General features: G+C 36.8%; 3 protein-coding genes across 3 annotated transcripts; 2 read left to right on the forward strand and 1 right to left on the reverse strand.

The window, feature by feature from the left end:
• Nucleotides 1-1,103: 1,103 nt before the first annotated feature.
• Nucleotides 1,104-46,927, reverse strand: LOC104087462 (uncharacterized protein At5g08430-like). Its single transcript, XM_070196717.1, has 12 exons — nt 46,770-46,927; nt 46,582-46,656; nt 45,746-45,851; nt 33,914-33,993; nt 15,126-15,313; nt 13,147-14,017; nt 11,622-11,731; nt 11,379-11,438; nt 4,040-4,090; nt 3,186-3,258; nt 2,707-2,919; nt 1,104-2,155 (listed from the first exon to the last, which is right to left on the reverse strand). The coding sequence occupies exons 3-12, from the start codon at nt 45,847-45,849 to the stop codon at nt 1,662-1,664; spliced, it is 2,244 nt and encodes a 747-aa protein (XP_070052818.1). The 5' UTR covers nt 45,850-45,851; nt 46,582-46,656; nt 46,770-46,927; the 3' UTR covers nt 1,104-1,661.
• LOC138906972 (secreted RxLR effector protein 161-like) lies at nt 27,425-28,514 on the forward strand. Its single transcript, XM_070196718.1, has one exon. The coding sequence runs from the start codon at nt 27,481-27,483 to the stop codon at nt 28,231-28,233; it is 753 nt and encodes a 250-aa protein (XP_070052819.1). The 5' UTR covers nt 27,425-27,480; the 3' UTR covers nt 28,234-28,514.
• Nucleotides 46,928-62,673: 15,746 nt separating the features above from the next.
• Nucleotides 62,674-67,845, forward strand: LOC104108348 (aspartate carbamoyltransferase, chloroplastic). The gene is made up of 6 exons (XM_009617357.4): nt 62,674-62,798; nt 65,248-65,829; nt 65,912-66,051; nt 66,889-67,062; nt 67,252-67,488; nt 67,578-67,845. Exons 2-6 carry the CDS (start codon nt 65,271-65,273, stop codon nt 67,683-67,685), a joined length of 1,218 nt encoding a protein of 405 aa, XP_009615652.1. The 5' UTR covers nt 62,674-62,798; nt 65,248-65,270; the 3' UTR covers nt 67,686-67,845.
• Nucleotides 67,846-72,089: the final 4,244 nt, after the last annotated feature.

Below are 72,089 nucleotides of genomic sequence, written 5' to 3' on the forward strand. Positions count from 1 at the left end.
CTAGAATATTTTTCGGATTTTGAATAGTATTTTTGTTCAGATTTATCTTCACATGAAAAGTGGCGAAATTTCGATTACTTTTGAAACTATGGCTATTTTTCAATTATCAGTTGTAAATATGGTTATTTCTGAATTTTAGCCATTTGAGGATTAGGACAAAAAAGAACATTTTTAATGTGTAGTTTTTATTATTTTTTGCTTCTTTTCCTTTTGGTTTCTGGATACAAACTTTATAGGATAGAGTTTATCTCATGCTTATTCGTATATTAAAAGTCATGGTATTGCTAATGACATAGTTTGCTATGTATAAGAGTATATAGCTAATACAAGTATTAGTTATACATAGGTTGAAAAACACTACCAAATAAGGGATTAATAATACCAAAGCCAGTACATTTATATTTTCCCTAATAAATCCTACCAAACAATCCTCCCCCACCAATAACTAAGATTGCTCGGGGTTGGATAATCTATCAAATGCTGATTAAGTGTTGTTCTTTGCACTTTTGAGTGTTGTCTTCTTGGGATTTATCTTTCAATCTTGCACGTTTCATACTTAGGGGGTAAAACATTTCTCGTTCTTGATATCTTTGGTTTTAAAAGAAGATGATTAGTTTCATATACTAACTCTTTTATATGTTGTCTTTAGTTACTCTTTTAGAGGTTAACAAATAGGTAAGGTCTGAGGAGGGTAGTGTATACGCAGACCTTACCCCTACCTAGAGAGGTAGAGAGGCTCTTTTAGAGGTCACGTTCTTATTTATCTATTCTTGTTCTAATTTCTTTGTTGAAGGTTAACACTTTAATAGACGTTTTTTTCTCAACAGGATCTTGACAAGAATTTAGAGCATGAAGTTCTTGAATTCTTTCTTGAATTATCTAAGTTTCAGAGTTTCTTAGAGACTCAAATTCATGTTACCAGTCCATGCTCAGAGTAAGCACTTGATCCACAGAAAAAGGTGGGGAAAACGAGTTTTGGAGCTTAAGAAAGGTTTAGCTACCTTCTCTCTTGTTGCAATAGATCCCAAACAACTTACACAATAAACGTCTAAACTGAGTTTACAAACTCAGCTTTGGGAAAACTTCAAACGAACGCCAACAACTTTTTCATAATCAAGAGAACTAGTACTTCTTCTCTTCATTGATATCAAACTTAAAAATAAAGCTGTTTCATAACCTGGAGGGTATGTCAGGATCAACTGATAATTACATGAACAATCTTCATTTGGTACACTCCCACTTACACAAAAGGCAAAATCTGCCCAAGTTTTCGCAAGGCATTGTTGAATAAACTATGATCCATCACATTGTTAGATGCAGACTGCAGCATTTGGTATCTAAATAAGAGAAGATTAGACCATGTAATGTACTAAAGGAAAATAGAAAAGAAGAAAAAAGTTTCCTCTATCAGTGCTAGGTGACACAAACTGTATATATGGTGATATCTTTGCATCTGGTATGTACTTGGCCTCACCTGTGCACTCACTATAGACACTTGCAACAATTTTCCTACAGGCAGATCTTACGGTTCATGTAGAAAGATGGTTGGAAGACTTGCTATAATTATCTACATAAGAGACATGAAAATGCGAGCTTGATCAGAGTTCTTATGTACAAAATACCTCTCATATGATTCGATACTTTTACTGGTATCTTGACGCCTATTTCCGTGGTAAAACCAGGTTTATAGCTTTGCTCAACAAGATAGCCTTTTCTTCACTTTGACCTTCTTTCCAGACTTTGAACTTACAGGCAGAAGGAGTCTTCTCGACCCAACGTTGAAGCAATGACAGTGAATACTTTTCATTTTGGCCAGAAATATGCCATATACGCATGTCTAGATCCTCAGCTGCAACACCCAATTTGGCCTCATCATCATTACTCAAATCTATAACTTCAATCCTTTCCAGCTTTTGACTTTCTACTGTTGTTGGTGCCATATTACCATACAGTTGCTGATTTACCTTTTGATCATTATTGCTAAGCGAAGCGTCTACTTCAATTTGAGAAGCTGCTTTAAGCTCTGAGATTTCTTGCAGTAAGGATGTTTTTGATCTGTTTGGATCAGTTGCTGTGAACTGATGAGGCTCTTCTAAAACATTAATTTCAGCCTTTTCTTCTGGAGAGTATGCATGATACTGCTGTGCGTTCCTTTCTGAAAAGTTAGAAAAGTATGTTACAAAAACGATTTTTATTTACAAAAAATACATAGAATATTTTCCAAATTGGTTCTGTAATTTAAGTTTGAAAATGCTTCAATGTTACCCACTGCACGCATCATTTTGTACACAACAGGAAAAACAGCTTTAAAGATTGCTAAACTTGGAGTTCCACTTGTCTAGTTCTATGCAAATAACCAAATGTTCGGCAAAAAGATTGTCAAGGGGATAGAAGCTTCTTTAAATTGTAAAACACAAACTATATACATATGAGCAAATACAACTTTAAATCAATTCAATCTTGCTAATCTGAGCTACCTAAAACAATATATTGTAATTGGTTTTAATATTACAAAGAAAATATGGAACTCAAATATCAAGGTAAGAATTTCAAAATCGATGGACATTTTGTCTTCTTTGGTGCCGCTGAGATGAGAGCTAGTAAAGGTTAGATAAGAGCTCACAAATTTTCTTATGAGGCTACAGAAAAATTTCACTAAAGAAAAAGAAATTCATCAAGTTCTTAACCTCTAGAATATAATCATACCTGAGTAAGTTTCTCTATCTTCCTGTTTACCATTGACAACCTTGGAAGGGGTTGTCTCACGTAAGCATTGATGCTCCTGCTCGTCATGGATCTTGTGCTCAGCCAAAGGTTCAAGCTCTGCTACATCAGGAGTCACTCTGGGAAAATTATGTAGCAATAGCGACTGTTCTGATGGATTCTCTAGACGCTTTTTTTGTTCCATATACTCACAAAATGTAAAGACAAAAGGGGTTAAGGCAACAGTTTCCTTGTTTAGACGATTTGAGCCACACCTCAAGCTCTAAGGAGGGAAAGAATGACGAGAAACAGTGAATAGAAACAATGATCCACATAAAGTCATACCAGCAAGTGATCACAAGAAGCTTTGGTTCCAACTCCAAGCCAATCTTCCGACCTTATTTTTTTTTAAATTACTCTATTACAGAAAACATACAGCTGTTATCCCTTTAATTTGTAGTTTGGACAGGGCAGAAAAGGATATTGGTATCTCCATCCTTTCTCATTTGCTTGATCAATGAGTTTCTCCAACAAAGATAGCTTTCGAGCAATCCACTGACATTAAAGGGGAGGGGTAAAAAAACCAATAAGAACAAAGGTGGGATCAGATATCTATTGCAAAACACATTGATGATAATATAGCAATAAACAGTTGGCATTGGCATTTTCATGTTACTTTGCACAAATATAACTGCGCTGTGAGCTCTTAAGTAACAAAGTCAAGGAAAGTGGAAACATGCAAAATATAAGCTGGTAGAATTCAAAAGGTGCTTGATACTTGTGGAGATAATAAAGCCTTTTCTATCTGGTGCTTTACAATGATATTTTACCATACAAGGCATGCCTGAAGGTTGGATGTAGAGCATCAGGCCCATAAAGGAATATGCAAGCTATAGAAAATAGTAACATGAAAACATCAAAAAACGTAGACATGTAGAAAGTCACTCTCTCACCATCTCCCTTTCCCCGCTAAGATATTCATTTATGCATGGATAGATATATAAAAGCATATTCGTACAAGTTATTAGGATGGAACTTACTGAAAACGAAACCCAGAGTCTTAAAAATTAAAAAGTTGAGGGGAATGTTAACTCTTACAAAGCAGATTGTGAACCAGTCTAAAGTAGAAGTTACATAGCGTCAGTGGGAGCTTGCAAATTAAAAGAGCAAGAGCTTAAGATATTGTGATCTGTTTTGCATGATCATATCCTGTAATCTCACAACAGTAGAGGTAAAAAGTACATACAGCTAGAAGCCTAGAACCTGCCGCATTCAAGCAGGGGCGAAATAAACTACCATGATTTTTAAGAATATTTTACTAAGATTGTAACTGTACATGCTTTGTGATATCCTCATGGAGAACTCTAGCCCTTTGTTCGAGCTCCACCTGCAAAGCAGTATCTAGGGTTATGGTAATTCTAAAATCTGGAATATATATGAATATGCATGTTGTGCCAAACTCAGTGATTTATGCTTTGTTTTTTGTTTTTTTGTTGTTGATAAAGGTAACAGTATATTCATCAGCATAAAGCACTAAAGCGTGTGCTGGAAACCATTAAAAAAAAAAAAAAAAAAAAAAGAGACCTAGTTATATCTTTCCAAGATTCTTCTTAAAAGGACTAAAAACTTTAATGAAGTCTAAGTTTCATCTACACAAATTTTTACACCAAAATGAGAGGACAAAATACAGTTAAGCTTAATTTTCTCTAAAACAACTCCTCCTATCAAAACACCAATCATTTCTTTGTAATGAGATAAATATAGAAGGATTCCCCACATATTGAAAATATAACTACAAAGAAAGGTTCATACACTGGTAAAGGAGGAGATTTGTAAAAACTGTAATGAAGTCTAAGTTTCATCTACACAAATTTTTACACCAAAAATGAGAGGACAAAATACAGTTAAGCTTAATTTTCTCTAAAACAACTCCTCCAATCAAAACACCTATCATTTCTTTGTAATGAGATAAATATAGAAGGATTCCCCACATATTGAAAATATAACTACAAAGAAAGGTTCATACACTGGTAAAGGAGGAGATTTGCCTCACTTTCACATGGGCAAGAGTCACCATCCTATCTACCCACTAATCAATCCCATCGTTCAGCTGACTTTAAACAGTTGTGGTGAATAATATGTTCCATTTTCAGTTCTACTCTATCTTTAATACTTTCAATTAATGCACTTCTGAACCAAGTCTTGTCTTGTTCATTTACAAAAACTTATCCATATAACATATGAAGATGACAGGAACTACTTATATTCCCTTGTTTATTTCCCTAGCTGCTTCCCAGTTCCCATAACTGGCCATTAAACCAGTTGGACATAGAAGATGCATTCTGCCATGGTGATCTCCTAGAGGAAATGTATATGGAGCAACCACCTGGTCTGTTGATCAAGGGGAGTACGAGAAAGTTTTCCATTTGAAAGAATCTTTGTATGGTTTGAAGCAGAGTCCCGGTTTGGCAAATTTAGCGACGTAGTACAAGAACTTGGATCGAAGATGAGCAAATGCGACAACTCAGTCTTCAATAGATGGTTAACAGTTGGTTGTTGAGATATTATGTGATTTGCATAAAATCATGATAATTTGATTAGGAGATGTTATGTGATTGGCATAGAATCATGATTATTTGATTAGGGATCTTACGGATTTGATTAGGATTTTATTATGTAATTATACACTTACCAAATATGTACACTTTGTAATAGCTATATTTTCCCAATCAAGCTTTGAGGGAATAATCAAGCTTTCTGCCTAAGTCTCAGTCAGTACAGTAACGGTTGGTACTATCCCTCTGGTTGTTTATGTTGACAATATTGTCAACAAAGAAGATGGTTTTACAGGAATTTCTTCTCTCAAGTTGTTCTTATATGCCAAGTTTCATACAAAAGATTTGGGCCAGCTGAAATACTTTTTAGGAGTAGAAGTAACAATAAGCAAGAAAGGGATCTTGTCTCAACAGAACGTATGTACTTGATCTGCTTGCAGAAGCTGAAAAGATGGGAGCCAAACCATATAGCACACCGATGGTTCCTAATGTACAATGATGGTGATCCTTTTAATGATACGGAAGGATAGAGAAGGTTAGTTGTTTTAATTGAACTACCTCACAATGACCTGTCTAATTGTCGCCTATGCAGTTAGTATTATCACAGTCAATTTATGTCCGCACTTACAGTCAAACATTGGGCAGCATTAAGACAGATCCTGTGTTACTTGAAAGGAGCTCTTGGCCTTGGCAAGTAGTAAAGCGATCACATGCATACTCAGCGGATGTTGATTGAGCTGGATCCAGAACTGATAGAACATCAGGGTAGGGCTACTGCTTCTTTGTTGGTCAAAATCTGATATCATGGACGAGCAAGAACCAAAGTGTAGTATCTCGATCTAGTGTAGAACCAAAGTACGGGGTTATGGCTCAGTCCAGATGTGAAATGCTTTGGATACAGAACCCTTTAGATAAAGTTGGTTTAAAGCCTTTGTCAACAGTGTGATTGGATGTGGTAACATTAGCAGTCCAATTATGTGCAATCAGGTATTGCCTTTGCTGCTCACCTTAATTCTTGGATTGTTGATTCTGGTGCAAATAGATACATGACAAGCTCTTTTAAAGGCATTCAAAACCATTCTCCGTGTCTCAAAGGAGATAATATTAAAATAGCCAATGGTTCTTTAACACCTATATTTGGAAAAGGTTCTGTCGTTTGTACTCCTAATATTAAACTATCATACGTGCCCCATGTCCTTGAGTTCCCTGTCAATCTTTTATCTGTTAGTGCCATCACCAAAGCTATAAACTGTAAAATCGAGTTCTTTCCCAATCATTGTATTTTTCAGGATCTTCGAACACGGAAAAAGATTGGCAGTGGCAGATCGCATGATAACTTGTATATATTAGATGGAATTCAAAACTCGGGTCAAGCCTTTTTTGGGGAAAGGAAGGATGTCAACCAAGAAATAATACAGCGGTATAGACGGTTAAGACACCCATCATTCTTTGTTTTGAAGAAGTTATATCCCGGTTTGTTTTCAAGGACTCCATTTGAATCTTTGTTCTGTGATGCGTGTGAATATGCCAAGCATACCAGAAACTTTTATCCTGTGAGTGATAATAGAAGCACAACTCTGTTTATGACTATTCATTTTGATGTAGGGGGTCCTACCCAAACTGTTTATTTGTCTAGTAGTCGATGGTTTGTTACTTTCATCGGTTGTTGCACTAGGATGACTTGCATATATCTGTTAAAAGCCAAAAGTGAAGTTTTCTCTTGTATTCAGTCATTTTATAAGATGATTTATACTCAGTTTGATTGCAAAATAAAATCTTAAGAACTGGCAATTAGCAGCGAATACATGGATAAAAGATTTTGTGCTTATTGGGAGTCCAATAGGATAGTCCATCAGACTAGTTGTCCTTACACTAGTGCACAAAATGGGTTGTTGTAAGAAAAAATAGGCATTTGCTAGAAGTAGCAAGATCTCTTATGTTCACCATGCATCTACCAAAACCTTATTGGGGGATGCTATTCTAGTGGTTGCTTATCTTATCAATAGAATGCCACTTAAAACCCTCAATTTTCACCACTTAAAACCCTCAATTTTCAAAGTCCTCTAGAAGCTTTAAAGGGTAAGAATGAATATACTGTTCTTTTAGGTGTGTTTGCTTTGTCCACACAAGAAATTTTGGGAAACTTGATCCTAGAGCTATAAAATGTGTTTTCATTGGGTATTCTCCGACACATAAAGATTACAAATGTTATCATCTCTCTCTAGGAGATCTTTTGTTAGCATAGATGTTACTTTTTGAGAATCTGAGCTCTATTTCAGTATTACCTCATCACCTCTTTAGGGGGAGAGTAGTAAGGAGGAAGAGGTGATTCTACCTAGTTTCATTATTGGACCTCTTGATGACATTGTCACATGGGAAAGTGAAATTGGGGAAAGAATTCAAAGGGAGACTATTGGGCGTTTGGATAGGCCTGATTTGAAAACTTACTCAAGGAGAAATAGAGTAGAACAAGCCATCATGCAATCTAACGAAGCTGAACCTTCTTCTACTAGATGAACCTATTGCTCACAGAAAAGGAGTCAGATCTTGCACCATCAAACATACTTTATCTAATTTTGTCTCCTATCATTCTTTGTCCTCCTCCTATAGAGCCTTTATCTTGTCTATTTTCTGTGTCTATTCCCCAGAATTGGAGGGAAGCTTTTGCAGATCCTAAATGGAAGCAGCTATGATTGAAGAAATGAAGGCCTTGTCAAAAAATGAGACTTTGAAACTTATCACTTCACCATCAGACAAGAAGTTGGTTGGCTGCAAATGGGTCTTCACTGTGAAGAACCCATTTATCTTGTGCAGCTAATCTTGATTGGGACTTGCAACAGTTTGATATAAAGAATGCATTTCTTCATGGAGACTTAGAAGAAGAGGTGTATATGAAAATTCCTCCTGAATTTGATACTGCACAAAGTCAAGGAAAGGTATGCAGATTGAAGAAAGCCTTGTACGGACTTAAGTAATCTCCTAGAGCTTGGTTTGACAAATTTTGCAAAGCAATGATTTCCTTTGGTTACCAACAAAGCAATGTTGATCACACTCTTCATAAGACATCATAAGAGTAAACTCACTCTTCTCATAGTTTATGTTGATGACATATTAATGACAAGAGATGACAAAGAGGAGATGGCCCGATTGAAGAAGTTGTTGGCACATGAATTTGAGATCAAGGATCTAGGAAAATTGCAGTACTTCTTAGGAATTGAGGTTGCTAGATCAAAAAGAGGAATCTTTTTTTCTCAGAGGAAGTATATTCTGGATCTCTTGAAAGAAACTAGTATGACAGGTTGCAGACCCGCAGAATCGCCCGTTGAAAGCAATCATAGGTTACAAAGCGGAGTTGGAAAGTCGGTCGATAAGGAGAGATATCACAGGTTGGTTGGAAGACTCATTCATTTCTCCCACACTAGACAAGACATAGCCTATTCAGTTAGCATGGTGAGTCAGTTCATGCATGATCCCCGAGATTCTCATATGCAAGTTGTCTTTCACATTTTGCGATATCTGAAGTCTGCTCTAGGGAAAGGTCTACTTTTCTCCAAACATGATCACCTCCAAATAGAAGCCTTTACAGACGCAGATTGGGCTGGATCTCTGAATGTCAGAAGATCTACATCTGGTTATTGTACGCTCGTAGGAGGAAACTTGGTTACTTGGAGAAGTAAGAAGTAAAGTGTAGTTGCTAGATCAAGTGAGGAGGCAGAATATAGAGCTATGGCCCAGGGTATTTGCGAACTGCTTTTGGCTACAAAAGCTACTAGAGGAATTGAGACTGTGAAAAAGGAAAACTTTCCTTGTACTGTGGCAATAAGTCTGCCATAAGTATAGCTCATAATCCAGTCCAGCATGACCGAACAAAGCATGTGGAAATTGATTGACACTTCATCAAGGAAAAAATTACAAATGGTGTCTTGAGTGTGTTTCATGTGCCATCGGAAAAACAATGTGTTTACCAAGGGTCTCAACAAACGGACATTTCATACATTGTTTGTAAGTTGGGCATGTGCGACATCTTTGCACCAACTTAAGAGGGAGTGTTGATTGGCTTAATTATTAGAAAAGATTTGATTCTGATTGAGATTTGATTTTATTCATGTAAATTGACAGTAATTTAGTTTCTTCCTAAAATAGTCATAGGACCTAGTGTATAAATGCATTTGCTTAGGGACGTAAAAACTAAAAAATACACGAAAATACAAGAAGTCTTTTCTTCTTCTCAAAAATCTACAATACGCAATACATATAATAATCATATTCCATGTGGGACTCTATTTATTTACAGAACTACTAACTATCTAAGAGAAAAGGAAGCCAAAAATGAAGTGGACAGCTTGCTAGGCAGTATGGGACAGAGAACCAAAAATGAAGACAATACCAAGTAGATTTAATATTTGTTGCGACTCGGGAGACCACGACTGAAAAATACCTCACCACCCTCCCCACAAGTAGAGATTCATTTTACATCATTCATAATACGAGAAGGATTTAGAATTTAAAATCTTCACTCGATTCTAACTAGTATGAACAAAATTCTTAACACATAAATTCCTCCATTACCTTGTTATTTTACAGTCAGACATGTTTTTCTTTGAAAAGGAAGCCAAAAATGAAGCGGACAGCTTGCTAGGCAGTATGGGCTAGCGAACCAAAATGAAGACAATAGCAAGTAGATTTAATATTTGATGTGACTTTGGAGACCACGACTGAAAACTACCTCACCACCCTCTCCTTGCAAAATGGTTATGGAGGTATAATTTGGAGGAAACAGCTTTAAGAAGAAGGGTGATACAAGAGAAGTATGGCCATGGAAGACCTTGGTGCACCAAACCAGTATCATCCCCATATGGAGTCGGTGTATGGAAAACAATTCGGGGACAATGAAGGTTCATTGCTGATCATTCTAGTATCAAGGTTGGAAATGGAAGACGAGTTCTCTTCTGGTGTGACACATGGTTTGGGCACACTCCTCTAAACGATCAGTTTCCAGACTTATATAACATTGCTGCGAACCCAAGAATTTCAGTAGCAGAAGCAAAATCCACACATGGGTGGAATATTATTTTCAGAAGGAACTTAAATGACTGGGAGTTGCAAAGTGTGGCAGAATTCTGGGAGACCTTAGAAGCCTTCTAAGGTCTCCCTGAAGAGGAAGATGTTTTAATGTGAAAGGGTCACAAATCAGGAGCCTTTTCAGTGAAATCTGCTTATCATTTCATCAACATTACTACAAATTTGGAGGGTCAGGGCGCTCACAAAAGTCTTATGCTTCACATGGTTAGTAGCAAGGGAAATTGTTCTAACTCAGGAAAATCTTATTAGGAGAGGAATACAGCTGCAAGCTAGGTGTAGTCTTTGTGGCAAAGATGGAGAGTCAGTTTCCCATCTCTTTATACACTGTCCAGTCACTACTCAACTTTGGCATTTCTATCTTAATTTGGCTGGAATCTCATGGACAATGCCCAATAACACTGCATATCTTCTAAGTAGCTGGAACAATGGAGGTGCAAATATTAAACAGAAGAAATGGTGGAAAGTAGTTCCTGCTTGCATCTGGTGGGTCATATGGAAGGAAAGGAATGCTAGAGTTTTTGAAGATAGGCCTAGCTCTTACCAGAAAATTAAGCTTAATTGTTTTTTGTTATTTCATTTTTGGTGCAAAGAGAGCTATAGGGAGGATGCACATTCTTTACTAGCTTTGCTAGAAGAAATGTAATCGATCAAAATAGGCTACGCAGTCTCAGATCTTTTGGGGCCTGAATGTGGCTCACACAATCTCTTGTAAATATTTTACTCTTTTATAAAATTTGTTACCATTATCAAAAAAAACAACACAAGGATTTAGAATCGAATAAAGATTGTAAATCACTTAGCTATTCCTGGATTCTCCATTGTGATTTGAGATACCAATTTATAGCGCTAAGAGCAATAGAGATGAGGCTGGGAACCACACTTTCTCTAAGGTGTAACTGGAAAGAGCACTTCTTTTTTCAGATGATTCAACTTTCTTTTGGGTGAAAATTTCTAAATAAGACATTCACACATTAAAAGGTTTCTGGATTAAGATTAAAAGTAATAAATATATCAAATAAAAGGCAATAAAGCACCTACCACAGTAAGCTTTTTAAGTAATCCAGCTTTCACCTTCTCTCTTAAATCTTCACATTCTTCCTGACAAGGAAATGCCAAAAGTAAAAATACATTTAAGGGACAGCCAAGAAGGCTCCTTAAGCACACAGGAACACACGTAACAACTTAAAATTTTACAAAGAGTAGATGCTCTGTCCTATGCTGAATCCTGTAAAAGTTCTAGAAGGCAATTAAAGCGATAGAACTTGAGATCAAGGAGGATACCAATGTAAAATCATCATCTGAAAGCATGCTCAAGCAAGTATCTCTGAACGTATTTGAAACTTGAAGAAAAGTCTCATTTTTGCCCTTACCAATTGAGCCTTGCTTGATGCCTGATAATGCAAAGCAATATCGGTATGGAAAACTTCAGGTCTTAAGAAAGATGTAAAGAACGAAGAGATCTGAGAATGAATTGCATGATTATTCCCGCAAGCATGTTGAGGTTTTTATAGTGTTTACAAGTAATCCTAAAAGGAAACAAAAGTATGCAAGTAATCCTAAAAAGAAAAGAAAAGTAACTCCTAGTAATTCCTATTCCTTTTTTTTTTTTTTGATAAGTCTACTAATTCCTATTCCTATTTACATACTTATATGGATTCTAAACCTTTGCTATATATACAAGGAATAGGATCTTATAATATTAATAATATTCTAATTCTTAACAAAAGATAATGGTCTTAAGTATAAGTCGGACCAGAATAACATCTCTATGATTTTTTTCTTATTAATCCTTTCCCAAAATTATTTAAATTGCTTCAATCTTTGGTTTGTGTCAGTTTAGTTTCAAGCTTTACCTTCTCAAAGACAACTATTTTTCACAAGGGTTAGGTCTAGCGGCCAATAAGCTGGAGTGGGCCATGGCCAATGGTAGACCAGGGTCCAGATCTAATTTCAAATAGAGAGAAAAAAAAAAGCTAGCTGATTCATTACCCTCTATCTAAATCTTGGGGGACGGATTTAATCGTAGCTGTATTGTGCAATGGCTTCTCAGCACTTCCAGAACAAACAGAGATGCTAAAGAACTCAAGAAGAACAAAAGTTCTTGAACAGATTTTGCAAGGACAGTGTAAACAGAGAGAAATATAGAGAGGGAACCTGCAAATTCTTTATTCGGATCTACAATTCAATTAAGAATCGTATTTATACACAAGATGATTCCCTGGCTAAGGCCCAAAGCAAATAATATCTATCACTAGGGGTTGGCTCTTGCAACCTTGGGTGATGGTGAGGCAAATCTCAATTCAAGTGAGTTTAGGCGAATCCCATATCTTTGAGATGATGGTGGGGCAAATGTAAGTGAGGACACTGAGTCCTAAGGGGGTGTATGTGACATTCTAGGCAAATCCCACATTGACAAAACACGGAAAAAATGTTGGGTATATAAGGAAGCAAGACTTAGAACCTAATGACACATTTTAAAATTGTGCGAGCCAAAGCCCAAAACGGACAATATCACTAGTGGATTGGGCTCAACCTTGAGGCCATTAAGCTTCAAAGTTAGCAGTGCAGTCATAAAGAGTTAAGATGCTTGAACAAGTTATCCATGTCATGAAAATACAAATTATACTAAGCAAACAATCTTAAGGAAATATGGGAACAACCTAGTCAAAATTGATATCATATTAGCAAAAAATTGGGAAAGAAAGTATCCTCATCATGCATTTTTCAGACTTCTGCATAGCATTCTACCAAAGTGTCAGCAACTAATTAAAACTAACCAAACTATGAAGTCGTTTGTTAAAACAACCTGTGATTTGCACAAGCTGATGAGAGTTTCTCTGGCTGTAATCGCATGGATCTGACTTCACCCGAACAAAACTTCCTATAATCTTGTTTTCATTTGATTGCAGCAGCTTGATCATCTCCAGCACCAGGCTCTTCTTCAAATAGACAAGTTTGATATTTTCAGGGACCAAGGCTGCAAATTGACTCGGAGCTGGAGTAAGATACTTCTTTGTCAGTTTCTTGTTTGGATCTGACTTTTTGCCCATTTCAGAAGCCACCAATATTTCCCTGTCATTTTCTTCAAGAACATCATCAAGCTCCTCTTCTTCCGAATTCTCCTCATTTTCGGCAAAGTGTACTTCAAGGAGCTTATATATTCTGCCTATGTTAACCTTTTTCTTACCTAAGACTGTTTGTAATCTAGCATCACAAATTATCCTCCTCTTTTTTACTGGATCACAAAGATCATGTTTTTTTACATAGTTATTTATTAGTAAGGACACATCATGTTGGGATAATGTTTCACTAGTATCTTGACCAATAAACTGAAGAAAGTCAACTAGAGCTTTTGACCCCCATCCAACAAATTCCTTTTTCTTCGATTTGACTTTTCGTTGCAATTTTTGTTGCTGAAGTTTATATCTCTTCTTTTTACATCCTCGCTTGTGAGGTTTCCCATCATTCGAACCTTCATAGTCAGAAACCAGCTGCTCATCCACTTCTTCACTACCTTCATCTGAATTAGAGGTTGGTTGGTACTCATTGTCCCTGTTCAGTCGATCTTTAGCAGCAAAAAGACTGCTTTTGTCAAATCTTTCTTTTTCCTTGACTGTTTCATAATACTCTCTAAACAGGCCTTCATATGTCTCCCGGTCTCTAAGGTTGACACTTTCCTGGAATGTAATAACCATTCACACAGGAATGACAATCAAATACTTACCAAGAAGAAGGTAAAAATATGAGCAAAAGAGAGAAACAAGATAATAGCAATAATAAAACAAGACTCCTGTAAATGCATGTTACCATTTAGATGATTGCAATGAGTAGAGAGAAGCAAAATCCATGCAAAATCTACTTGTCAACTTGTTTTCTTGATAGAGACAGTAATCTGTGTAATTCTGCATATGCACCTAGGTGCCTATTTACAAATAATAAGTTCATTCTTCTGGTAAAATTCAGGACAACTGATCAACATTAACATGTCAACAGAAAATGGGCATTATCATACATAACACTTTCTTAGCTCATCTCCATAGTGTGTAAACTTTCCTTTGAAGGATATCATATTTAAGCATGCATTGCGGAGTTGCTAAATACAGGGTGAATCACAATAGTTAGTTATAACTATTGTCACCTCACTTCTACTTTGGTAGCTTCCTTCAGTAGCCTCCAAATGCAACCTGGGAACAATGGAAGAGTTTTGCCACCAACTAATAATTGCTCTACCTAATAATTTAACTGAAAAATTTGCTCCATCTAATAGGTGCAAAACTAGCTAATCACTATAGCCATACTCCTTTTGTTAGCTCTTTCTAGAGCAATACCATTACCAAGCTTAATTTAGCTGTTAAATAGACGGTGTAACACAAGTCATCAATTACAACAACTATCACCTCCCATGCTGCTCGATAGACTACACTTGCTCAAGTGACAGGAAGCCTAACATGAGAAAATTTTAGGAACCAACTACATGACTATTCAACCCAACACCCCTCAAATTTAGCTAATGATAGTCCCATGCATACATCCTTCTTCTCTTGTTAACGCTGGAAACTTTCAACTTCAATATTTTGCTTTTATTTCCTTCTCTTATGAATAAAAGACAAACGTATTTGCTTTTCTAAATTGTCATACTGTGAAGCTTAGAGCTCTAGACATTGACTTATTGAATTTTGTCAATTTCCCATGAGTTGCACAGATAACATTCCATAACAACAGTCAGCAATTAATAAGTAGCGACACATGTAGTTTGAGAAATAAAGGCATAATTGTCATCCATACCCCTTCAGAATCAACATCCATGTTTTCTTCCACAAGTAAAGCAAGCTTTAAACAGTCATTGCAGAATCCATACTTCCCTTTAATATGGGCAAATTCTGTATAAAGGATGCAGCGATTGCATAGAGCATTTACACAGCAATAACAATGATAACTTGAACTTCTGTGGCAAAATAAGCAACTGTGCCATCCTGGAATATAGTAAGAACGTCATTACTTTGAGCCAGCTATTATCAACATGAAACAACATTGACACTAAGGAATAAGATAACTAATGGAAGAGTAAATAAGAACTCAAACCCAACAAATTCCAATGTAATCTGATGTGTTTCAGATAGACATGATACTCTTATGTACTTTTGAGTTTCAGCCAATCTTAGTTGTATGGATAAATAGAAGACATATCTTGGCCCTCGGGCCAAAAAGTTGAATTACACTCTGATTATCTTCACTGCTGCAAAAAATAGTAATAACCCTCCCTCCCTCTCTCTCTGTGTACCTGCGGGTAACTGTTTTATATCTGTTTATACAGATATGGTGAGACCATCAAAACGAATAAAATTAGTAAATTACTTAGCCTGATAATAAATAAAAAGTAGGTTAAGATCAGAAAATAAATTTTAAAAAATAGACGATTTCACTATGCCTTTGCACATTGGTGAAGAAATACAAGCTTTGAGAAGCTTCCCAGCAAAAATATTGCAATCCTCCTATGTTCAGACAATTTGCAGAAAAAACTCAGAAAAGATTAGCATGTAACGGTGTTGCTAAAGGTGAAAAATAGAAATGCACCAATTTCCATGGAGCTTTTAGTGCAAAGCTCTACTAAAACAAGAGCTTTAAGGATGAAAGATGCAAATGAAGAAAACACACACACACACACACACATATATATATTCAACGGAAGAGAAACTAACTAAAGCACAAACAACATTTTTTTTTTAAAAACCAACTTGAGCACAAACAACTATTACGCAAGTATATCAAACAAAACTCATGTAAATGAACTTCAAAAATCATTTTTACATTCTAGTCAAAGGCATCGATACTTTTTTAAGTTTCTAAATCAGGTCTACTGACTAATTTCTTTTACTAAATCTCTAGTTTCATACTCCAAATCAAATAATTATGTTTGCTTAACAAAAACAACATAAATGTATATATACACACACATATATATAAAGAGAAAGCCGATATAGAACCCTGGATGATTAGGGCACATGCCTTAGCGCCTTTGGGCATGCACTAAATCGCTGTCTAAGCAAGACGAAATGTCTTTTAAGTTTATGCACCTCTTAGCCTTTAACAACAATGGCTAGTAATTTACTTCATCATTTGTACTTGACAAAATCAATATAACTAATTATCTCTTAATGCCACAAATTCAGAAACATTATTTTAATTGCATTTTGCGTGTTTGATTTAGCTCGTACATCGATCAACCATGTAATTTGCTGGAATTTTGCTTTTTCGTGATTTACGTGCTTATCTTATTAATTTATAAAATATTAAAATTAAATATCCTTAGGGCTTCCTCTCAATTTCGCCCTGTGTCGGGTAAAACACCCAGCTTAATGCCCTTGTATTTTAGAACACTACAAATATTGGGTAACAAATCACTTTTCTCTAGTATCTCCTTTTGACAGTTTCTTCCACCAGTCATATTGGCTAATGGTAAACCATGGCAACTAGAATTGGTCAAGTCACACCACTTCCTTTTTTAACCTTAAATTATGTACTTTATGTTCCTAGTAATCCATTTTCATCTTATATCAGTTAGCCATTTAAGTCGTACATTAAACTGTTCTGTAACTTTCTTCCATGATCCAATAGTCACACACGACAGCGATGGGGCACAGGTGATTGGCACCAGTGATGAAGGACTCTATTACCTCACCCTTGCTAGCACTTCTACTCCCAGTTACTGATTCTCCGGAATTACTCCATTGATGACTAGGACATCCTAGCTAATCCAAACTTCAAAAGATGGTATCTTGTTTGTCTAAGTTGTCTATTTTGAAGTGTGAGTCATATCAAATTGGAAACACACCTGTTCCCAGTTTCCTCGTCGTCCTGATAATAAAGTATTCTTCTTTTTCTTTAGTGACATCTGACATTTGAGGCCTTATTTGAGTTGGTTCCACTTTGTATTTTGTTTTTTTGTTAGTGTCATTGATGACTACTCCAGATGTACTTGGATTTTCTTAATGAAACATTGTTTTTTTTATAATGGTAACATTTTTTATAAAAGAGTAAAATATTTACAAGAGATTGTGTGGGCCACATTCAGAATCAAAAGATCTGAGACTACGTAGCCTATTCTGTTCGATTACATTTCTTCTAGCAAATCTAGTAAAGAATGTACATCCTCCCTATAGCTCTCTTTGCACCAAAAATGAAATAACAAAAAACAATTAAGCTTAATTTTCTGGTAAGAGCTAGGCCTATCTTCAAAAACTCTAGCATTCCTTTCCTTCCATATGACCCACCAGATGCAAGCAGGAACTACTTTCCACCATTTCTTCTATTTAATATTTGCACCTCCACTGTTCCAGCCACTTAGAAGAGATGCAGTGTTATTGGGCATTGTCCATGAGATTCCAGCCAAATTAAGATAGAAATGCCAAAGTTGAGTAGTGACTGGACAGTGTATAAAGAGATGGGAAACTGACTCCCCATCTTTGCCACAAAGACTATACCTAGCTTGTAGCTGAATTCCTCTCCTAATAAGATTATCCTGAGTTAGAACAGCTTCCATTGCTACTAACCATGTGAAGCATAAGACTTTTGTTGGCGCCCTGGCCCTCCAAATTTGTTTCCATGGCCATCCTTGAGTAGGATTAGAAGTAATGTTGATGAAATGATAAGCAGACTTCACTGAAAAGGTTCTTGATTTGTGACCCTTCCACATTAAAACATCTTCCTCTTCTGTGAGACCTTGGAAGGCTTCTAAAGTCTGCCAGAATTCTGCCACTTTGCAACTCCCAGTCATTTAAGTTCCTTCTGAAAACAATATTCCACCCAAGTGTGGATTTTGCTTCTGCTACTGAAATTCTTGGGTTCACAGCAATGTTATATAAGTCTGGAAACTAATCATTTAGAGAAATGTGCCCAAACCATGTGTCACACCAGAAGAGAACTCTTCTTCCATTTCCAACCTTGATACTAGAATGATCAACAATGAACCTCCATTGTCACCTAATTGTTTTCTATACACCGACTCCATATGGGGATGATACTGGTTTGGTGCACCAAGGTCCTCCATGGCCATACTTCTCTTGTATCACCCTTCTCCATAAAGTTGTTTCCTCCAAATTATACCTCCATAACCATTTTGCAAGGAGACTGTTGTTCTGTGCCTTTAGGTTTCTGATACCTAAACCACCTGCCTGCTTTGAACACAAAAGAGTATCACATTTGACTAAGTGAATAGTCTTTTTCTCACTATTTCCTTGCCAAATAAAATTTTTTCTTAGGGAATCAATCTTTTTCCTCACCTTACTTGGTATTGGGAATAAGGACATCACATAAGAAGGCAGTGCATCTAAGACACTATTCACCAGAGTCACCCTACCTCCAAGTGACAAGTATTGACTCTTCCATGTTGAAAGTCCTTTTTCACTCCTTTCAATCACCCCTTGCCAGAATTCTTACGACTTGTTTTTGGATCCCAAAGGAAGGCCTATATATTTAGTAGGTAGGTTCTCTATTCCACATTCCAAGATATTAGCCAAATTCTGTATATTTGGAACTTTATTTACCTGATATAGCTTACTCTTTCCCTAGTTAACATGTAAGCCTGCAACAGCTTCAAAGGTTGTTAATATCAGTCTGAGATGAAGCATCTCTTCTGGTTGAGTTCCCATGAAAATGAAAATGATAGAGTCGTTTTTGTCTGTTAGACACCTTGAACCTATTGATCCATCCATTTGACTTTGCAGTGTTGATCATCTGATTCAACCCTTCCATTGCCATCAAAAACAAAAAGGGGGATAAAGGATCCCCTTGCCTTAACCCCCTTTCTAAGAGAAAAAACTTTGGGGTGAGCCATTAATCAAGATAGAGAATTTTACAGTGCTAAGACAGAAACGGATCCAGTTAATCCACTTAGTTCCAAAGCCCATATCAGACATTAATCTCAGGAGTAACTTTCAGTTGACATTGTCGTAAGCCTTCTCTATATTCAGCTTGCATAGAACACCTGGGATTTTGCTTTTGAGTCTAGAGTCAACCACCTCATTAGCAATAAGAGAAGCATCCATGATTTGTCTTCCTTTTATGAAAGCCATTTGATGACCTCCAATGAACTTGTTAATTAAAGCCATTTGATGACCTCCAATAAGCTTATTAATTACAGTCTTCAGCCTTTCAGTTAAGACTTTGGCTATAATCTTGTAAACACTTCCAATCAAGCTAATTGGCCTAAAATCTTTAAGTTATCTAGCCTCATTCTTCTCAAAGTATTCATTAGAGTGCAAATTCTTAAGGGTCAACATGACATCTTCCTTGACTGTTTGGCCAGCATTTCTGAAAAAAAACACATGGTGAAGGCATCAGGGTCCTGGTGTTTTATCTTAAGCATAGGACTTGAGGCATTCCACCACTTCCTGTTCTTCAAACTCTCTTTGTAAACATAAACGTTCCTCCTCTGTTAGAAAGGTCCCCCTATCAAGATTGTAATTTGGCCTCCATATTTCAGGTTCAGCAGCGTACAACTTTTGATACAAGTCTATGATTTCCTTCTTGATTTTTTCAGAGTTTGGGGTCGTTTGCCCTTGCACCTCCAGCTTATCAATGTGATTTGTTAGTTTACAGATATGTATAGTGTATTTTTGTCCCACATTGGAAGAACAGTAATATCTCTTTGTAGTGTATAGCTATAAATAGGGACCTCTTGTATTGTATTTATTATCTAATATCAATAATATATTTTCTCCTGTGCTTTCTCACATGGTATTAGAGCGTTAGTGAGAAACCCGTCGTTGTGCATCATTCCAGCGACTTCCGGGAAGAAAGACCTCTTCGCCGTGCAATTTTCCGGCGACTTAGAAGGCTGTCCGTAAGCAAATCACTTTTTGTTGGTGTTGTGCAAAAACCAATACCACCACAAGACTCCTCAGGCTCCGGTGACCAAACCCAGTCAACCCCACCGGAAAACACACGTCCACGCGCCCTCACGCGCCTGGAAAAAAAAATTCTGGCGATATCTGACCCACGCGCCGGAGCGTGAGCACTGTTCCGGGCAGATTTTGAAAAAGTTCCAGTTGAACAGTAGGATCGCTTGGTAATTCCGATCCTACCCTCACTGGTTTTGTTTCATTCCGATAACTTTGAGTTTTTCCGTTAGCTACAGTAGATTCCGGCGTGAACAGTGTTCCGGCGCAGAACAGTGTTCTGTTTTTACTGTTGTAACCAGTGTTTTCAAGCTATTTTTTTAGTTTTCTCACCGGAGTTACTTATTTCTACTATTTCAAGTTAACCCTACTACTACAAATTGTAGCGACATGGGAACCGATACTTTGAATAGTCAGATGGTTTCTTTAGCAGATTATATTGAGTTCATTCAGTACAAAGCATGTAAGCAGACATCTCGTAGCGACATGGGAACCGATGCTTTGAATAGTCGGATGGTTTCTTTAGCAGATTATATTGAGTTCCTTCAGTACAGAGCATGTAAGCAGACATCTTCTGAGATAGCTTCTGTTGTTCAAACAGGTAATAGCGTGACTTGTTTCTCCCAATCTTCATCCTCTGAATCTTGGGTCATTGATTCAGGTGCATCAGATCATATTTCTGGTAACAAATCTCTTTTCACTACTATTTCGTATTCTCAATCTCTTCCAAAAGTCACAATGGCCAATGGGTCTCAAACCATGGCAACTGCAATAGGTCAAGCAAGCCCACTTCCTTCCTTACCTTTAGATTCAGTCCTTTATGTTCCCAATAGTCCTTTTAATCTCATAGCTGTTAGTCGCTTAGCCAAATCACTTAAATGCGCTGTTTTATTTCTTGATGACCATGTTTTTATACAGGAACGCAGTACGGGCAGATCATTGGTACCGGGCGTGAATCAAACGGACTTTATTACCTTATCCTTGCTAAATCACATGGACTCACATCTTGTCTTCCTTCTACAACTTGTCATGTTACTGATTCACCAGATTTATTACATAAACGGTTGGGACATCCCAGTTTGTCAAAACTTCAGAAAATGGTATCTGGTTTATCTCACTTGTCAGCTCTAGAGTGTGAGTCATGTCAGCTCGGTAAGCATACTCGCTCCCATTTCCCTCGGAGTCTTGATAATCGAGTAGAGTCACCTTTTACTTTAGTCCATTCAGATGTTTGGGGTCCTAGTCGGGTCAGTTCCACCTTGGGATTCTGCTACTTTGTCAGTTTGATTGATGATTATTCCAGGTGCACTTGGATATTTTTGATAAAAAATCGATATGAGCTGTTTTCTATTTTCCAGACCTTCCACGCTGAAATTCAAAATCAATTTGGGGAATCTATTCGCATATTTCGTAGTGATAATGCCCGAGAGTATTTGTCTTCCCCATTACAGCAGTTTATGAAATCTCATGAAATTATTCATCAAACATCTTGTCCGTACACATCTCAACAAAATAGGATAGCTGAAAGAAAGAATAGACATCTTATTGAAACTACTCTTACCCTACTCATACAATCTCATGCTCCGTTGCTTTTTTGAGGGGATGTAGTTCTTACATCTTGCTATCTTATTAATCGTATGCCATCTTCAGCTATCCAGAACCAAGTTCCATTCTCTGTCATGTTTTCCAACTTACCTTTGATCTCTCTTCCACCTCGTATCTTTAGAAGTACGTCTTTTGTCCATAACCTTATTCCAGGAACAGATAAGTTAACTCCTCATGCTCTTAAGTGCGTATTTCTGGGTTTCTCGAGAACACAAAAGGGATATCGATGCTACTCTCCTGACCTCCAGCGGTACCTTATGTTCGCTGATGTTACCTTCTTTGAAACTCAATCATACTTCACAGGTTCAGGTCATCACTTAGATATTTCTGAGGTACTACCAGTTTCATCTTTTGGAGATTCAGTCACTCCAGCTCCACCACCTACAGCTCCAGTTGTAGCTCCACCACCTATAGCTCCAGTTGTAGCTCCACCACTTATAGCTCCAGTTCCACCACCTACAGCTCCAGTTGTAGCTCCACCACCTATAGCTTCAGTTCCTCCACATAATCCAGTTCAACCTTCTGCAGCTCCACCACTCTTGACTTATCATCGTCGTCCACATCCAGCATCAGGCCCAGGTGAATCACGCCCCGCATCAGATTCTGCACCTACTGCGGACTTGTCTCCTCTTAGTCAACCAATTGCACTCCGCAAAGGTGTACGATCCACACTTAATCCTAATCCCCACAATGTCGGTTTAAGTTATCATTGCCTGTCGTCACCTCATTATGCTTTTATATCTTCTTTGTCCACTGTTTCTATCCCTAAGTCTACAGGTGAGGCACTATCTCATCTAGGATGGCGACATGCTATGATTGACGAGATGTCTGCTTTACATGAGAGTGGCACTTGGGAGCTTGTTCCTCTTCCTGCAGGTAAGTCTACTGTTGGTTGTCGTTGGGTTTATACAGTCAAAGTCGGCCCGGATGGCCAGGTTGATCGGCTTAAGGCTCGTCTTGTTGAAAAAGGATATACTCAGATTTTTGGGCTTGATTATAGTGATACTTTCTCTCCCGTGGCTAAAGTAGCATCTGTTCGTCTCTTTTTGTCCATGGTTGTTGTACGTCATTGGCCTCTTTATCAGTTAGACATTAAGAATGCTTTTCTCCACGGTGATCTTGAGGAAGAAGTTTATATGGAGCAACCACCTGGTTTTATTGCTCAGGGGGAGTTTAATGGTTGTGTATGCAGATTGCGCAGGTCACTATATGGTTTGTGTGAGAAGGCACGGGAGAAAATATGTTATTAATATTGGATGATAAATATAATACAAGAGGTCCCTATTTATATCTATACACTACAAGGAGATATTACTCCTCTTCCAATGTGGGACAAGACTACACTATACATATCTATAAACTAACACTCCCTCAAGCCGGTGCATACACATCATATGTACCGAGCTTGTTACACATGTAACTAATACGAGAACCAGTAAGAGACTTAGTGAAAATATCTGCTAGTTGATCATTCGACTTTACAAACTTTGTAACAATATCTCCTGAAAGTATTTTTTCTCTAACAAAGTGACAGTCGATCTCAATGTGTTTAGTCCTCTCATGGAACACCGGATTTGACGCAATATAAAGAGCAGCTTGGTTATCACACACTAGTTCCATCTTGCTGATTTCTCCGAACTTTAACTCCTTGAGCAACTGCTTGACCCAAACTAACTCACACGTCGCCATAGCCATGGCCCGATATTCGGCTTCGGCGCTAGATCGAGCAACTACATTCTGTTTCTTGCTCTTCCACGAGACCAAATTACCTCCTACTAGAACACAATATCCAGACGTAGAACGTCTATCAAAAGGTGATCCTGCCCAATCAGCATCTGTGTACCCAACAATCTGCTCGTGGCCTCGATCCTCGAATAGTAATCCTTTGCCTGGAGCTGACTTTATATACCGAAGAATGCGAACAACTGCATCCCAGTGACTATCACATGGAGAATCCATAAACTGACTTACAACACTCACCGGAAAAGAAATGTCAGGTCTAGTCACTGTGAGGTAATTCAATTTGCCAACCAACCTCCTATATCTCGTAGGGTCTCTAAGAGGCTCCCCCTGTCCAGGCAGAAGCTTAGCATTCGGATCCATAGGAGAGTCAATAGGTCTGCAACCCATCATTCCAGTCTCCTCAAGAATGTCTAAGGCATACTTCCGCTGTGAAATAACAATACCTGAGCTAGACTGAGCGACCTCAATACCTAGAAAATACTTCAATCTGCCCAGATCCTTAGTCTGGAAGTGCTGAAAGAGATGTTCCTTCAGATTAGTAATACCATCCTGATCATTACCAGTAATAACAATATCATCAACATAAACCACTAGATAAATACACAGATTAGGAGCAGAATGCCGATAAAACACAGAGTGATCAGCCTCACTACGAGTCATGCCGAACTCCTGAATAATTGTGCTGAACTTACCAAACCAAGCTCGAGGGGACTGTTTCAAACCATATAGTGACCTGCGCAATCTGCACACACAACCATTAAACTCCCCTGAGCAACAAAACCAGGTGGTTGCTCCATATAAACTTCTTCCTCAAGATCACCGTGGAGAAAAGCATTCTTAATGTCTAACTGATAAAGAGGCCAATGACGTACAGCAGCCATGGACAAAAAGAGATGAATAGATGCTACTTTAGCCACGGGAGAGAAAGTATCACTATAATCAAGCCCAAAAATCTGAGTATATCCTTTTGCAACAAGACGAGCCTTAAGCCGATCAATCTGGCCATCCAGGCCGACTTTGACTGCATAAACCCAACGACAACCAACAGTAGACTTACCTGCAGGAAGAGGAACAAGCTCCCAAGTGTCACTCGCATGTAAAGCAGACATCTCGTCAATCATAGCATGTCGCCATCCTGGATGAGATAGTGCCTCACCTGTAGACTTAGGGATAGAAACATTGGACAAAGAAGATATAAAAGCATAATGTGGTGACGACAGACGATGATAACTTAAACCGACATAGTGGGGATTAGGATTAAGTGTGGATCGTACATCTTTGCGGAGTGCAATTGGTTGACTAAGAGGAGACAAGTCCGCAGTAGGTGCAGAATCTGATGCGGGGCGTGAATCACCTGGGCCTGATGCTGGATGTGGACGACGATGATAAGTCAAGAATGGTAGAGCTGCAGAAGGTTGAACTGGATTATGTGGAGGAACTGGAGCTATAGGTGGTGGAGCTACAACCGGAATTGTAGGTGGTGGAACTGGAGCTATAGGTGGTAGAGCTACAACTGGAGCTATAGGTGGTGGAGCTACAACTGGAGTTGTAGGTGGTGGAGCTGGAGTGACTGAATCTCCAAAAGATGAAACTGGTAGTACCTCAGAAATATCTAAGTGATGACCTGAACCTGTGAAGTATGATTGGGTTTCAAAGAAGGTAACATCAGCGGACATAAGGTACCGCTGGAGGTCAGGAGAGTAGCATCGATACCCCTTTTGTGTTCTCGAGAAACCCAGAAATACGCACTTAAGAGCACGAGGAGCTAACTTATCTGTTCCTGGAGTAAGGTTATGGACAAAACAAGTGCTTCCAAAGATACGGGGTGGAAGAGAGAACAAAGGTAAGTGGGGAAACAAGACAGAGAATGGAACTTGGTTCTGGATAGCTGAAGATGGCATACGATTAATAAGATAGCAAGATGTAAGAACGGCATCCCCCCAAAAACGCAAAGGAGCATGAGATTGTATGAGTAGGGTACGAGCAGTTTCAATAAGATGTCTATTCTTTCTTTCAGCTACCCCATTTTGTTGAGATGTGTACGGACAAGATGTTTGATGAATAATCCCATGAGATTTCATAAACTGCTGAAATGGGAAGACAAATACTCTCGGGCATTATCACTACGAAATGTGCGAATAGAAACCCCAAATTGATTTTGAATTTCAGCGTGGAAGGTCTGGAAAATAGAAAACAGTTCAGATCGATTTTTTATCAAAAATATCCAAGTGCACCTGGAATAATCATCAATGAAACTAACAAAGTAGCGGAATCCTAAGGTGGAACTGACCCGACTAGGACCCCAAATATCTGAATGGACTAAAGTAAAAGGTGACTCTGCTCGATTATCAAGACGTCGAGGGAAATGGGAGCGGGTATGCTTACCAAAGCTGACATGACTCACACTCTAGAGCTGACAAGTGAGATAAACCAGATACCATTTTCTGAAGTTTTGACAAACTGGGATGTCCCAACCGTTTATGTAATAAATCTGGTGAATCAGTAACATGACAAGTTGTAGAAGGAAGACAAGATGTGAGTCCATGTGATTTAGCAAGGATAAGGTAATAAAGTCCGTTTGATTCACGTCCGGTACCAATGATCTGCCCGTACTGCGTTCCTGTATAAAAACATGGTCATCAAGAAATAAAACAGCGCATTTAAATGATTTGGCTAAGCGACTAACAACTATGATATTAAAAGGATTATTGGGAACATAAAGGACTGAATCTAAAGGTAAGGAAGGAAGTGGGCTTGCTTGACCTATTGCAGTTGCCATGGTTTGAGACCCATTGGCCATTGTGACTTTTGGAAGAGATTGAGAATACGAAATAGTAGTGAAAAGAGATTTGTTACCAGAAATATGATCTGATGCACCTGAATCAATGACCCAAGATTCAGAGGATGAAGATTGGGAGAAACAAGTCACGCTATTACCTGTTTGAACAACAGAAGCTATCTCAGACGATGTTTGCTTACATGCTTTATACTGAAGGAACTCAATATACTCTGCTAAAGAAACCATCCGACTATTCAAAGCATCGGTCCCCATGTCGCTACAATTTGTAGTAGTAGGGTTAACTTGAAATAGTGGAAATAAGTAACTCTTGTGAGAAAACTGAAGAAATAGCTTGAAAAACACTGTTTACAGCATGAAAACAGAACACTGTTCTGCGCCGGAAATACTGTAGCTCGCCGGAAAATTCCAAAGTTGTCGGAATTTGTTGTAACCAGGATGGATAGACTCGGAATTCCTTTGTGAGCAAGCTGTCCTGAAGAAATATTTTCAAAAAATGGCCAGAAACGTCACTGTTCACGCCGGAAAAATATAAAAGTGGCCGGAATTTGATTTGAATTAGATGGGTAGGCTCAGAATTTTGAGGAGAACACACTGTCCTGAAGAAGCTTCGCGAAAAAATAGCCGGAAAGTGGCCGGAACCCTCGCCGAAAAAGTTGTTTCCGGCGCGTGGAGGAGCGTGGCGGCTTTTCTGCCGGATAAAATTTCAAGGGGTTGGTAGTAGGAGGGTGATCTACCTGATGGTGGTGTTGGTTTTAGCACAACACCGACAGAAAGTGACTTTCACTTAGACAAGCCTTAGGTCACCGGAAAAATTACACGATGACTAAGTTCTTTTAACGCTGGAATGACGCACAGCGATCTTTTCTCACTAATGCTCTGATACCATATGAGAAGGCACGGGAGAAAATATGTTGTTGATATTGGATGATAAATACAATACAAGAGGTCCCTATTTATAGTTATACACTACAAGGAGATATTACTCCTCTTCCAATGTGAGACAAGACTACACTATACATATCTATAAACTAACAGTTTGAAACAGTCTCCTCGAGCTTGGTTTGGTAAGTTCAGCACAATTATTCAGGAGTTCGGCATGACTCGTAGTGAGGCTGATCACTCTGTGTTTTATCAGCATTCTGCTCCTAATCTGTGTATTTATCTAGTGGTTTATGTTGATGATATTGTTATTACTGGCAATGATCAGGATGGTATTATTAATCTGAAACAACATCTCTTTCCGCACTTCCAGACTAAGGATCTGGGCAGATTGAAGTATTTTCTAGGTATTGAGGTCGCTCAGTCTAGCTCAGGTATTGTTATTTCACAGCGGAAGTATGCCTTAGACATTCTTGAGGAGACTGGAATGATGGGTTGCAGACCTATTGACTCTCCTATGGATCCGAATGCTAAACTTCTACCTGGACAGAAGGAGCTTCTTAGAGACCCTACGAGATATTGGAGGTTGGTTGGCAAATTGAATTACCTCACAGTGACTAGACCTGACATTTCTTTTCCGGCGAGTGTTGTAAGTCAGTTTATGGATTCTCCCTATGATAGTCACTGGGATGCAGTTGTTCCCATTCTTCGGTATATAAAGTCAGCTCCAGGCAAAGGCAAAGGATTACTATTCGAGGATCAAGGCCACGAGCAGATTGTTGGGTACACAGATGCTGATTGGGCAGAATCACCCTTTGATAGACGTTCTACATCTGGATATTGTGTTCTAGTAGGAGGTAACTTGGTCTCCTGGAAGAGCAAGAAACAGAATGTAGTTGCTCGATCTAGTGCCGAAGTCGAATATCGGGCCATTGCTATGGCGACGTGTGAGTTAGTTTGGGTCAAGTAGTTGCTCAAAAAGTTAAAGTTCGGAGAAATCAGCAAGATGGAACTAGTGTGTGATAACCAAGCTGCTCTTCATATTGCGTCAAATCTGGTGTTCCATGAGAGGACTAAACACATTAAGATCGACTGTCATTTTGTCAGAGAAAAAATACTTGAGATATTGTTACAAAGTTTGTAAAGTCGAATGATCACTTAGCAGATATTTTCACTAAGTCTCTTACTGGTTCTCGTATTAGCTACATGTGTAACAAGCTCGGTACATATGATGTGTATGCACCGGCTTGAGGGGGAGTGTTAGTTTACAGATATGTATAGTGTATTCTTGTCCCACATTGGAAAAGGAGTAATATCTCTTTGTTGTGTATAGCTATAAATAGGGACCTTTTGTATTGTATTTATTATCTAATATCAATAATATATTTTCTCCCATGCTTTCTCACATGATTATATCTCCTATGTGCATTAGCCATTTTGTGGAAGAACTTCGTATTCTTGTCCCCTTATTTCAGCCATAAGGCTGGACCTTTGCCTTCATGCTGTCTCTTCATGCTTGGCTAACTCCTGAATTTCTAACATGAGGCCAGCCTTTTCCAGTAATTCTCCTTCAGTGAGCCTTTTGTTTTCTTGAATCTGATCAAAGACTGAGATGTTACTGAGAATTGTCTTCTTCCTTTTCTCTAGATTGTCATACTCCTTATTCCACTCTTTTATCTTAGTTTTGAGGAGCTTTAATTTGGTGGCTAGCACAAAATCTGGCCTACCAACAATCACAAATGAATTCCACCAAGTCTGCACTTTTGAGTGGAACTCTTCAACATCTAACCACCAATTTTCAAATTTAAAATAAGATTTGCTGAGTTCTCATTCCCCACATTTCAAAGAGAATGGTGTATGATCAGATATTACTTTTGGGAGAAGGCTCTGTCTAATAAAACTAAATTCCTCATCCCACTCCATATCTATTCTAGAAGCACATTCAAAGTTGTCACCTTGGTTCTAGGTGAACTGGCCCCCCAGAAGTCGAGGATCAATCAATTCCAGTTCTTACACGGTTTCTGAAAAATCTGTCATTGCTCTACTGTATGGGTTCCTATTTTCCTTTCATTTGCAAATCTAGTGGTGTTGAAATCACCACATACCACCCAATTTCTATTACATAATCCTTTCATAGCACCCAACTCTAACCAAAGATCTTTTCTTTCCACTATCTTGCATGGAGCATATACCCTAGTCAAAGCCCATAAGAAATTATCTAACACAGAGCTAAAGTTACAAGTGATAGAATATCTTCCCTTTTCAACTAGTTCCCCCTTCCATTCTTTCTTATCCCACATAATTAAGATGCCTCCCCTTGTCCCTTCTGTTTCTAGCTATATATGATCAATCCACCTACTGTTACCCAGTTGTTTTGCAATACCATCACAGTCCCCCTCAATCTTCGTTTCTTGCAGACAGTAAATGTTTGCCCTCCATTCTTTGAAAGCTGACACTGTATCTTCTTTCTGGTTTCTTTTGATGTTACTGTTGTATAGTCTCGTGCCATCTTCTTGTGCCGAGGGTCTATCGAAAACAGCCTCTCTACTCCTCCGGAGTAGGGGTAAGGTCTGCGTACACACTACCCTCCCCAAACCCCACTTATGAGATTTCACCGGGTTGTTGTATAAAGCACCATACCACTTATCTTCATAATTTTAGCAATTTATGAATTCTCGTGGGATTATCCATCAGACTGAACCACTCAACAAAATAGGGAAGCTGAGAAGAAAAATAGGCATCTCAGTGAACCACTTGCAACTTGCTTCTACAGTCATATGTTCCGTTGCGTTTTTGGAGCAATGCAATTCTCACTGGCTATTAGTTGATTAATCGTATGCTTCCTCTGCCACCCAGGATCGTGTTCCACACTACGTCTTGTTCACAATCTCCTCATTTTTCTCTTCCTCCTTGTGTGTTTGATAGTACTTGTTTTGTTCATAACCAAACTCCTGGACGTGATAAGTTAGTTCCTCGATCCATCAAATGTGTCTTGGCTTTTCTAGAATTCAAAAGCATCATCGTTGCTATTCTCGTGAAGATACCAACTTAATTGGCACATGATGTCAACATATGTTACATTTTTTGAGATTCAGCCTTAATCAACTCTTTTTTCTTCTAAGAATCAGGTACATGTCCTAGCTTCCTCTCCTTCTACAGCACGCCACTACTGACATATTATCATCATCGCCAACATCCTCCACCAAGTGAACATGATTCACGGCATGTACCGAATTCTTCTCCAGCGGTGGATCCATCTCCTCCCGCTAACCCTCCTATCCTTGTTAAAAGGTATACGCTCTACTCGTAATTCTGGTCCAAAACACATGTTTGAGTTACAATTGATAGTCACCAGTACACCATGTCGTTATTTCATCCTTGTCTAGTGTTTCTATATCTTAATCTGCATGCAAAGCTCTCTGATCGAAGCAGAATTAGCTTTTGGGGATACAAGTGGTGTGGAGAGAATGTGTAGAGCATTGCCTTCCCCAACTTATACAGAATTTCGAACCAGAAATACTTGACAGTGCAACAGATTCAGAGGATACAAGAGGGGAAATGATTTGGGATCTTAGATTCAGAAGGAATCTACAAGATTAGGAGATGGGCGAGTTCCTAAGCCTTGTAGAACTCCTTTACAAACAGAATATATCACATGGCATGCAAGATAGGTGGAGATGGGACATCGGTAGAGATGGACAATTCTCAATCAAATCATATTACTGTAAGCTTTTGGTGAGAGATGAAGTGGATTTTCCGCATCTTTTGATTTGGATACCTAGAGTGCCTAGAAAAGTGTGATTCTTTGTGTAGTTGGCAGCTAGGGGAGCAATACTGATAGCCGAGAATCCAAGGAACAATAGGATCATGCATCTCAGTTGGTGCTATATGAGTAGGTGCTCGGGAGAAAATGTTGATCATCTCTTATTACATTGTTCAATTGCTACGCGCCTGTGGTGGGAGGATCTGAGTTGGTTTGATATACGGTGGGTTATGCCGAGTTCAGTGAAGTAGGCATATCATTGCTAGAATTTTAAAAGGAGAAAGAGAAGTCCCAAGGCATGGGATGTAGCCCCACTAATATGAGAGTGTTGGAAAGGGTCAAGAGAGATTTTGTACATGTGAGGAGTAGTCTCTTGCCTCTAGTTTCTTTTCGTTGCAATCATGAAGTCCTTGTTTGTATGGATGAGTGGATGACTTTTATAGAGAACCATATTTTAGTATAGGTTTCTCTAGTTTCTGGTATACTTCTTGTATACAGGGATTTTTCTACATTAATAAAATTATTTACCTAGTCAAAGAAAAAAAAGCTCTCTATCATCCAATTTTGAAGCAAACTATGATTGGGGGGATATCTAATTTACACCCAGTGGTACCTGGAAACTTAGTGTAGGTTTCTCTAGTTTCTGGTATACTTCTTGTATACAGGGATTTTTCTAACATTAATAAAATTATTTACCTTGTCAAAGAAAAAAAAGCTCTCTATCATCCAATTTTGAAGCAAACTATGATTGGGGGGATATCTAATTTACACCCAGTGGTACCTGGAAACTTATTTCTTTGCCCCCAAGCAAATCTACCGTCAGTTATAGGTGGGTGTATATAGTGGAAGTCTATCCAAATGGTTAGATTGATCGTTTAGGGCTCGTTTGGTGGCAATAGGGTATACCCAGATATTTAGCTTTAACTATGGTGAATATTTTTCTCTTGTTACAAAAATTACATTAGTTAAGCTTTTCTTATCCACGACAGTTGTTTGCCATTGGCCCCTTCATCAGTTAGACATCAAAATGCTTTTCATTCATGTTGATCTCGATGATGAAGCATATATGGATTATGGAGCAAACATCGAGCTTTTTAAGGGGAATCTAGTGGGACTTGTATGCCGATTGAGCCGATCTTTATATGGTTTAAATCAACCCCCTTGAGCATGGTTTAGTTAAGTTTAGCACAAATATAAGGAGTTTGGCATGATTCGAAGTTAAACAAATCATTCTGTATTGTATACCTGATACCTCTAATTTGCGTATCTATTTGGTAGTGTATGCTGATGATATAGTTTTCACTGGCTCTAGAAGGTATTGACAGCTTGAAGGAACATCTCTTTCAACATTTCCATACCAAAGAGCTAGGTAAGTTATGATACATCTTAGGTATTGAAGTAGCTCAGTCCAGATCAGCCATTTTCATCTGAAAGTGTGCTCTCGATATACTTGAGGAGGCAAGGATGATAAACTGTAGACCTATCGATACACCTATGGACCCAAATGACAAGTTTCTTCCATGTCAGCGGAGCCTCTCAATGAACCTAGGAGATACGGGAGATCATTTGGGAAATTGAATTCTCTCAATATAAGACGATCTGATATCTCCATTTCAGTGAGTATGTCAAATTCCAGATTCTCCATGTGAAGCTCATTGGAATAAAGTAGCATGTGTTCTTCGGTATATTAAGTCTGCTCTAGGAAAAGTGCTACTTTATGAGGATTAAGGACACAAGAAGATTCTTGAACATACAAATGTTGATTGTTGCCGAGTCTACCTCTGATAGACGCTCTACCTTTGGATATTGTGTTCTAGTTGGAGCAAATTTAGTATCTTAGAAAAGCAAAAAGCACCTTGTGGTTGCAAGATCCGTGTTGAAGCGGGATATCAAGCCATGGTTGTTACGAGTTGTGAACTAATAGGGATTAATCAATTACTGAAAGAATTGAAGTTTAGAGAGACCACTCAGGTAGAACTTATTACTGACAATCAAGTTGCACTCCACATTTCTTCAAACCCAATATTCCATAAACCCAATATTCCATGAGAGGATCAAGCACATAGAGATTGGTTCAATTTGCGAGAGAAGATACTTTTGTCACAAGATTTATGAAATCCAATGATTAGCTTGCTAACTTATTTATCAATCTCTCCTAGGTTCTCGAGTTAGTTATACATGTAAGAAGCTCGGCATATATGACATGTATGCACCAACTTAAAGGAGAGTGTTAAGTATGTACATAGGGTTAGTGGGCCCACATTGGACAAGTGTAAATTACTAACTCTCAAAACATATGTATAAATAGATAGAGGCGTAAGGTGTAAATACCACGCATTCCCATATATTTTTCTCTCTCATGTTCTATATTTCTCACAACAACAACAAACCCACTATAATCCCATAGGTCTATATTTCTCAAAACTTGGATTATTTTATGAAGAATCACTCTAAAGTGTTTTTCCACTTTGTGCCTTTTTATGTTGAAATCAAAACATAATTCAATGTATCTACCCATATACCGAGAAGTTATAATGCTAAAGAATACATGAACTTTGTTTACTCATAGCTTCTTGTTCTCTCTTGAGATGTTCATTCGTCTCGGTGACTTCATCCAAGCATATACAATAAAGTAAGCAATACCTAATATAATGCGGGCCAAGTCAATGGAGTAGGAGATCAGTCCATATTGCTCTTTATTTTAATGAATACATGGTTAATGGCTAGAAAATGAATAGCTCGTTGCCTAAAAAGTACAATTCTTTTTCATTTTTCACTTGACTATTTGAAATGAATAACTTAGCAAAAGAAGAATCTCCAGACACATAACAAAAAAGAGAATATTGCAGTATCAGATTTGCTTGAAGAAAATAGAACAAGAGCTTACCGCATGTCCAGCGTCCATCACTTGTCAAAAATGAGTCATCTTTCCCCACACATAGAGGGTGATACGCTTTCAGGCATCGCCTGCAAAACCATCAATATGTTTATTAAACACTAAAGAGAGAAAATTGGTCATGAACCAAGTTGTGTAGTAAACTGCAGGGGCAAAAAGGTAAATTAATTAAAATGCATGCAAACTTCTTTAAAAGGGAAATATAGTCCCTAACGGAAAGAGTGAGAATGATTAAATTAGCTGAATGCCGCTTTTCTTATGGACTGTTTGTAGAAAACCTTTTTATACATTTGTCAAGTTAGATCACGAGCTTAGTTATTACTACCAATTAAACTCTATCAATACTTTCGAAGTAAAAAAGGTGTCATACTCTTTAATGCATACAAGTTATTTCGTCTCTGCTTTGTGGTTCACAATCCTCAACATGGTTACAGTTGTTCTCTGGGGAGTGGATGGAGAGACAGACAGAAAGAGAGAGGTGTATGGAGTGTTTGGATTCATACATGTCAATTAGACATGGAAAAAATGAGTTGAAAAAACAGATCGCATACAAAGGAAACTAGAATACGTTCAACTTGTTTAACATTTTAAATTTGGTATTTATTTGAGTAAGCAAGAAGAGCAAGAACAACATCACTTATTATTGGCGCTGCAAATTAACTATCAAATTTTAGGCTAATGCGTTGCTTCTACAATTTCTTTGTTTAAACGTCAAATAGGAGACTGTAAAGGGGTACTGACTGAAAAGATGAATGGATTGCTCGTGTAGACAATCTGTATGACGAATCAGATCAAGATCCTCTTTTGATTCCTCGAGAATTGATGCTTTCATTGATCAACGAGACAGGGAGGGTGGAGTTCCTCCCCTAATTTTTCTGTAGGGTCATTCTTGAACCAAAGAAATTCCAAAAAATTTTGATTGGTAAAACCAAATAAAATCCAAATTATTTCTAAGAACCTGAACATGACGACACCACTAAAAAGTGGTACTAAATGGTATAACATCTGTTAAAATATAAATCAGCTTTTTTTAAATTAAAAAAAACATCAACAACAACAAACCCAGTGTAATCCCACAAGTGGGGTCTGGGAAGAGTAATGTGTACGCAGCCTTACCCCTACCTTAGAAAGTAGAGAGTTTGTTTCCGATAGACCCTCAGCTCAAGGAAAGACGAAAAAAAAAGCAGTAACAAAAAAAGAGCCTTGTGCAAACAGCACCATAGGAGTTCAAGACGACTCCACCCAACATTGAGCAAACTCATTTGAAATTTTAGTATGTGGCTTGGTTCTAGGACTCTCCTTAGTCCCTAAATCACTTCCAATACACCTTCTACACTTATTGCCATGTACATGTGATATAGTGCTAGTCCATAGGCTCTTTTACCATGTAATACATTACTTCTAATCATCATCGGCACACTTTGAAGTCTTAAAACCTTATGAAACTTTTAGGGACTTTACAATGGGTTAGAGAGATAAGGTCCAATTTTTGTCTACTTTCATCCCTAGAGATTTTCCTATGAAAGTCTCAACACTTTCCTCCGTTAGAGAAACTTCAGCAGAGGTAAGAAGAGGAACATATATCTTCTACTTCTACCATTCCCCACTACTCTTATATTTTAGATAGTGCTCCCTATTGTCTACTAAAATAGATTCCCACATTAAATCTCTCCAAAAGTTTAGACCTTCTCAGTATGGAATTGTAAGTACTAAGCACAAAGCATAACAAATAACAAACCCTAACTACAATTGATTAGCGAAACTACCAGATGGAACACAAATCACTGATGAATCTAGACAGAGACTTTCCTCTGCTAATAAATAACCCCCTTTTCAACCCTTGACAAATACGGTATCAGAGCCGAAACTCTCTCAGTACGATGGTGGGGCAAACCTCAGCGAGTACGCTAAGTCCCAAGGGGAGGTGAATGTGATGCCCATGACGGATGGGGGTCTGATGAGGGCGGGTCAAGCAGGACTGGCAGGCTTCTAGGTTGGCAAGCTTCTGAAGAAGGGGTGCACATATCATCTTAGGCGAATCTCAAATCGAAATGGGAGTATGTCAGTGGAGGTTCGATGATGGCATAGCCCAAGGGACAAATCCGTGCAAGCCTAGGGCCAAAGCGGACCATACGTGTCATAGGCTTGGGTCGTCACAAATTTTCTCTCCTAATAAATAATCCCCTTTTCAAACCTTCAAGGTTAAACCCCATAGAAATAAATAAGCCCCTTCCTCCAAAAAACTTGGAAACTCCTCTTATTACTAACTCTATAAACCCCATAAACCCTCAACCTACTGCAATGAAACCAAGCCTTTGATAATCCTAAGCAAGTTGAATATACAACTATAAAGGTTGTTTTATCAGCTCACTCCTTAAAACAAATACCACCACTCAAGACAACTTAAATACTAGGAAAAGATTTCAACTCTATAAGCCTAGAAGATGAAATGACAAACAAAAATTGTTTGACCAATTTTACTCCTTTAACTTCTGAAGATAAAATTAGATTATAAAGAAATCCGAAAAATGCTCTAATCGTTAAGGTCCCGGGAAGATAATTGCGGTATAACTACCTTAAATAAAACGGAAAAGGGCCAAAACTGCCCATAACTTATTCGCTGAGGTATAAAAATACCCTTCGTCCACCTATTCTGTAAAAATTGCCCCTAACGTCAACTTTCCGGCTCACATACCCGGAAAAACTAACAACCCTATTTTGATTAAGAAAATTTTTGATTATTTATTATGTGTCAATTTCCTATTGAATTACCCCACATCCACTTATTAGCCCATTCCATGATCCAAAATACCCATGACCCGCTTTTTAAAATGCCCTTACTTCACCTCTTAACTTCTCCTCTTCCGTCCCTGCCCTCCCACTCCACATTTTCTCTAATCATCCTCCTCCACCCAGATATTTCGGCCTTAATTTAATTTTAATTAACATCTTTTATTATATCAATTTTCTGAGTGAAATCTGGTATTCTTTGGAATTAAATTAATGGTTTATTTTAAGATTTTATGGTTTAATAAGTTATCTTTCTACCAAAGCTATATTTGTTGTGCCACCAACATGATTATAGTTTTTTGGAGTTAATTGAAATCATGTGAGCATACTAACTTCACAGTTCGCCGGCGGTGATTTGGTTGGGAAACTGTCGGCGGTGATTTGGTTGGGAAATTGTCGGCGGTGATTAAGTTGGGGAAGATGAAAAGGGAAAGGGGTATGGGTACCAAATAATAAATTAATAAAAAGAAAAATAAAAATTTTGACAAATGAAACCTAAATAATGATTGGATCATGAGTCGGGTATGGAATCGGGTGTTTGAAGGGCTAAAAAGGGTTTAACGGGTTAGAACGACTAAGATGGATCGTGAGTGAGTTATTTACGGATCAGATCTGGGTTAGAGTGGAATTTTTAATTTTGACCAATAAGCAATTGCCACGTCATATATAATAAAATAATTTTTAATTCAACAAAGGTCCGTCAGAAATAAGGGCATGAATGTGCCAGATTTTTAACGGTGAGGGAAGTTTTGCTAAAATAGGTGGACGAACGGTATTTTAAAACCTAAGCGAATAGGTTAGGAGCAGTTTTTGCCCTTTTCCGTAAATAAAAAATTAATTCATTCTTGAAACCAAAAAAAAAAAATTTAATCGATCTTGGAATTATGATTTCTATCTGATTAAATTTAGCAAGTCTGAAATTTATACCAAAGCCTTGCATGGGCCATGGTTCATACTTCATAGATAACAGTTTCCTGACAATACAAAAATGGGAACCAACATTTGTCGCCTCAGATCAACACTTTATATCATATATAGCCATCTGGGCAAGACTGACGGACCTCCCCACAGAATTTGATGACTTAGAAATTCTTTCTAAAATAGGATATATGATTGGATAGTTACTCAGGATCAATTACTGCACAAAGTCTACACGTCGAGAAAAATATGCTTGAATATGCATCCAGGTTCCATTAGAAAATCCTCTACTAACTGATGTTTTATTGTCCGTCATAAACAAAAGATCTCTTATAAGGGCTTCAACAACATTTGTCTTAAATGTATAAGGCTAAGTCACCAACTCTAAATTGTCCATATGTCCAAGAAACAAGCAAAACACCTCCAAATCTAGACACTAATCCAAGCCTGGCACTAAATTTGATAATGTCCAACACTGAAGAACCACAATCAGATTGTGCTTAAAGCCTTAAACTTCAAAAACAATAAAGTAAACCATACTACAAAGGGTAACTCTAGCCTTAGTTTGAAAAGCAAAGAAAATAAATCCAAATCTGACTACTTTTACCCTAATGAAGTAGCGGGAACTAATAACAAAGTACACCATAAACCTACTAGTCAAGAACACAGAAACTTTGAAACTTTGAAACCCACTGAGTCTTAAAAGAACTCCATACAACCTGAGGCAACAGTCACCAACTATACAACTACTACCTTCATCGAAACAACTACTTTCATCGAAGTCCCAGCAACAACTACCTTCATCGAAACAACTACCAAATAAGAGCAACTCAACCCAAAAAAAAAGAGCAACTCGACAAACTCCCTCGTGCTAGCCTCCAACCCCAATATCTATACACCACCCCAACTCAACAATTTTAACTTTATATGTAGCACCCAAGGGTACGGCCTAGTGGTTAATGAAGTGGGTGAGAACCATGGAGACCAAAGGTCCAAATCCTAGCGGAGACAAAAACACTAGGTGATTTCTTCACATATATCCAAGTCTTAGTGGATAGAGTTACCTGGTACCTATTGTTGGTAGGAGGTGACAGGTATACCGTGGAATTAGTCGAGGTTCGCGCAAACTGGTCCGCACACCACGGCTATCAAAAAAAAATCCCTGTTGGAGCTAGGAATGAGAGGCAATCCCTCAATCCAGATTCAAATCCCAAGACCTCAGAACTTAACAGAAGGCCTATTGAATGGTATAGCCAACCTGAACCTGAACAACTTGGACCAAGCTGCTTGGTCGAACCCCCTCTTCATGACATTCCCAACACCAACACCTTCCCAAGATCTCTCTGCTCTTGAACAACTTCCACCTCTGGAGTCTGGCTCCACTATCCAAACTGTAGTAGAGGATTCACTTCTGGGCATTCTTTTGTATGAACAGAAACAACACTCCTACAACCCAATGGAAACCAACGTGCAACAGAACAACATGAACAACTTTGCAATGCCAATCCAAACCACTCAGGTCAATTTATCTTTGCAGCAACCAAATGCCGCAGCTCCTCAAAACAGTCAAGCAGGTCCCAGCCGGCAACAACCACGATCAGATCAACAAATAAGCGGACAAGAACCTCATCAACCTAACCCAAGGCAGGAGAAAACAAACAACAACTCGAGCTTCCTAAATTCTGGGATGAGCGCCTTATCAATAGTACCATTAATAAACCCATTTCTCACGTTGAAATTATGAGCGGGATCAAAGGTATGTGTACTAATAAAACTAACATGTTTAATTCTATCCTTCCATGGTACTCCTTAGCACCTTTTTGCTTATGGCATAATTGGCTTAATAGAAACAACAATGTATTTGATAATAATAGGGATAACATTAAATTCAAACAACTTCTTACCGAAGCTATTGAGTTCCATACCCTTGCAGAAAGCTGTTCAACTTTAAAAATTATCCATTTCAATGAATATTAAGTGGAACCTTCCAAAAGAAATTTCTTTATGCTTAACACGGACGGGCGGTGCAACCTAATTCTGAAACTGGAGGACTTGGTGGGTTTATACAAAATCATAAAGGACTTTGGATGAAAGGCTTCCTTATGAAAACAAGGAAAACAAATCTCACAGGAGCTGAAATCCTGGCTCTACTATGAGGACTAAAAATGGCTCTTCAATACAACTTCACTCCTTTGGAGATTAATTTAGATTCAAAAGAGGTTGCAAGAATGCTTAAGATTGACTGCTAAATACTCATATATCTTAACTGATTGTAGGTTCCTCGTGACTAGACTTGGTGAACCAAGCATATATATAGGGAGGGAAGCCAGGCAGCGGATAGCCTTGCTAAAACAAGGTTCAAGCAGAATGGAGAAGAAGTTTTTTTTTCCCCTTTTTGACACCCCTCCCATTCAGTAATAGAATATTTTGATTCAGATTTAAAAGGGACTATTTCACTAGAAAAGTCCCTAGTTGTAATATGATATATATATATATATATATATATATATATATATATATATATATATATGCGGAAAAGAATTTTTTTCCTCCTTTAATATGCGTAAAAGGTATGCTCCAATAGCCACAGTGAAGTGAGCCTTAAGGCTGTTGAGAAGGAGACACTTCTCCTTCGTGCTTCCTAGGATTGCATCACCACCCACCAAGAGCCAAGCTTCCCGCAACTAAAACCTAGTAAAGTTCTCCGGCTTACGACTCCACACGCGCCCTCACGCGCGGCCCAGCTCCGGCGAGATCTCAGCCACGCGCCGGCGCGTGTGGCTTTCTCAGGCCAGATCTCGCTTTTTCTTCTTCAGACAGCCTCTTCGCGAGGCTTTTCCGAGCCTACCCATCCTAGTTTCAACAAAATCCGAAGACTTTTTCTTTTTACGGCGACGCGTGTGGCTTTTTCCGGCCAGATCTCACTGTTTCTTCTTCAGACAGTCTCATTGCGAGGCTGTTCCGAGCCTACCCATCCAAGAATCTCCAAAATCCGACGTCTAAAACTATTTTCCGGCGACGGGTAAGGCTTTTTCCGACCATATCTCACTTCTTCTTCTTCAGTCAGCCTCTTCGCGAGGCTTTTGGGACAGCCGAATTTAGATATGATGGATTCTACTGAGAGAAGCTCTTACTTCTCTCTAGAATCTAAAAAACTGGAAAACATGTCTTTCATCAAAGCTGCCTCTTGGCCTGCCCTAGAACTTGGGGGAAGATGCCATCGAAAGCTCGACGTAGGGCAGGAGCCGCACTTCTCGTTGTCTGAGAGCACACTCTCAGGCGCAAGGGTTTCTTGGAATCTTGTCTGATTGGGTCTTTTTCCAAATGGGTTGGTTCTCCAGAGGCTGTTAGGAACTGGGCAGCAGAGGTATGGAACGTCAAGGACGGGTTGAAAATATCGCAACTGGGGGACACGCAATATCTCTTTCAATTTGTGGACGAGTCTCAAACTTCAGAAATTCTTGTCAGAGGAAATAGGTGGTTCGATGGGAACTTCTTACAGCTAGACAGATGGGTGGAGCACGATGGGTGTCTCGACCCTCGTTTCTCCGGCGAAACGTTGGTGGTCAACATGGTGGGTCTCCCGGTGCATCTTTGGTGTCTTGACCTATTCAAGAAGATTGGGGAAATCTGTGGGAGTTTTATTGATGTCACTTCCAGCCTACACGGTCTCTCGCGAGTGAGGATTGTGATGAAGAAAGGGGCAGAATCCTTGTCTCTACTGTGGTGGAGGATGGCTACTTGAATTATAGGGTTTGGTTGAGCCCTGAATTTCGCCCTATCTTTATGCCTGTGGATGTGGTAGTGGCGGGAGAAAAGGGAAGGTCAAATAGAAGGGATGGGAGGGGAAATCAGTCTCTAAAGGGAGGGGAGGGCTCACCAGATCAGTGGACTAAGCCGGAATCAGACATTAGATCGAAAAGAGACGGGGGGTTTGAATTTGGGAGAAGAAAACAATTTTATCAGGAGGAAAAGAAGTGAATGCCCCTAGGTTAGTGATGCGAGCTAGAAAGGCAGAATGGGTCGGTCCTCTTTTAATTATCATAGGGCCGGGCAAGTTTTCAGCAAGTATAGGCCTGGGCCTCCACACATGGGTTCTAGGGGGAGACTTTAACACTATTAGATTCCCGGAGGAGAGATTAGGGTGTAGTCTTATTTCGAGGGCTATGGAGGATTTTTTTGGCTTCATCAATGATCACTTTCTCGTTGATCGTCCTCTGTCAGGGGAAAGGTTTACTTGGGCCAGGGCGGAGGATTCCAACTCAAGGTCTAAACTTGATAGATTTCTGATATCGCCCTCTTGGGATGAGCTGGTGCCGAATGTGCTGCAGATTCCTTTACCTAGCGGATCATTTGCCTATCTTGCTAGATGGATGCAGAGGGAGTGGGTGCGTGCTCCTTTCCGATTCGAGAACATGTGGTTGAAAGTGCCAGGATTCGGTGACAAAGTGAAAGAATGGTGGACAAGCTACGGGGTATCAGGGTCACCTTCATTCCGTCTTTCGAAGAAACTTAAATTGCTCAAGCGAGATATTATTAGGTGGAATAAGGAGGTTTTTAGGAGGGTAGATATTAAAATGAGGGAGCTTATGCATGAATTGGGGGAATTAGAGAGAGGGGAAGGGGCGAGGGAGCTAGATGAATCTGAGAAAGCGAGATTGGGGGAGGTTAAGAGGGAAATAGTCGAATCAGCAATAGCTCATGAGACTAGTTGGCGGCAAAAATCGAGGGCGCTCTGGTTAAAGGAGGGAGATTCGAATATCAAGTTTTTCCACAGGGTTGCAGTCGCTAATCGAAGGAGTAACTTCATAGAGTCCTTAGTTGTGGATGGGGTGAGGATTGAGGGAGAGAAGGAGGTAAAAGGGGCGATAGTGGGGTTTTATAAGAACTTATACAAAGAGGAAGTTAGTTGGAGGCCTACTTTGGGGGAATAAAGTTCAACCACATAGGGGAGGGAGACAGTGAGTAAAGGGCTTTCGAGGAGGAGGAGGTGCACGAGGCTGTGGCGACTTGTGCTGGTGATAAGGCCCCTGGGCCTAATGGTTTCTCCTTGGCCTTCTTCCAGCTCTGTTGGGACACCATTAAGGGAGAGATGATGGAAGCCATTGAATACTTCCACGTGAATGGTGTTTTCGAGAGAAGTATCAATGCTTCTTTTATTACTATTGTGCCTAAGAAATAAGGTGCATCTTTTATCAAAGACTACAGGCCTATTAGTCTCGTGGGGAGCATTTACAAGATTATTTCTAAAGTGCTCTCCAACAGACTCAAGAAGGTTCTTGACGTATCTGTTTCGTCCTCCCAGAATGCGTTTGTGGAGGTAGGCAGATCCTGGACGCTGCTTTGGTGGCAAATGAACTTGTAGACTCCAGAAGAAAAAATAGAGAACCTGACTTACTGTGCAAGTTGGACCTTGAGAAGGCTTTCGACCATGTCAATTGGGAGTTTCTGGATTTCATTATGATGCGGATGGGGTTTGGGATAAGATGGAGGGGATGGATCAAGTTCTGCATTTCCTCAAATTCTCTGACCTGGTTAATGGTAGCCCGTGTGGTTTCTTTGGCAGCTCCAGGGGTCTCAGGCAAGGTGACCCCCTATCCCCTATGTTATTCATTCTAGTGATGGATACTCTGAGTAAAATGATGGATCGTGCGGCGGGCGGAGGCTTTTTGAGAAGATTCTCAGCTCCGATCGGGGTGCTCAGTGCCCGAAGAGTCTCTCATTTGCTTTTTGCGGATGACACCCTAGTTTTCTGTGATGTCGATATGGATCAGTTGACCTACCTGAAGTAGGTCCTGCAGTGGTTTCAGATAGTATCAGGACTCAAAAGGAACCTCGGCAAGTGTGAGATTTTCCCGGTGGGTGAGGTTGCCAACATTGATGCTTTGTCTCATGTTCTCAGATGAAGGTGGGCTCTCTTCCCACTACTTACCTGGGTCTCCCATTGGGCGTTTCGCATAAGGATACTACGGTTTGGAATCCAGTGATTGAAAGGGTTGAAAAAAGATTAGCGGGCTGGTAGAAACGGTACTTGTCAAAAGGCTAGCGCTTATTAAAGCACTTTATCGAGTATGCCTACCTATTACTTGTCCCTGTTGCAAGCTCCTGTAAGCATCACAGATAAACTGGAGCGGCTTCAAAGGAATTTTTTTTGGGATGCGACGGATGGAACTAGAAAGTTTCATCTAGTGAATTGGCAGACAATCACTTCCCCAAAGAAGTGGGATGGACTTGTAGTAAAAGATCTTAGGGTATTCAACAAAGCTTTGTTGGGGAAATGGCTGTGGAGATTCAGGGTAGAAGAGCATGCTCTATGGAAGGCGGTCATAGTAGAAAAGTACGATTCCACGGGAGGGGGTTGGAGGACCAAAGCAATCACAGCACCTTTTGGGTGTGGCATGTGGAGGAGCATCATGAAGAATTGGAAGCCTTCAATGGCAACATCACTTACAGGGTAGGAGATGGAAGGAGAATCAGCTTTTGGAATCACAGGTGGTGTGGAGAGGATACTCTGAGGGTCTCTTTCCCTCACGTCTTCAGAGTTTCAAACCAGAAGGAATTGATGGTCCAACAGATTCGCAAGGAGCATGAAGGGGGTAGTATGGGACCTCTCATTTAGAAGGAACATGCAAGATTGGGAGATTGTGGAGCTCCAAGATTTGTCGGCACTGCTATATATGCAAGACAGGTCCCAGCCATCTTGTGATTCTTGGAGATGGGGTTGCGTGGCGATCGTTTGTTCACCGTAAAGTCCTTTTACCAGAGTATGTTGGTGAGAGAGGAGGTTACTTTTCCATACTCCTCGATCTGGATTCCTAAGGCGCCCACGAAAGTGTGTTTTTTTGCATGGTTAGCGGCGAGGGGAGTGATCTTGACTGTTGAAAATCTGCGAAAAAAAAAAGAATTACACTTGTTAGTTGGTGCTACATGTGTAAAAGCTCAGGGGAAGAAGTTGATCATCTTTTGTTGCATTGCCCTGTATCCTCGGGTTTGTGGAGGGCAATCCTGAATCTTTTTGGTATTCAATGGGTGATGCCAAGCACTGTAAAGGAAATATTATATAGTTGGGCCGGTTTCCGTAGAAGAAGCAAGCAAAAGGCGTGGAAGTTCGCTCCGTTAGCTCTCATGTGGATAGTTTGGGGGGAGAGAAATAGGAGAGCTTTTGAGGGGATTGAGTCTCTTTTTTCACATCTTAAAAATAGTATTTTATCTTTGATCGCTTTTTGGTGCACTCATATAGCCCCTACTTGTGTAGAAGATTGGGCGTCTTTTGTAGAGAATCATGTTTTGATATAAATTCTCTACTTTTTGGTATAATTCTTGTACACGGGAGTTTTTTCTCCCTTTTGATTAATACAATTTACCTTATCAAAAAAAAAAAAAAAAATATATATATATATATATATATCCAAAAAACATATTTGTGGTTGCACCTTTGTATTGCAGTCAAGCTAGCATTCTTGGTTAAACCCACTTACCTTCCCGTGGGAGCTTGTTGACTCTATTCCTACTTTTACTTGTTTAGTAGGTCGTGTTTGTTATGAATCTACACACACTACATGAACTCTCTCCTGTCAAAGTTATTTATTTAGGTTGGTTATGGACAACGTGTAGTTAAGGTTGTGAATTTGTTAAGCTCTATTTGTGATGAATACATCATTTGATATTGATTAAGCAACTTTGAGTATTTATATGAGTTGATGAATGACGAGATTGTTGCTAACAGTTGGTTCACTAAGTGGGCAAGCACACTCGGTGTCTGTTATGGTCCATAGCTTAGATTGTGACAATTTTTTGCATGAAAAAATATTTTAACATCTTATGTGATTAAATTTAGAAATTAGAAGATAGCAAAAGCTGTTTCGCTTAAAAAGCCTAAACTCATTAAATGGTTAAACAAAAAAAGAAATGTACTTAATGGTCTAAGGTCTAAACCATTCAAATTCAGACCTCCCTAAAGTGTAAAGTGAACACAAACAGAGTGTAAATCCTTCATCTTTTTAAAAGAGACAGTATAGGATTCACTAACAATATTAAGTAATGAGACACAATAACATTCCCGGTAAATTAAACAACTGACTACAAATTACAAGATTGTTGGAATAAAAGATTTACCCATAATCACATATTAGCAGTTGGCCACCATCTTTGCAAACAAAACACCAGTCTTCCGCTATTTCTTCCTTCCTCAAGCTCTTATTTTTCTTCCTCTTCGTCATCACTGTTCCAAAAACTACTTTAGCTCATAGAATTAAGAAACCAGAATGCAGATATGGAGATCTTATTTTCTCTATTGCAAGAGAATTAGCAATATTACATGCAGAACAATATACAGCAACAACCTAGTATAATCCAACTAGTGGGGTCTGGGGAGGTTAGTGTGTACGCAGACCTTACCCCTACCCTGGGGTAGAGAGGTTGTTTTCGAGAGACCCTCGGCTCCCACCCTCCAAGAATTCCCCACCTTGCTTAGAGCAACTCGCTCTTGTCAACATGCATAACAGTAAATAGATCAAAAATAAAACAAAAAGAGAAGGAACTTGAGACTGATGATTAACATGGATAATCACAATCACAATACAATAAATGAAATGTTATCCAATACTTGTGCTTGTGGGAGGTAGAATAGTCGATGTGCATGCAAGGTGGTCCGGACACCATAGTAGTAAATAAAAAATAAAAATAAAAATAAAAATAAAAAAGAAAAAAGAAATTTAGGCAAGAACTATGCTAAGAAATAATCAGAAAATAAACAAAAAAAATGCAGATATGAAACTATTTAGGCACCCATCAAAGGAAAATCGATAAAGGTGGTGGCTTTGATCGAAATTTGAAAATCAGAACTACAATGCAGTATGGCTAGCTAAATCAGGTTTACTTTAACAGCTAAACAAAACAAAACCCGGAACGAAAATTTACATTTTTTTCAATTGAAATGCAGGAAACTTTACCGCTTGTGAATTTGTGATAATTGGGTTTTTGAGAAAGAGAGCAGAGCAGCTTTGGCAATGTGGTTTTGATGAGTACTGTAGGTAAAGAGAGGAATAATGATGATTTGTACAAATGTAGAAAAAATCGTGAAATGAAATACTTCTAAGGATTCTTCTAGATTATTACAAGCAATGAGTTAATTTGGTACCTCTTAACGCAAAAATATAAGTGAATGAGTGGGTAGGATTTGTTATTTTCCATGGCAAAGCGCCGTGGCATAATAGCAGTAGCAGCCGCACTATGCGACAGTTGCAGTAGCACACTAGCACTCCTATTGGTAGAGAGATTTTCACAAGTTTTTTCCCCCTCACACCCTATTTCTTATTTATTCTCTTTTTCAAGGAAGAAAATTTGGATCTCGTTATAAAATAAATACAGTAAAGTAAACACAAGTATAAAGAAAAACTGATATATTATTCAAAATTCAAATTTATGTACATAATGAACTGGAAAATACTCTATTTATAAAAGAAAGAAAGTTGATGCGTAAGTTGTTAATGCAAGTTCTTGTGTAAGCTGCTAATGCAAGCTGTTGTGTAAGTTACTTGTAAGCTGCTACTCCAAACTGTTGTATAAGCTGCTTGTAAGCTGCTATTGCAAGTTGCTGTGTAAGCTGCCTGTAAGTGTGTAAGTTGCTACTGCAAGCTACTCTTTAAGCTGCTATTGTATCAGATATAGATAATCTTCTATCGGTGGTAATATTTATCCATAACGGAGTACCGAAAGAATAACCTTCTTCAGGAGACTTATTTTCAATAAAGTACTAAATAGATAAACATATTTACGGCGGAGTCTCATATGAATAAGCTTCTTCAGGAAGCTTCTTTCTAACGGAGTACTAAATGAACATCTATAATATACATCCATAATATAATATATCCATAACACTCCCTCTTGGATGTTCATTAAAAGATAATATGCCTCATTAAAACCTTACTAGAAAAAAACTCGTGGGAAAAATATTATAGTGAAGGAAAAAGAGTACGCATATGTAGTAATACGCATAACTAGTTGTCTCATTTAAAACCTTATAAGAAAAACCCTGTGGGAAAAAACTTAGTAAGGAAAAAAAGTATAGCGCATATTTTACTCCCCCTAATAAAAATCTTGTTTTAAATATTTGAGTCGCTGCATTCCAATCTTGTATACCATCTTCTCAAAAGTTGAAGTTGGCAAAATTTAGTGAATAAATCTGTCAGATTGTCACTTGAACGGATTTGTTGCACATCAATATCACCATTTTTTTGAAGATCATGTGTGTAGAATAATTTTGGTAAAATGTGCTTCGTTCTATCTCCTTTTGTAAATCCTCCCTTTAATTGGGCTATGCATGCACCATTGTCTTCATATAAAATTGTGGATCTTTTATCACATTCCAAACCATATTTTTTTCTTGAATAAAAGGAATTACTTATCTCAGCCATACGCATTCCCTACTTGCATCTTGCATAGCTATTATCTCAGCATAATTTGAAGAAGTAGCAACAATAGATTATTTTGTGAAGCGTCATGATATAACAGTACATCCACATGTAAACACGTACCCGGTTTGAGATCAAGCTTTATGTGGATCAGATAAATAACATGTATCTGCATAACCAACAAGATCTGCACTACCTTTGTTAGAATAAAATAAACTCATATCGAGTGATCCCTTTAAATATCGCAATATATGCTTAATCCCGTTCCAATGTCTCCGTGTAGGAGAAGAACTATATCTTGCTAGTAAATTAACAGAAAATGCTATGTCAGGCCTCGTAACATTAGCAAGATACATTAGTACACCAATTGCACTGAGATATGGTACTTCGAGACCAAGGAGTTCCTCATCTTCTTCTAGAGGTCGGAACAAATCCTTATTCACTTCAAGTGATCGAACAATCATTGGTCTACTCAATGGGTGTGCTTTGTCCATGTAAAAGTATTTTAAGACCCTTTCCGTATAGGCAGATTGATGGATAAAGATCACGTCTCCTAAATGTTCAATTTGCAGACCAAGAAAAAAATTTGTCTTTCCAAGATCTTTCATCTCAAATTCTTTCTTAAGATATACAATTGTCTTTTAGAGCTCTTCTGGAGTTCCAACAAGATTTATGCCATCAACATAAACAGCAAGTATAACAAATTCTGATGCTATTTTCTTTATAAAAATGTACTGACAAATAACATAATTTATGTAACCCTCTTTCAGCAAATATTCACTAAGGCGATTATACCACATATGCCCGGATTGCTTTAAACCGTATAAAAATCTTTATAATCTGATTGAATACATTTTTCGAGATTTTGAATTTGCTTCATGTATTTTAAATTCTTCAAGAATTTTCATATAAATTTCATTATCAAGTGAACCGTACAGATAAGTTGTAATTACATCCATTAGATATATTTCAAGTTTTTCATGTAGTGCTAAACTGATGAGATATCGAAATGTTATGGCATCCATAACAGGTTAATATGTTTCATCAAAATCGACTCCAGGTCGTTGTGAGAATCCTTGTGCGACAAGACGAGCTTTGTATCTTTCAATTTCATTTTTATCATTCCCTTTTCGCATAAAAATCCATTTATGGCCAACTGGTTTTATACCAGCAGGTGTTTAGACTACTGGTCCAAAGACCTCTCGTTTAGCAAGTGCGTTCAATTCTGATTGAATTGCCTCTTGCTATTTTGGCCAATCATATCTTTGTTGACATTCTTCGACAGATCAGGGTTCAAGATCCTCACTGTCTTTCATAATGTTAAGTACAATATTATATGCAAAAATATTATCCATCACTATTTCAGATCTATTTAAATTAATCCTTTCACCAGTAGAACTTATTAAAAGCTTCTTACTCACTTGAGTCTCGGGTTCATTGATTTCTTCAGGAATCTCAGAACTAATCAGATCTTGGGTCTTTTCAAGACATCCCTTCATAGTATCGTTATCATTGGTCGATTTTCTTTTTCGAGGATTTCGATCCTTAGAACCCAAAGGCCTACCGTGCTTCAAGCGTGCTTTAGGTTCACTAGCTCTCATGCTAGTAGATGGTCCTGTTGGGACATCAATTCGAATAGACACATTCTCTACAAGGATATGTGACTTAGTTATCCTATTCAAATCAGTAAACGTGTCAGGCATTTGATTTGCTATATTTTGTAAATGGATGATCTTCTGGACCTCCTGATTACATATAGGAATACGTGGATCAAAATGAGATAACGATGAAACTTTTCACATGATTTCTCTTTTGATTTCCTTTTTCTCCCCCTAATTGTGGGAAATTTATTTCATCAAACCGACAATCTGGAGATCATCTATTTACATAAACGGGTACGTGGATCAAAATGAGATAACTATAAAATTTTTCATACAATTTCTCTTTTGATTTTCTTTTTCTCTCCCTCTAATTGTGGGAAATTTGTTTCATCAAACCGACAATCTGCAAATCAAGCAGTAAATAAATCTCCCGTCAATGGTTCAAGATAGCGAATAATAGAGGGTGATTCAAACCCAACATATATTCCTAACCTTCTTTATGTGCCCATCTTACTGCGTTGTGGTGGTACTACTGACACATATACAACACATCTAAAAATTTGTAGATGGGCAATATCTGGTTCATAATCAAAAACTAATTGTGACGGAGAATATTTATTATAATGTATCGGTCTGAGACGGATAAGTGATGTTGCATGCAAGATAGCATGGCCCCAAACAGTAGTGGACAATTTTATTTTCATAAGTAGTAGTCTTGTTATCAATTGCAGGCATTTAATAAATGACTATGCAAGACCATTTTGAGTATGAACATAAGCTACAGGATGTTCAACTTTTATCCCAATTGATAGACAATAATCATCAAAAGCTTGAGATGGGAATTCTCCAGCACTATCAAGGCGAATAGCCTTTATAGGACAATCTATGAATTGTACCCTTAATCGAATTACTTGGGATAATAGCTTTACAAACGCCAGGTTGCGAGATGATAGTAGGCACACATGAGACCTCTTGAAGATGCATCTATTAGGACCATAACATATCTAAACAATCCACTTGGTGGGTGAATAGGTCCACATATATCCCTATATATACGTTCTAAAAAGGCAGGGGATTCAATGCCAACCTTTATTGGTGATGGTCTAGTGATCATTTTGCCTTGATAACGAGCATCACAAGAAAATTCATTATTTGTAGGAATCTTCAGGTTCTTTAATGGATGCCCACTCGAATTTTCAGTAATTCATCTCATCATTATTAATCCAAGATGGCCCAAACAGCCATGCCAAAGCACAAAAATATTTGAATCAGTAAACTTCTGGTTTACGATAGAGTGTGCTTCAACTGTACTATCTTTGAATAGTATAATCCAGAAGATAGAGTTAGTAACTTTTCTACAATGCACTTCTAGCCATAAATATTCTTTGTAATACAAAGATGTTCCATATTCATTTCATCTATCGTCTCAATATGATACTCATTTCGGCGGATATCTATAAAACTCAACAAGTTTCTCCGGGACTCGGAGGAAAATAATGCATTGCCTATTATAAGTTTTATTCCCTTAGGCATAAATATAGTGGCTCTTTCGGAGCCTTCAATCAAACTTATATTACCAGAAATTGTTGAAATATTTATTTTTTCCTTATGCAAATAAGAAAAGTATCTATGATCCTTGAATATGGCATGAGTTGTTCCACTATCAATTACACAAATACCTTCATTATTGGTCTTTGATCCAAACATAATTGAGGATTATCCATATTTTTCAAACTGACATAAATAAAATATATTACAGTAAACATCATTATCAAAGCATAACTTTTATTTATGTATAACAATTACATAACCATACTATCTATTACAAACAACCAAAATTAAAATATTTACATTTCTACAGATTCACCACCGATCACATGACTTGTTTCTCCTTCTGGGAGTGCAAAGTAATCAGCTACATCCAAATACATGGAGTCTAAACTATCTTCAGAAATAAAATTTGCTTTAGTATTTTTCTCTGTCTTCTTTAAGGAGGCTTGATAAAGCTCAACCAGGTACTTTGGCGTATGACATGTACCTGACCAGTACCATTTTCCTCCACATCTATAGCATGTATTTTTTGCATTTGTTGCTTGCACCGCTTCATGCTTTTGTTTCTTCCTTTTCCACTGCCGGTGGTGAGGAGGGTTCTTTGGTGCATTATCATTAACATGATTAGAGTTTCTTCCCCGACCACGGCCATGACTGGGGCCACGACATCTTCCACGCTTAGCTTTGTGGAAGTTCATCTCATTCACTTCAGGGAATGGACAAGAACCAGTTGGTCGACTTTTATGATTTTTCATTACTAGCCCATTATATTGCTCGGTTACAAGAAGATGTGAGATAAGTTCAGAATACTTTTTGAATCCTATCTCTCGATATTGCTGTTGCAGAAGCATATCTGAGGCATGAAAAATGGTGAAAGTTTTCTCCAACATATCATGATCAGTAATATTATCACCACATAATTTTAATTGGGAAATAATTTTGAATATAGCAGAATTATACTCACTGATAGATTTAAATTCTTATAGCCTTAAACGAGTCTAATCATATCGTGCATGTGGAAGAACGACCATCTTCAGGTGGCCATATCTATCTTTTAAATTATTCCATAGTATGACTGGATCTTTAACAGTGAGATATTCTATTTTCAGGCCCTCATCAAGGTGATGGCATAGGAATATCATTGCTTTGGCACGGTCTTGGTTTGCTGCTTGATTTTTGTCCATGATGGTATCTGTCAGACCCATCGAATCAAGATGAATTTCAGCATCAAGCACCCAAGACATGTAGCTGTTGCCCGATATATCTAGGGCTGCAAATTCAAGTTTAGAAAGATTTGACATTATTTAGAAAAAGAAAGTCTGTACCTCTGATACTTTCAAAGTATTTGCTTGAGATGGCAGAGTCTCGTGCTGATAATATGTTATAAAATAAAGACTGTAAAGTAAAGACAAGTATAGAGAGAAACTGATATATTATTCAAACTTCAAACTTATGTATATAATGAACTAAAAACTCCTCTATTTATAGAAGAAAGGAAGGTGTTGTGTAAGCTGCTACTGCAAGTTATTGTGTAAGCTGTTTGTAAGATGCTATTGTACCAGATATAGATAATCTTCTACCGGTGGTAATATTTATCCATAACGGAATATGAAAAAGATAAGATTCTTGAGGAGGCTTATTTCCAATAAAGTACTAAATAGATAAACATATTTACGGCAGAGTCCCATATAGATAAGTTTCTTCAGGAAGTTTCTTTCTAACGGAGTACTAAATGAACATTCATAATATAATATATATTCATAACAGATCCATAGTTGAAAGTGTAATTTAAACAATAGTCATTTTTAATTAATGCAAACATAAACTTTGAACAAAAATAACCTCAACTTAAAAAATCCACTTTTTCATCCTTTTTGTTTGAACTTCATAATATTATCAAGTTGAAACTCTAGGATACTGTCTCAAAAACAAAAAATGTACAAGTGAAAACTCTAAAATATTATCATGGAGTTTAACTTTTACTACTTAAAAGCTCCGTGACAATGCCCTATATAGTTGAACAAAGAATGAGGAGGGATTGATGAAGTGAGAGGAATATCGTATATCTGTAAGTTTATCGCGGTATTTTTTTAATTTTTTGGTGGATCAGTAGCCATGAATCTACAAGTTTATCATAAATAAATCAAAACTTTGTCTAATACTACAAAAGAACATATTCTAATTTTGTAATTAAAATTCAATGAAACACGAATTATCAATTCAAAATTCGTGAATTTGAAATCCTAGGGTTATGGATGTTACATATCTTTAAAAAAACGTTGTGCTAATCATGAAAATGATAAAATCCGATAGTAATATTTAGATGTCATGAAAGTTTTTTAAATAGAATGCCTGGAGCTGAACAACAATGCAGATGGTTTAAGCTGGAGTTCAAAATAGTGTAAATCCCTCCAATATCATATTTCTTTAGCTAAAAATTCATGTGTTCGAATTCCTTTACGTTAAATCATTTTTAAAATGCTGAAATTGCTTTTAGATATAAAGCTAAGGATTATTATCAGCGAAAGGCTACATTTCATTTTAAGATTTTCTAGAACTCCAATACAATACACTAGAACATTCACTTGTAAACTTCTAAATTTTAGTATGTTATGCTGCACTTTTACAGGTATAGAATTTTTAGTAGGGTGAAAATCATTTACATACCTCCTAATTGTGCTTTAAAAATCAAACTCCCCTCAACTTTGAACAATAGTCATTTCCCCTCTTTTATCCTGCACAATGTCTTTTTTGCCCTTGAATTTTTAATTAACTCCTCTATATAATATACTTTTTTATTCTATGATATTTTTATAGTTTTATCTTTAATTTAAATTATGTTATACTTTATTATAAATAAATTTTATAATATAAATTTAAAAATTAGTTCATTAATGGTAATCAAAATCTAAAAATCTATATTAATAATAGAGAATAAGAGAGAAAGTTAAGGGGCAAAGGAGGTAAGAGAATTCAATTGAATCCCCGGCCAGAAAATTAGACTGCACAAATAGGACAAAAACAAACTTTTTAGTTATATATAAAATTTTGAATTCCTTTGACATAAGAATATGATGTTAAAGTGGTATAAAAATTTAAAAGTTATCTTCGCTCACAACTTCAAATCCTAAATAAATTTTCTTGGGGGTGTTTTCAATCAATCCTCTTATATGAAATTCTGGCTCCGCCACTAAAAAAGATAACTTAAATAATATGCATTACATTAAAATAGCAATCATAAAGATGACGGTGAATTTATAATATTTATAAAATGATTATTCTACTTATAATTTTAATAAACTTACATTATAATTTATAATAGGTATTACATAATTTAAATTATAGCTAAAATCATAAAAAAAAAATATATCGTATAATAAAAATTTATTATATAGAGGTGGAAATTGAAAATTCAAGGGCAAAAAAAATATTGTGTAGGATAAAGGAGGGAGACTGACTATTATTCAAAGTTGAGGGATGAGTTTCACTTTTAACGCAAAGTTTGAGAGCGTAAATGATTTTCACCTATTTTTAATACTAATATATTATGTTGGAGTTTCGCTTGTAAAAGTTTTGAACTCCAATATATTATGCTAAATTTTTTTTGTATTTTAACTAAGGGTATTTTTATCTAAATTTTTTTTATATTCACATTAAAGATGACTATTTACAACGATTTTACAAATATTAGTTATTTTTCAATTACAGGATTGATAAATAGCCAACCCGCACCATTTTTACCTTTTTAGGTCTTTCACCCCTCACGTACAAGATGAAGAAGTGTTGTCACTGGGTTACCTCTTCCATTTGATTTGGAACAACCTAAAATTTATTCACACGCTAAAAAATAATAATTTGTTATTTGTTTAAAACTAGCCAGGTAGGCCCAACACAGTTAACATAGTTTTCTGAAGTCTCCGAACATAGTAAAGAGTTGTACCCAACCTTTTGAAGAACATTATATTATTGCATGATATAAAAAGTTATTTCATGTACCATCACTTAAGTTAAAATTACACAAATTTGAGAGTTAAAAAATTAAATATATCTTCTAAAGTTGATAGAACTCTATGTTCTGTCCATCCGAAACAATAATCCGTTTGAAATCTCAAATACATGTGATGAGAACTTTTTATGATAACTTTAACTTTTTTCACCCGTGTCAGTGTAACCTGCAATGCATTTTAAACAAAAATTATCCAAACATTTTCTTACATTATATATAGTAAAACAAACCAAACTGTTATATGGTCTAAAGCCAAACATCATTGTGAAAGAACAAATATCACCACAAAATTTTTCACCTGACATTAAGAATCAGAAGTGCATATGGTCAGAGACGCAATACATAGACCAATATTTTGGGTAAGACATTAGATAAAGCTTCTTGTTTATTCCTCTTTTTCATCATCATACATGCCAAAATAACATTTATCTAATACCACTGAAGCCATGGCAAAGAAAGCTGGAAAATTTATAGATTTGGCCAAGTCTCTCCTTTAACTGCCTTCCCATTAACAACGAAAGAAACAATGTCCTCTGAGTTATCAAAGTAAATCAAAAACCTTCGTCTCTTCCATGAAGGAGGAAGGTTCTTCTTCTACACCAATTTTACCTATTCTCCATTTTCTAGCTCTACTCTTTATGGTACTCTAGTAGCAGCATAAGTAAACTTCTTAATGGGACCAATTCAAGAACTTTTTAACTTATAAGCAGATCAAAAGCTCAATAGTTTGTGACCCATCCAAGAACCCTACAACCTCCAATGTTGCAGCAGTTTATTCCAAGTAAGGTTTAGGGATGTTGTCCAAGAAAACACAAGAGTAGTTCACAGAGCCGATAATTTCACAAAAAGCAGCAGTTTAGCCTTCTAAGAAAGAAAATTTCTCACGATTCAACATCCTAGAGGTCTCTTGTGACCTCCGCTATATCAAAAGATTGCTGGTTCCACTCACGCTGCTACTCCCCGAGGCATGCAATTCTGGAAGATGTTATAGTGTCACATGATAGTTGGTTCGAGCAGGTAAGCAGTATGATAACTTTACTATATAAATATTGTCTTCAATTTTCATTTTTCATCCTCCTTTTCTTTAATATCCCTGTGAATTTGTGGTTATACTGTGAAAGTTTTAACAAATTATTGAACAGTAAACTAAAATCGAACCACAGATACCCTCTCCCCAGGTCAACTATATGTGACTTCTGCGAATCTAGAGAAGCTTTTCCAAAAATTGAAAGCTTGAAAGATCATCAAGCAGTTATGCATGCTGGTAATCTGGAAAAGTTTTTTCTTTTTTCTTCCTTTATGCATTTTTTTCCTCATTTACTTTCGAAATACGGTCTCACTCTGTTTATATCCTCAGTAAGTCCATTTCAGTTTTATCTTCTTTCCTTGGAAAAGCCAGTCCTTGGGAGAAACAGATTTGTCAATATTTCATAAAATCAAATCACAGGAAAGGGTCACACATGCACATGCTCAATGTAGACAGTCCATCAGAAAAGAGCCAATAAAAAGCTATAACACATAGTTAAAGGAAGATAGTCTCAGAGAAAACCTTCTTAAGTTCAAAACCAGCTTCATGCTACCATATTATTGTAGGACAGAGACTCCAAAATAAATCAGAGAATATACCAATACCTCAAGAATCAAGACAAAAGAAAATTATTGTTTGTACTTGTATCAAGAAGTAAGGTTATTGCATTGACCTTCCAATATATTTTCTGCTCGCTTTTCCCAGGAAGACTAAATAGACATTGCCAGTGTTGCTGCAATTTCAGAAGGTCTGAGCTCCATGAAGCCAACATCTACCTTCAATTATAATCCAATCACCAAATTAAACACACTAAAGATCTAAAGACCAGATGTTATAGTAGTAGTTGGTTCACCATATTCAAAGACTCAAGTAAGGTGAGACCTTTTAATATACTTGGTAAAAATTGTATTGATCATGAAAATAAAGATCGTGGTTGCATTTGATCACCACTATCTTTCTTAGCAAACAATTAACAAAAGTGCAAGTTGTATAATTCTGCACTTCTACTTCAATATGCTTAACTACCCCAAGAATTGATTGTTTTTTACAGTTCGATCTTCAAACACAAATTTAGGCTCCACGATTTTAATATTAGCTGCACAATCAAATTCAAAAAAAGTTAATGTAGCAAATAGAGAAAATATATCTCTTCTGAATGATAGATTTCAGTCGCACCTGATCATCAGCCAGAGGAGCATCAATCTCTTTTTTTAGAGGAGCATCAATCTTTTCCACTTTGGCAGCAGATAAAATGGCCGTGCTACTTTTCCAATTTTACTTCCCCATAAATTTCAGAAAAGCAATTGAACAGAATGCAGAAAAATAACAAAATTCAACATTTAAAGACAGAAGGCTGCAAATTGAAAGAGAAATTGTCATATAGCTACAATTGACATGCAAGCAATTCCAGGGAATATCTACAAAACAAATAACATCTACAACAATCAGTGATGTTAAAAGGCTCACCTTGCACTTTTGTCTCTGGAAATCTCCGGAGAGAAGTCACCATCGGGCAAACTCAAATTATCAGGAGTAACATCACCAAAAGCTTTTTCATCTACATCTTTGGAATTGCAATGACTTGGAGTCAAAGGAGTTGGCGTCTTGGTCTTTGGATTAGCAGAATTAAACTAATAAGAAAGAAGGAAGAGAACAAAATTAAAAGAAATAGATAGAGACAATCAAGAAAGGCGAATAAGAGGAATGGGAGAAACAAATGAAATGTTGTTACCTTTTTTACCATGGTGACTACTGCTCCCAAAATCTCACCTTTAGAAGGTCGAAATACAACACATTGATTCTTCACACGGAAAGTAACCAAATCAGTTCTGTCATGAATTACACCTTTATCAATGCGTTCAATCTCAATATGGCGTTTCAATTTTTTGGTCCAACTCTGAAGTGAAAATTTGATTGAATGCTCAAAACCCCAAGTTCAAACCCTAGATCATATTACCAGATTCCTTAATGAAAATATAAGGCAATAAATCAGGTACAATTAGTGACATGCATGAACAATTTCTTGCTATAAATTTCATTCATAAGAGTAGAAACTATCAAATATCCACCAAATCGTCCAAGTTACCAACAAAGGAACTACAATAAAATAAAGAAAGATTACCAAAACAGAAATGTCATAAAGATGGACAAACATTGAAAGAGTGAAGACCCATATTCTAATTAGTTACAAAAACATGCAGGAAACAAAGAAAGATTGCAGAAAGGCTCAACAAAGAGCTTCACTGAAAGAGTGAAGACCAAAGGATACATGGATGAATACGGATGGACACGTGTGTTACCTCAGTGAATTCATGTGTTTCTATAGAAATGATTGTTATTGCTAATTTAACCCTAATTTTAAAGCATAATTTCAGGTATACCCGTGTTCGTCTGTTCGTCCCACCAAAGTCCCGTTTCTATATATTAGTAATATTAAAATTTACTGTTTCTTAACACAGTAGCAACTGACATAACAGAGAGGAAGGAGTCGCATATTTGCATTCATGTCCTCCTTTTTCTTGCCCTCCTCATTCTTCTTCCCTTTCTCCTTCTTCTCCTCCTCTTTCTCCCGCTTCTTTTTATTCTCCTCCTCCTTATTCTCCTTATTCTGTTCCTCCTTGTGCTATCAAACTAATAAATAAATTAAACAAGAATGTAATACTTAGCGTTGAAATCGAGATAAGACAGTAGAAATCTTAATTTCGAGAGCAGAACTTTCGTAGGCAGTAATAATAATATTAATAAGCAAGAAGATGAAATATTATTGAGCTTTTGAACAAAATATAGCATGAGCTTGTTCGTCCCTTTACAATAGTTGTTGAGCTCTCTATTTATAATGGTACATAGGGAACAAGGTCGTAGGATCAAGCTCCTATTAAATGATAATTATGGGGGCCATTGAAGAATGTGTAACGGTAAACAGTAAATTTTATATTCTCTGTAACAGACTACATACTTAATGCTATAGAATATTCTCCATTAAAATGTCACAGGGTGACAGTCATTTATCTCGCCTTTACGAACATTGTTCCCTTCGGAGATATACGAGATTGTTGCCTTCGGGCCTGGTTACCTTTTGCTTTCAGCTCCACGTGTCGTTATACTATGCGATCATTTAATATGAGTATATTTTACCCTATACATTCATGATATTTTCATAGTGGTGGTGATACAACGGAGGATGTGAAAACAAGAAATATAAGTTGTTGAAACAATATATATCTATGTATATTAGCATGTATATTTTTTTTATATTCGTGTATCTCTTGTATATTATGTATATCTATATATATCACGAAACTTTGTGTGTGATATAAAATGATATTTTAGCTCTGAATTTTGACTTCAAATACTCCAAGTCACCTCCAATATTCAGTAATTTTTTGTACCTAGCTTCTTCTAGGTGTTTCGAATGAGTTACAACTTACAATTATACTCATCATAGTCGCTTATTAATCTTTTCTAGTTACTACATGGGTCAGCACAACAAAGGATTCAATCAAGTTCGAATTTAGTGGGCTGACACGAGCCCACTTTGGCCCGTTATTTATAATACACTTCGTGCTCATTTGATTTGAGAATAAGAGAATATAATCATGGTATAATTTTGGGTATTGGTTTATACAATGTTTGATTTGTATGTTGAAACTTGCATAGCTAAACATGGTATGAGTTAATTAGCGTATTATTTTATACCTAATATAACTTGGTATAACAATACATGGATTAAGTTATACATACATTAAACTAAAAGATAAAATTACTTTTTGTGTGTTCCTCAAAACCATCATCAATTCTTTTTATATCTCATTTTTTTGATGAGGTTGCAGAAAGAACAAAATAGATGAATACACCCTAAGATCCACAACAATAAAACGGAGAGAGACTTTCATTTGCTAAATCGAATTTCTCTCTTAATAATTTAGAAATAAATGAGTCATCTTTATTTTCATAATAATAAAATAATTTGTATGATTAAAAGATCGTATCTATAATATTTTTGAAAATTATCCTTTTGATTTGGTAATGAATAGAGTTTAGATTTTTTTTTTTTGTAATGATTCAATTGTCTTTTTTTCTCTTCTAAATATAAACTATATTTGTCTATATTTCAATTTTGAACCATGCAACTTTGGTTAACCTTACTTCGTTAGTTTATGACATTAATCAGTACCATCTATATGAGATAATCGTTATCAATAATGATTAGTTCTATAATTCTGAAATTTCTTATATGTCTTAATTCAGAATGAAATTCCCTCCGTTCACTTTTAGTTGTCCACTTTTGACTTTGTACTTCTTTTACATCTTATTTTGATGGTTGTTATATATTATTGGAAAAATGTCCAAAATTATCTCTTTACTATACTATATTGTTTACTTCTGCCACCCTTTATACTATTCGTCCAATCTAGCCCCTACCGTTAATCAACTTTTTAAAATTATCCCTAGCCCGGACAGATCTACACCATGGCAGCTGACCCTCTCAATTTTTTCCATGTCAGCTGCCAAGTCACACTACCAAACAACCCCAAATTTGCCACCTCATCATCTTCTTCCCCTGCCATTTCTTCTTCCACACCCACTCAAATCCACCAGCATATCCCAGGCTCCAACCACCATTACAACCAAACAACCCCAAATTGGATTCAAGCAACTTCATAATTCCCAAAACAACAATAAATACTGATTCTCATTTTTTTTTCACAACGACCTTTTCAGATTTCGAAGAACTTGACGAGTTCTTCAACCTTTCTCACTATCGAGAAATAGAGGCTTTAAGTTTCTCTTAAATCTTGATAATATATGTGTTAAGCTCCGAATCTAATACAAATATATGATTTCCAGAAGATTTAAAAAATAAATCACTGAACATCCATTAAATGTTCAGATCCGTGAACTTGGAAACCCAAAATGGATTTTCGATTTTTTTTCAAAATTAATCCAAACCAAGACGGCAACAATCTGATTCTGAGCACACTTGAAGCTCAAAACTCAACAACGCAACTGATAATCTTCGGTGGCAGCTGTATTTTTAGTTTATTTTTGGGGTTTTCACCATTTTTTCATTCATTGTTGTAGTGTTCTTTGGTAATGTGAATTTGGTATGTATCTGTTGTTTTTCTATTCTTTTGGATAACTTTTTGTTACATTTTCGACATGAATTAATGTCAGTAATTAAACTTTATGATGTAGAAAAAAAGTAAATGAATGATAAATTTTGGAGAGAAAGCTGACAGAGAAGAATAAGAAAATTAAAGAAAGGGAAAATTAGATACTGAAATTGGTGTTACGCCTGAGGTTGCAATTGTGTGATAAAGGAGTCTTTGATTTTGCAAGATTTGTATTAGTTAATAGGGAAACTACTAATAACTTGAAGTCATAGTTTAATAGTTTGTAATGGTGAAGTACTAGTGGTGATAAGGGTGGTTGGAGCCTGGGAGGTGCTGGTGGATTTGAGTGGGTGTGGAAGAAGAAATGGCAGGGGAAGAAGATGATGAGGTGGCAAATTTGGGGTTGTTTGGTAGTGTGACTTGGCAGCTGACATGGAAAAAATTGAGAGGGTCAGCTGCCATGGTGTAGATCTGTCCGGGCTAGGGGTAATTTTAAAAAGTGCTAGATTAGACGAATAGTATAACGGGTGGCAGAATAAATAATATAATATAATAGAGGGGTAATTTTGGACCTTTTTTCCAAATTATTTCATAATGTATTATATTGTATTGTATTGTATCGTTTAATGTATATAATGTTTAGATAGATTGTATTGTTTTTCGTCGTTTTATGATGTCATGGACCAACAATATGAAAAATAAATTTATAATATTACAATGAAAAAATGAGATACGAGGTATAATTATTATATAAAAAGATATGATAAAGAATAAAATAGAATGCAAGAAGAGAGAAAAAATAAGGTAGCAATGCCGCAACATCAAATCAGTCATTACATAAACTAGCACTTTTCGTCACTACGTAACGACGGATTTAACAATACAATACAATAAAATTTAAGTAATAATAATAAAAAATATTATATTTAAAGTAACAATACGATATAATATAATAAGTAACAACCATCAAAACAAGTTGTTAAGAAAAAATAAATAAAGTATGTATTTTACAATTTACCCATAATAATGATAGCATTTCTAAAAGTCTTGATAAATAATTTGGGGAATGAGTAGTTAATGACAAGGGAAAAACAAGAGAAAAAAGATTGTATTTCTCTTGATTTAGTATAGTGTATACTGGACAAGTAAAAGTAAAAATATATTTTTAGTATAATGTACAAATAAAAGTGAAGGGAGAGAATATATAATAAATACATAGACATATGGTTTTCAAATTATTTTTTTGAAAAAAAGAAAAGTTGTTCATGACCTATTTGGATTAGGGTCCTATATTATAAGACTTTAAAACCCTTACCCATCTTTTTATTGCTATATAAGATTTCCTTGATTTTCTTTTTTAAAATATTGCAGGAGCTTTTTTCTTCACCCTCACTCTGTCACTCTAAAGCAGACGCCGAACTCACGATCTCTTTTGCCGGCCCGGCAAAATCAATTTTGTAAGTTCTCCTCTATATCTCCCCCCACCCAAAATCCCCAACCTTCTCTTGCTCTCTAGACAGAACTCTGTGGCAACTAGAACTGTTTTTTCGGTATATTTTGTTAGTTTGAAGCTCGACAATTTTTTGTCATTTTTGCTGATTAATGTTGTTGTGTCATATTTTCGTTTTTTTGTTTTTGTTTTTGTTATATGGGTTTATAGCAAATTTGCAGTAGCTGATGTATTGATGTTATAAAAGAGCTTTCTTTTTATTATATATTTCTATTTTTCTTAACAGCTTGTTTGGATGGTTGTTACCTATTGTATTGTATTGTATTGTTACTTTAAATACAATATTTGTTTTGATTGTTACTTAAATTTTATTGTGTCGTATCGTTAAATCCGTCGTTACGAAATGTGCCACTTTATGTAACGACCGATTTGGTGTGGTCGCGTCGTTATCTTGTCTTTTTCTCTCATCTCACCCTTCATTATTATTAAATAATTTTATTTTATCATTTACACTACCTTTTTATACAATAATTTTAACCTGTATCATAATTTTTCTTTATAATTTTGCAAGTCTATTCTTCATATTGATGGTGCGTGATATCATAAAACGACAGCAAACGATACAATCTATCCAAATATTGTATTTATCAAACGATACAGTACAATACAATACGATACGATACATTATGAAACAATATGTAACAACCATCCAAACAAGCTGTAAGCCTTGGTCGGTAGAGTTACCCGTACCTGTGTTGGTAGGAAGTAGCAGGTATCTGGTGGCAAAAGTGGAAATATGTTAAACATAAAGGGTTCACCGGCACCTGTAAACCTCAGCAAAAATTATGTATCTATATGTGTATTTATCATAGAACTTAAAATTCTGTATCTATATGTGTATTTATCATAGAACTTAGTTATATATTTAACTAGGACCCGTCAACAAATGCAGAGTAGCCTGCTTGCTCAAGTGTTCTAGGGTTTCTGATAACCGGAGTTTGAATTCCAAGTCCAGCAGCTAATTTCTTTTTGACTTATGACAGTTAACAGAATCTAACTCCAGCAACTAATTTCCTTTTAAAAAAAAAATTCTTTTTGCAGTCAACAAGTTAGTATAGTCAAGCTTCTTTTTCCCCTTTTCTTGTAATCAACAGAAACCCTTACCTAGGTCATAGTTCATAATCCACTCTTATCTCAGTCATACTTAACTACAGAAAGCAGTCAGCATCTGACAAGAACCGGCCTCCCTTTGTTTTTGATGAAGTAAGTGGAATATATCATTAAAGGCATCAAGAAGATGCAAAAGTAAGTGAGTTTGACAGCTCATTTACAATTAAGCGCTACAAAACTAGAGAGCTGACAAAGTCCAAGAAAAACATCACCCTTCGGCAGCGGCACTTTGTAGACCTATCTCTATAGCTCTGTAAAGGTCTTCTTCACCTCTTTCTAATGACTAATATAGATTATACTTATTCAAGCATATTTTGACTTTGATTCTTTTATGATTTCTGTTTTTCACAAATTAGTAGGAACTAGGGTTAATATTTAATTGAGTTGAATAAGAAATATTACCACAAACAATGAATTATTTATTTGTATAATTGTATTAAACAAATACTGAAGCATCTTTCTGTGGACTGTCATTGTCAATTTTATGGGATTAGTTTAATTAATAATTACATTAGGTTAGTACTAAAACCTAGAACAAATACGGAAGCATCTTCATGTGGATTGTAATGGACCATTTTTAGAATATGAAAGCTTGTCGAGATCAAGTATGAATAGCTGATGTATTTTTGTTATATTTGTACTAAATTAATGATATTCGATGGTTGTGAAGTTTGTACTTTTCTCATAAGTTATCATAATCTTTAAGTTTTCAGAGAGTTGCACGCCAAACATTTTAGCTTGTAATTGGCAAAGGTAGCTCTGTGATTTTTACTTTGATAGGTTCGACATGTAAGGTTCTTAGCATTTAACTAATTGTATTTTTAAAATTATAGGTTTAGATTTAATATTTGTTGAAATTTTGGTGGGTTTTCACACAAAAAAACTATACTTTGCATCGATGGCGAGGCACTGGATCCATCCCCGGTAATTGACATGTCTAAGATAAAGATAGTGGTGCCCCGCCGCTTTCAAATCCTGGGTTCACCTCTGCCTGGTGGAATAGCCCAGGTGAGCGTACACTGGCCCGAACACCATACTCATAAAAAAGTGTGATTTTTATCCTAGAGTAGATTTAGATGGTTATAGCAGCTTCTTGCCTTTTCATTTGGTTGATATTTGTAACTTATGTGTTTTATTTGCTGTTTTAAGCTTAGTTTAATGTTTCTTGCATTGGTTGTTTACTGCTTTGTTTCCTGACTTTGCATCCTCTAGCTTTGTTATGGAAACTTGATGTGGTGTACTATTTAATTGGTGTAGTTTCTAAATTAATCCTTTTTTTGTTGCAGGTGAGTTATCCTGATTATTGTTGATGGCTATTTCCTCAACATTTTCTTCACATGTATTCCATGGGAAAATACTTGTGTCACCTCCTAGAATGAGTTATTCTAACTTTGGAGGCAATAATTTATGGTTAAAGCAACCTGTGCACTGTAAACCTACTTGTTTACTTGCTGACATGTCAAAATCACAGTTGTCATTCGCTGTTGAATTGTTTAAAAAAGGCGGAAATCAATGCGTTATGCCAACAAATAGGGGAGGATTCCAATGCAGAGCATTGGAGGTGAAAAATAAGTCTTTAACTATGGTGGGGAGTAAGTTTCAGCTTGATGATGTAATTGAAGCTCAGCAGTTTGATAGAGATACTCTCAGTGCCATATTTGAAGTGGCACAGGAGATGGAGAAAATTGAGAAGAACTCGATGGGAAGCGAGATTCTTAAGGGTTATCTAATGGCCACTCTCTTCTATGAACCCTCAACTAGGACTAGACTTTCATTTGAATCTGCCATGAAACGTTTAGGCGGGGAAGTATTAACAACGGAAAATGCTCGCGAATTTTCATCTGCAGCAAAAGGAGAGACGCTGGAAGGTATCTCTTCATTAGTTTCCTTGAAGTAATTTTCCACTTTCAATAGGATGTTGGGTTATTACAATAGAATTTTGAATTGCAGATACAATTAGAACTGTTGAAGGGTACTCTGACATCATTGTTATGAGACATTTTGAAAGTGGTGCTGCTAAAAGAGCCGCAGCTACTGCCAGTATTCCAATTATAAATGCTGGAGATGGTCCTGGACAACACCCAACTCAGGTTTGCTCCTATTGTAGATGCTTTTCGTTGTAGGTTAGAGACTTTGAGGCTAGAATTACTTAAAGCTGTCTAGTTAATATATATTTAACTGCAATTGTTCCAAATCTAACTTCTTTTGGTGGATAAGCATTGCTACAACTTACAATTCAATCAATCATTTTCTTTGCATCTCTTGAAACTGCATTTAAGTTGCAAACTCTATAATCGTAGGTGGCGTCTATCCATGAATTTGTTTTTTGAACTTGCGAAAGAATTTCAATTTGGTGTTGTTTAAGCTTAATACTTCTTTTGTCCTCCCCTGTACATACAAGCGCAGAGAGTTACTTCTACTTTTTCTTCTCTCTTTGTCTTTCCATTATACCTTTTCTTCTCTTTTTTTACCTTTTCCTTTCTACTTTTTGCTTCTGTTTTTTCTGCCATTCTCTTTTTTCCTTCTCAATTTTTGTACTAGTTATTTGTTAGAATCACTATGTGAATGTTCAGTTTTCCTACTCGTAGGTAACTAGCCATAAGCTGTTATGTGGGTTATTCTATCTTTTCCCCTTTGACAGGTAACAGATTATAACTTGTTTGGATTATGCATTCCACATGGAGATCACTAATGGCTTGGGCTCTTAACTACGTAAATATCCCTGTCATGTGTTTTAAGTTGTTCGTCTGCCAATATAATTTATAAAAAACTCTGGATATCATATAGGGAACTAAGCGGTGGAAGCTACATAATATAGTACATAAAACATGAGACGTGCACATGATTTTCTTTATCATAGTATTCTTCTTAGACTAGTTTTTCTTCTCGAACCGCAACAGTAATTATCCTTATTTTATCTGAAACAGGCCCTTCTAGATGTGTATACCATCGAAAGAGAAATAGGAAAACTTGATGGTATTAAAGTTGCACTTGTTGGTGATCTAGCTTATGGGAGGACAGTTCGTTCACTTGCCTACTTGCTCGCGAAGTACCAAGATGTGAAAATTTACTTTGTGTCCCCTGATGTAGTTAAAATGAAGGTATGACTGACAAAAGATAAAACTTTGATTATCTTGAGCCGGTAATTAGCGTTGCTTCTGATTCAGTTAAATGAACTTTTGTTCTTTAAACTCAAATGTAATTACATAATGTTTTATTTTTGTTTGATAATATAGGAATTGTTACAGATTAATAAAAGATGCCTCTCTTGTTCTTAATTTCCATTTTAGGATGATATAAAGGATTATTTGACATCAATGGGGGTTCAGTGGGAAGAAAGTGCTGATCTGGTGGAGGTGGCTTCTAAATGTGATGTGGTATATCAAACTCGTATTCAAAGAGAAAGATTTGGAGAGAGGGTTGATTTGTATGAAGAAGCTCGAGGGAAGTATATCGTGGATCTGGGTGTCTTAAATGCTATGCAGAAACATGCAGTAGTGATGCATCCTTTGCCAAGACTTGATGAGGTTAAATTCTGTTATATAGTTTGGCATGTGATTCCTTCTATTCTCGTGTCACAATTATGCTATATGATTTCCATGTTTAATCCATGTAGATAACTGTTGATGTGGATGAAGATCCAAGGGCTGCTTATTTCAGACAAGCTAAGAATGGTCTTTATATTCGGATGGCTCTTTTGAAGCTTCTACTTCTTGGTTGGTGACAGATACAAAAACATTTTATATCCGGAATATTGCGAACAATGTTTATTATCCATGTGAGTGTGGATTCTGAGCTCATTGTAGAATTTAAGAGTTGTGTTAACTTGTCCGAGCAAAAAAATATTTGGACCTCTGTCTTTATTCATCTTTTTTTCCTCAGAATGTCTACTTTTACATCTCTATGTTTTGGTACGTAGTATGGTCAGTCATATCAATAGCCTCATTTCCTCTTCACACATTCATTGCCTTAAATAGTGATAACTATGCTACTAATCATCCTGTTGGAATACAGTAACAGGTCAATTTTGTTAGAGTTCACAATCCATTTAGTTTGTTGTATACAGAACTATCTTGGTCCTTTCTGTTTTCTATTTCTCTTGTTTTGGTTTTCTATTGGTTAGTTTTTCTGCGTGAGAAGCTGTATTAGTAGGTTCATAAAAACTTGCTGGAGATGTTCCAATGCTTTGGAACATGTCATATGAAGTGAATGGAGTTGAGGCATTTGTTATACATCAAGTTCATTTCATAAGTGCAAGCAACTGGGGTCAAGGTTTGGCATCCTATAGGAGGTTCTCATTTAAAACATCAACTCAAAATACTTCTAAAACTGTTATACTTGAGAAGCCTATTGGGAATGTCAGTGCTGTTAAAATCTTCTTTGTCGTGGGGATTAATGCTTTGCAACAGTGATGACCCCATGCCAACAGACCATGATTGAAGTGGTTTTGTTTGGTTGAAATGAAGGTTTGAAATCCCAAAAACGAAATGGTATCGCAGAGCTTATACAACAACAGGAACAACGTCAAAAACAACTATTGCTCCTCAATCACAATCAATTTGGGGTCATCTATATGAATCCTCGTTATTCATGTCGCTTCATCTTATGGGAAAAACCCAAAATGTGAGATAGTATCGCATAGCTTATCTTGTGGGAAAATAATAGCTTGTAGAGTTTCTTCTCTTTATACAACAAGTTTAAGTGGTATCTGTAAGCCTTGCAAGAATTGATGCCCATTGGTTCTTGGATTCGTCTTCAATGCCAAAATATTAAACTTATCCTTGCAGTTGAGTTGGCATATATTTGGTACCTTAAGTTGTAACTTTTTCAGTTTACATTGTATTTTATAAAATATTTTCTTAATTACCTTTTCATTTTTACATTCTTCTTGATCAAATTTAAGTTGTATGCTATATAGATGTCATGAGTCTCGTGACAATCCTACTGGATACATGTTTTTTGTTTTTTATTTTTTTCCCTTTCTCCGTAAATAAATTATAATTTCAAATAATAAACCGCTCAACTTTCGAAAAGGGTAAAATCTCATTACATACTATTCCATCCGTTTCAATTTATGTGAACCTATTTCCTTTTTAGTCTGTGCAAAAAAGAATTACCCCTTTTCATATTTGGAAACAATTTACCTTTATGCAATGATTTATAGCCACACAAAATAAATGTGTTTCATTTTACACCACAAGTTCAAAAGTTTTTTTTTTTTTTTTTTTTTAAATTTCGTTTCCAGTCAAATGAGTTCACATAAATTGAAAGGGAGAGAGTAATTGGGATGGTATATTACTAAAGAGTAAAGACATCTCGGACAAGTTAAAGTTTAGGAGAAAATTTGGATTATTTCGAATTGCTCTGAATCCCCTTTTTTGGGGAACTGAGCAACAAAAGGGGCCATGCGAACTACATTTTGGTCGAAGCTGTAGTTATGAATTAACTTGACGCTGCAATAGTTACGGATTTGACTAGGTTACGCTGCAGTAGTTATGAATTCGCTTGTATTAAATGCCCGTGTATTAGAAAGCTTTTACTATTAGTTAAGATAAATCTAACCTATTTTTGTAATGACAGAGTAGATTTGTCCCTAACTACATTAGCAACATTGTAAAACAAAAATAAATATTGAAATAATGGGTAGAACTTGAATTGATAGAAAAAATGTCATATATAAGGTTAAAATTGAATAATTTAAAATATCAAAGTTATGATGTGAATTGTATAAAAGTAGAATAATGTCGAATTTTTTGGATTACGTAGAATTGAAATAGAGTCATTTAAATGGAGTTTTATTAAGTAGCCTGCAAAATCCTTGATTAAAATTAACGAAGCAATTTACAGTTACCATTCTATACTATAAATTAAATATATTATTTTGCATAACATTACTTGTCAAAATTATTTACACTGTTTGATAGTTTTCCTTTCCCCCCATATTTAGTGTACCATATCGTATTCCGAAATACCTTCGGTCCATGAGTTCTCTAATTTGTTTCCTTATAGAAGTAGGAAATACTTTTTAAGGTTTCTTGATTTCTTGGTTTCCTAATTATTTCCACGCTTTCTCTATATATAACAAGGTCTTGTCCTGATCTCTTTCAACAGTTTTCTTACGCTCTCTCTTTAGTTAGTATCTAAAGTCTAACTTCACATTAGTATCTTGTTGTTCTTTTCACATTTAGTACTTGTTCTGTTCTTTTCGTTTAAACAGAAGATGATGAAAAGCGAATGCAGAATGGAGCCGTACAATGATGAACATGTAATGAGCCATCTTTTGAAGTTCGTTTGTGGCATTCCTATGAGATGTCATCCTATTCCACTTGTTGAATTGTATGGTAACGATAAGCCTTCTCAATTATTCCAACACTTGGATACGACGACTAATGATTATGTCTTTACGCAGTTAAAGAAAACATCAGCCCGTTGTAAGAACTTCAGAAGGTCAATTGTAGGAGGTGGCGGCTCATGGAAAGTACTCGACAAGAGTAAACCTGTTTTCGACAAGAAAGGTTCAGTCATTGGTTTCAAGAAAAGTTTTCGTTTTGATGATATTAATGATCATTGTTCGGATTCAAGAATTATTTGGAGTATGAAAGAATATAGTCTTAACGACACCATAGTGAAAGTTTTAAGACAACGTCGTCAAATTTGTTATGAGGACTATGTTCTATGTCGCATTACGAAGACTGTTAATTTGTGTGCAAGTTCTCAGAATGTCCCTTTGGCCATTAGTGGGGAGAATTCTGTTGCCAATGTTATGTCCGAGGAGCCGCTAATGCTAGGTCATTTGAATCATCTTAATTATGTCCCAAGTTCTTGTTTATCACAAGATCAAGAAAAGGCTTCTTTAATTTCTTGGGCTCCTTCCCCAGTTAATCAGTTCCAGTTTCAAGAAAACCAAGATTCTGAGTTGAGCATTAATCTTTTGAATGGGAACGACGAGTACATCAGCTTAGTTGGTTTACTCACAGAAGAAACAAGTGCTGCTACATTAAGCCAATTGCCTCTAATCTCTACTGAAGAAGCAGAATGTTCAGCAGCTGTAGAACCTACATATACTTCATTGCCACCATTCAGTGAACCGTTTGAGCCCTTAACTGAAGAAGAATTGGCCTTTTTTGATAAATTAATGGATCAAGAAACTGCCTCTGTTTGTGCAAAAGAAGGTCCCAATAATGATATTGCTTCTTACCATAAAGAGTTGGATGCCTATGCTGCAGCAATACTTGAACTTAATCCCCCTTTGGTTCCTGACATTCCACAATATTTGGAGGATCAATGCCCTCTTTTCTCTGAAGATTTTTATATTGGTCCTACTGCTTTGTGGAGTTGAGAGTTTGAGATTGACACAACTGAAGTTTCTTACAATATTCTTTGTCCAGATTTTATGTTCTAATTTTATCAGTCATTGCATTCTGTTTTCATTTATTTTCACTTCCATTGTAATGATATTTTACTATTGACATTTTCATTTTGATTAAATTCAAACTGTGTAAATGAATTTTCGAGTTCAATGTTTATGTCTAGAGAGAGAGAAAAAAATAAAAATACATACAAGTAGCTTGCTCGTTAAATAAGCCGTGACATTCTAATTAATCAATCGAACACTTTCGTGTGTGCCTATTTATTGCTTCACTAGTATTATTTTATGTGAAAGTATTTGACTGATCACTAATTTAAAAAAAATTAAAAATATAATTGACATGTAAGTCTAATATATGCAAAGTACCAAAATTATACTTCTAAATGGGTTTGTCGTGGATCTTTTATTTTTGTACTCTTTATAAAAGAATAAACTTTTTATATCAAGTGAATCCGGACAAGAGTGAGTTGCTCTAGTGATGAACAACCTTCACTTCCAACCAAGAGGTGGTGAGTTCGAGTCACCCTAAGAGCAAGATGGAGAGTTCTTGGAGGGAGAGAACAGATGGTCTATCGGAAACAACCTCTCTATCCCAGGGTAGGGGTAAGATCTGCGTACACACTACCCTCCCCATACCCCACTAGTGTGATTATACTGAGTTGTTAATCCGGGCAAATTATGTCATTAAAAATAAAAATAAAAAATATTAAGATATAATTTTTATAAAGAAAAACATGTTTTATTTCAAAAGAGAAATAA

The sequence above is a fragment of the Nicotiana tomentosiformis genome, chromosome 3, assembly GCF_000390325.3.
Source record: "Nicotiana tomentosiformis chromosome 3, ASM39032v3, whole genome shotgun sequence".
In the NCBI taxonomy this organism is placed as follows: Eukaryota; Viridiplantae; Streptophyta; class Magnoliopsida; order Solanales; family Solanaceae; genus Nicotiana; species Nicotiana tomentosiformis.

What these genes read in the sequence shown, in the direction of transcription:
- LOC104087462 (XM_070196717.1), bottom strand. Translation starts at nt 45,849, where the DNA reads ATGACGAAGAGGAAGAAAAATAAGAGCTTGAGGAAGGAAGAAATAGCG. An exon ending in CAGATGATGATTTTACATTG is followed by an intron (nt 11,439 to 11,621) that starts GTATCCTCCTTG and finishes TTTCCTTGTCAG; the next exon opens with GAAGAATGTGAAGATTTAAG. An exon ending in AGATAGAGAAACTTACTCAG is followed by an intron (nt 2,156 to 2,706) that starts GTATGATTATAT and finishes CTAACTTTTCAG; the next exon opens with AAAGGAACGCACAGCAGTAT.
- LOC104108348 (XM_009617357.4), top strand. Translation starts at nt 65,271, where the DNA reads ATGGCTATTTCCTCAACATTTTCTTCACATGTATTCCATGGGAAAATA. An exon ending in CTGGACAACACCCAACTCAG is followed by an intron (nt 66,052 to 66,888) that starts GTTTGCTCCTAT and finishes TATCTGAAACAG; the next exon opens with GCCCTTCTAGATGTGTATAC. An exon ending in CTGATGTAGTTAAAATGAAG is followed by an intron (nt 67,063 to 67,251) that starts GTATGACTGACA and finishes TTTCCATTTTAG; the next exon opens with GATGATATAAAGGATTATTT.
- LOC138906972 (XM_070196718.1), top strand. Translation starts at nt 27,481, where the DNA reads ATGACTCGTAGTGAGGCTGATCACTCTGTGTTTTATCAGCATTCTGCT.